The sequence below is a fragment of the Neoarius graeffei genome, chromosome 25 (assembly GCF_027579695.1).
Source record: "Neoarius graeffei isolate fNeoGra1 chromosome 25, fNeoGra1.pri, whole genome shotgun sequence".
NCBI classification, from domain to species: domain Eukaryota; kingdom Metazoa; phylum Chordata; class Actinopteri; order Siluriformes; family Ariidae; genus Neoarius; species Neoarius graeffei.
The window spans coordinates 801311-873399 of NC_083593.1; the positions used below are offsets into that span (position 1 = coordinate 801311).

The 72089-nt window shown below is 44.5% G+C and overlaps 1 protein-coding gene and 1 pseudogene across 4 annotated transcripts; both read left to right on the forward strand.

Moving 5' to 3' along the window:
* Positions 1 to 5827: 5827 nt before the first annotated feature.
* LOC132873772 (tsukushi-like) lies at positions 5828 to 9638 on the forward strand (annotated as a pseudogene).
* A 200-nt stretch (positions 9639 to 9838) lies between these two features.
* On the forward strand, positions 9839 to 25519 carry acer3 (alkaline ceramidase 3). 4 transcript variants are annotated; one of them, XM_060909545.1, is made up of 11 exons: positions 9839 to 9962; positions 14935 to 15045; positions 16009 to 16061; positions 16225 to 16277; positions 17006 to 17087; positions 17198 to 17233; positions 17703 to 17761; positions 17885 to 17986; positions 18064 to 18168; positions 18263 to 18308; positions 22973 to 25519. In XM_060909545.1, exons 1-11 carry the CDS (start codon positions 9860 to 9862, stop codon positions 23024 to 23026), a joined length of 804 nt encoding a protein of 267 aa, XP_060765528.1. In that variant the 5' UTR covers positions 9839 to 9859; the 3' UTR covers positions 23027 to 25519. The 4 variants fall into 4 exon arrangements, with proteins under 4 accessions (XP_060765528.1, XP_060765527.1, XP_060765530.1 ...); XM_060909544.1 differs by having other exon boundaries at positions 18263 to 25519; XM_060909547.1 differs by lacking the exon at positions 14935 to 15045.
* Positions 25520 to 72089: the final 46570 nt, after the last annotated feature.

The following is a 72089-nucleotide window of genomic DNA, read 5'->3' on the forward strand; positions in this document are numbered from 1 at the left end:
AATCAAGAGGCGGACATGCTAACCACTAGGCCAACTCGTGGTCACTCTTGCATTTTGTTTATATCTTAAAAAAAAAAATCCTAGAATTAGTCAACTGTTAAGTTACTCAATACTACAGTCAGGTGTTGATTAATTTTCCATAACAGCAGCTCTGACAGTTGTGCAGCTGCAAATCCCAGGTTTATTTGTAAGTAATATGCTTGTTGTAATATTATTGTTTCTATAGGAACAGCTCATTCACAGGGGTGTGTACAGCAAACACTCCACTGAGAATAAATGGGTTTAAAAATTGCTGATAAGAAGTTTCCGGGCGGCACAGTGGTGTAGTGGTTAGCGCTGTCGCCTCACAGCAAGAAGGTCCTGGGTTCGAGCCCCGGGGCCGGCGAGGGCCTTTCTGTGCAGAGTTTGCATGTTCTCCCCGTGTCCGCGTGGGTTTCCTCCGGGTGCTCCGGTTTCCCCCACAGTCCAAAGACATGCAGGTTAGGTTAACTGGTGACTCTAAATTGAGCGTAGGTGTGAATGTGAGTGTGAATGGTTGTCTGTGTCTATGTGTCAGCCCTGTGATGACCTGGCGACTTGTCCAGGGTGAACCCCGCCTTTCGCCCGTAGTCAGCTGGGATAGGATCCAGCTCGCCTGCGACCCTGTAGAAGGATAAAGCGGCTACAGATAATGAGATGAGACGAGAAGAAGTTTCCTGAAAGTAAGGAGAAATGTGTTGTTGTAACATTTCTGGACGGAGTCTCCAGTGTCAACGCTGTGTAACAGTCAGAGGTGAAGATGGAACTAAAAGTTTTCAGACGTCTTCAGCACAGAGGAATTTACACTTCTTTACAGTTTCTCAGTGACACGACAAGCTGCTTATGTACTTGAAGAGAGAATAAAGAGAGACTGGAGGGAACAATGGTTTATAGCTGCTATAACAAGCAACAACAGGAACTAAATAATTTATCCAACATTAAATGTCACTAAAAATGAATACAATTTTGTTCTTTAGGGAAAAAAACTGTAACAGTTGGTAAATTGCTGTGGTATAAGAGGAATAAAACACTTGGAGAAGTGCTGTTAGAGGAAAATAATCAACTTCACAGTGTTAACAGTGACTGTGTGTTACCTTGTGGTACAGCAGTGTGAACAGTGAGCCCACATGCACTCTCTCATACACCAGTTTGTTCTGCTGCAGATCATTAGAGGAGCTCACTGCCATCAGTTGCAGGAGGTGGGAGTGGAACAGCCGGCTACAACACACACACACACACACACGTGCGTCAATCATGCCACTTGTACTTTAATCCCCTGCTTCATGAAACAAAAATGTTTAACCTTGTTCCTCTTTGAGTTAAAATTTAAACCAGGTCTTATTTTGACTTTGACAGGACTGAAAGGGTTAAACGCTCTCTCCATGCTTGGCTCTCGTCTGGTATTTTGGGGCGCAGGGTTTCAGTGGAAATGTTGAACCATCATCACTTTTGTCAGGAAAAGAAATCAGCGAGTCGTTACCCATAATGCAGCAGGAGCAGTGTATGGTGTCTGTTGTGTTTTTGTGAGGATTCACCAGCAGAAGTTGAGCTCGGTGATGAGCAGGTCGTGGTAGGTGTGTCGCTCGCCGTGTTGTTGCATGTTGTCGATCTGCAGCTCCTTCACTGTAACACAGCTTCCTCTCCAACTGTAGCTGAGGACGGGAACAGCGTTGGTCTTTAGAACCGTGACTTTTACAGCACACATGTTAATGCTTTCAAACACCTTCACTCCGAACACTCAAACATTATTTCATTCTAGTGCATTCATCATTTACTGCACTATTCATTTCCACTGTTTGGACTTCTTTACACTTCTGTCTTCAGATGAAGGAAATTAATTGTGAGTGAGCAGGAAGTGGGTGTACTTGGTCATTTTGGTGAAGGATGCACATGGGAATGAGTGCAGAGCCTCATCTTCAGCCTGTAATAACTCGGAGTCTGAGATTAATGGAATGGAGGCGAGAACACTGACAGACATCTGGGCTTTCTCCACACACGGCTGTGGAAACAAAACGACAACAACACAGAAAAGGAGAATTTGTTTTTCCTTTTAGTGACACGAGATCAGAAAACACAGTGGTGTAGATTTACTCATGTTGCTATTCGAATCTATATGTTCTCATTTATTAATCGAGTATGAGGAGATTTAGTGTCCAGAGTAAATCCAAGTGATGGTGATGTTCATCTTGTTGCACACAGGAGTTTCCTCTCAGCTTGCAAAATGCTGTATGAAGATTACTGTAAGAAAACCTGGTGTGATTGCTGATACGCACCTTTCCAAAGCCGAAACACTGGACTGTGTGAGACATGGATGACTTTTCAGTGAGTTTCTTGTTAAAAACCATGTCAGAGACCCTAAAACCAACAGCTATATACCGCATTACAACAGATGGAAGAATCTGAGTTACAGTCACTGGCCTTTATATTAGGAACAGATAACGCGTGCATAGTTGATGTACACGTGACTCACGGTCTGAGGAAGTCCAGGAGAGACGGAGCACGCAGGAGAGTCTTGGAGGAAGTCGGAGTGACACAGCGTCTCTCTCTGGGTGACTGTGAGTCACACCGACTCCTCACGAGAGACATGCAGCTCTTTATAAAACTGACCGTCTAAATCATTACAGAGAAAAAAAGTACTCCAGCATTAATCAAATTAATCTATTCATCTTCTAATCAAACCCTGTGCGTCAGAATTTAGGCCACACCTCCTTCCTGACCCCAGTGTGGGAGGATTTGTGCACATTTAGTGCACCATGCAAAACTGGAGGCCATACACTACTGATCTATGTTAGCTCCAGTACAAAACTAAAACATCCTTAAAACTCAAATTTCAAGCAAAACCACCCCTCCTGAAGCCACACCCTCAAAACACACAAACTGCCAGAATAGCTAAAGAGGCGGATCTTCTGTAATTGGCCAAGTGATATAATTTAATTGTCAGCACTGCCAAGTCAAGTTTATTTTTAATCACACTTTTAACAACAGACATTGTCTCAAAGCAGCTTTGTAGAATTTTAATGACTTTAAACATGAGCTAATTTTATCCCCAGTGATGAAGCCTGTGGCGACGGTGGTGAGGAAAAACTCCCTCAGACGACATCAGGAAGAAACCTGGAGAGGAACCGGACTCAAAAGGGAACCCATCCTCATCTGGGTGACAGACAGCGTGATTATAACAGTTTTAACATGAAGTCAGTCTCGCTGATTTTATAACTCTTCATTAATGGAAACTTGAGATTCACTTAAAATTCTGATCAATTCTATACACAATATATATTTTACTCAGTGGATTATTTTTAAGCACAACACTACAGTCTTATTTCTCATCTCATTATCTGTAGCTGCTTTATCCTGTTCTACAGGGTTGCAGGCAAGCTGGAGCCTATCCCAGCTGACTACGGGCGAAAGGCGGGGTTCACCCTGGACAAGTCGCCAGGTCATCACAGGGCTGACACATAGACACAGACAACCATTCACACTCACATTCACACCTACGCTCAATTTAGAGTCACCAGTTAACCTAACCTGCATGTCTTTGGACTGTGGGGGAAACCGGAGCACCCGGAGGAAACCCACGTGGACACGGGGAGAACATGCAAACTCCGCACAGAAAGGCCCTCGCTGGCCACAGGGCTCGAACCCGGACCTTCTTGCTGTGAGGCGACAGTGCTAACCACTACACCACCGTGCCGCCCCAGTCTTAGTAAAATTAAATATATCGTGTATCAAAATGACTTCAAGTATCGCGGTCTGGTATTTTTGTCGCATCACCCAGCCCTGGACACTCATTTAATTTCACATTAAACGCTCATTTACCCCAGCCGAGTTGCGACATTTCTTACTTAACTAATTCATGGACATTTTAATTCCATAATCATTCACACCATAAAATCAGAATAAAAGCTGCTCTCACCAGGTGAGGGGAGCCCGGAATTAGCTTCCCAACTAGCGTTAGCATGACGAGCGAGTTCACAAACCATCTACTAACAGTCCTTTTTTTATTTACACGACAGATTAATGAAGTGGTGGTGTAATTATTCCGCAGTAAAGTATGCGGTTGTTGTTATTGTTCCTGAGTGTTGCCACCTGTCCTGGTTTTTCCTGATTGTCCCGGATTTTCATGGTTTGTCCAGGAAAAAAATAATAAAAATCCGGGACACTGAATGTCCCGTTTTTTTGTACATGATGGGCAAAATGTGTATTTCAGTTTAATCAATACTAAATTGAAGCGTGCCTACGTCCATAAACTTATGCACAGCCTTATTGGCTCTAGAAAAATGACGTAGCATACTGATGTGTGGTGGGGCTGGCGGCTCATTCGGAATGGTGAGGTGGAGAGTGTGTTGGGGGCGGCACGGTGGTGTAGTGGTTAGCGCTGTCGCCTCACAGCAAGAAGGTCCTGGGTTCGAGCCCCGGGGCCGGCGAGGGCCTTTCTGTGTGGAGTTTGCATGTTCTCCCCGTGTCCGCGTGGGTTTCCTCCGGGTGCTCCGGTTTCCCCCACAGTCCAAAGACATGCAGGTTAGGTTAACTGGTGACTCTAAATTGAGCGTAGGTGTGAATGTGAGTGTGAATGGTTGTCTGTGTCTATGTGTCAGCCCTGTGATGACCTGGCGACTTGTCCAGGGTGAACCCCGCCTTTCGCCCGTAGTCAGCTGGGATAGGATCCAGCTTGCCTGCGACCCTGTAGAACAGGATAAAGCAGCTAGATGAGAGTGTGTTGGGACAAAGACAGCGAAAGGATCCAGTGACTAAAATCAGAGAAGTTTTAATGTGAAAACGGGCGGAGAGCGCGAAGCCGAGGCGCTGCAGGAGCGCTCACACTCACGCCAAACAAAAAGTTCATCAGGCGCGCGCCCGCCTGCTCAGAGAAAAGGTGCGCGCGCGCCGCCTTCGCGATCAGGAAGGAAAGAGAAAGCCGGAGTCCTGAGGGAGAGAGGCGCGCGCGACCCCTGACGGCTGATAATGTAATAGCTTTCAAAACATATTTTAAATTTATACACACACAGATGTAATTCATATTTATGTGTCGATATTAATGTTTTTTATTTTCAGTCTGTTTTGAGTCTTTTAGATTAGATTTCTGCATAATGTGGAGTTTTATTAGTGTTATTATAAAAAGAAAAGAAATAACCGTCGAGCATGGTTCAGTGGGCGCGAGCTGGAAAGTTGCCCTATCCAAAATGGCAGCGGGATTGACGCGATCAGGTGTCATTACCCAATCAGATTATTTCTCGAAAGTCGAACTCGCAGCCAATCCAATCACAGGAAGGTGTGGTTTGCTGGGAAGAGGGTGGGTAGTGAGCGGAATAGGGGCGGGGCATTTCACCCTCTCACTGAGCGAAGTCTCATCTCATCTCATCATCTCTAGCCGCTTTATCCTGTTCTACAGGGTCGCAGGCGAGCTGGATCCTATCCCAGCTGACTACGGGCGAAAGGCGGGGTTCACCCTGGACAAGTCGCCAGGTCATCACAGGGCTGACACATAGACACAGACAACCATTCACACTCACATTCACACCTACGCTCAATTTAGAGTCACCAGTTAACCTAACCTGCATGTCTTTGGACTGTGGGGGAAACCGGAGCACCCGGAGGAAACCCACGCGGACACGGAGAGAACATGCAAACTCCGCACAGAAAGGCCCTTGCCGGCACCGGGGCTCGAACCCGGACCTTCTTGCTGTGAGGCGACAGCGCTAACCACTACACCACCGTGCCGCCCACTGAGCGAAGTGATGGAACAATTTTTTGCACAAATGCGTTAGATATCAGGCTAGCAAGAAGAACAAACAAACAAAGCACAGATAAAATGAGCGCCATAGAGCAAAAAGCGGTGTTAGTGTTCTTGTTCGTGTTAGTCCCCACCCACTTGCAGATGTGCAGGGTCAGGTGGTCAGAACATCAGCCCTGGGATTTAACTCGTGTTAACCAGGAGGATGTTCACTGCTCCACCAGCACTCTCTGCTACTAACTCACAGCTGAACAAGGCCTCTCAGTGTGGATCTGCCTGATAACTTGTTAATGTCAGTTATCAGGAGGAAATTTTCACAACCTCTCAACATACAGAGCCGTAATTGTTCACTACTGTGCCAAGCCTGTGGGACATCTCCTTACAGTTCCTCAGCCTGGATGATAACCCCATATCAGTCACTGATGAACAGAGTTTCACTGGATTGAAATATCTCCTCCACCTTTCTCTAAGCTCAACGCCTGAGTTATGCAACATCAAACCTCAAAGTTTACAGGATCTCCAAATCCTCCAAGTGCTTGACCTTTTGAATAACAACAAACAAAAGATGTTTATTGCGGAGGGTTTTGTGGCCATACATCACTGCAGGAGCTCAATTTGTTGAACTGCTGGGTCATGTCTTTGCAGTGAACATCCTCCAACTCCTCCTGAGCATCGCTCCGAGTGAGGGAGTGAACTGCTGGAAGATCCAGAAGCTGGAACAATTTCACAGACACATCAGATGGAGTAAAGCTGAAGCAGCTCTGACCTGTGATGTGACTGGAGTCATTGTGAGATGCAAACTAATCAGACAAATAAGATGTTTCAATCAAAGAATTCATTTGTACCTTCGGAGTACTGTGGATGAGTAACTTGATTCAGTGTACTCCTCAAAATATTCCTCCACTCCTGTGTTGACTAAAACTCAGAAATGAGGACCAGGATCCTGCAGAACCCACCAAAAGTCACAGGAGCAGATGTTTGCTACTTTGTTCTGAAGCTTGCTGGACAAAAAGAAGGGCCATGTTCATGAACATGAGAGTACATATGATCAGGGGTGCCGCTAGAAATCTTGGGCCCTATGAAAGATTACAATTTAGGGCCCCCCAGGTAAAATTTTCAAGCTCAAGCAACTGAATTTCAAGTCTGTTTTTGGCAGCACTTCTACTTTACTATGCATGTGATCAGCTACCTATCAAGTTTAGGTGATACAATTATTTGGTATATTAAATGCAGAACTGTCAGAATTAGACTGAATAGACTGTTGCCTTAAAATGAAAATTCCATGATATGGGATATATATATATATATATATATATATATATATATATATATATATATATATATATATATATATATATATATATATATATGTTTTTTTTATGAGCAACTATTATTAGGCCACTCAGTAGCCTATATGGAGTTCATTCAATCCAAATGTTTGTGTTGAGAGAAACTGCATGCATCACTGTATCAGTATGGATTTATAACATTCTGTATGCACATTATGGATACTCCAGAGCCTCCAGCAAACATCATCAATAATCAGGATTACAAAATGTATTCCTTTGTTTCCTCCATTTATTGACTTATTGTATGTGATCAAATGTATGCCTTGATGAATAACTACACTAGTTTTTTGATACAATTACAGAGTGCACTGCAAGAAATCCACTAGGTGTTTTTGGTTTCTTTTAGGCATCACACATTTATTAGAAAACATAGCAAATGTTCAAATATTCAAGTTAAATACTTAGCAACAGTATCAATAAATCCACACATGAACAATAGCAATGATATCTCTGACCACAGCTAATGTGCAAAATATTAAAGTTAAATACTTAACAATATCAACAAATCCACACATGAACAATGGCAAAACACCTAGACTTAATTATACAATAAAGATACCTATGAAAAAAGGTGATTTTTTTTCACACACAGTGTGATATCCGGACTTCATAATTCATCGCTCCTGCTTAGCAACTTCTAGAATGTTCACCTCTGTTGCGCACATAGAAAAACTGCCAGCTGCTCTAAGCTGCGCTAATAGCGGCGCTGTGCGCACACGGAGCGACACATTTCACGTGTCCCGCTCCCAGAATCAGACTGTCCCATTAGTAAAAAGGGTGGAGGGGTGAAATGACAATATCATAAATAATTCAAGAAAAATGTTATAGCAAATCATAACCATGTATAATTTGCATATTTTAACAGATGAAATGAAATATTTTATTTCAAAAACTTACACAAGACAATACTATTAAAATAATATTAATATCCGTCACAGGCCCCCCTGTCAGTGCCAGGCCCTTAGAATCGTCCTAACTCCCCCCCAGCGGCGCCCCTGCATATGATGCTCACTCACATGACCCGTTTCCTGCGTTCATTCATTCATCTTCAGGAAGTGCTTTTCCCTGCTCGGCATCATGGTGATCTCAGTGAGAAACTGAACAGTTTTAATGGGACTGGGAGAAGGTGTTGGCTGTTTATCGTTGCTCGAGCGTCAGTGATGACATAGCAGCGTGTTTCACTGATGTTCCATAATATTAAAAGTAACACTAAGCAAAGAAAATGATGTGTTGTATGTGAATAAATTACAAAGTATGATCACTGGCAAACTGCTGGATGTGCTGCTATCGGGAAATAACATTAATTCTGTTTCATATCACTCTGCATTACACCACAGCATGGCTGGTTATTTCATTCTGAAGCGTTTTATTCCTCACATGATGCTCTTTGACATACAGCATGACCACAAAGTACATTTATTATTAAAGGAAACCATACTGTGTGTGTTTTCAATCAGATGTTATGTTTCATTCAGTAGATACTGTATTTCATTAGATTTAAGAATAATGATAAGGTGGGGGGCGGCACGGTGGTGTAGTGGTTAGCGCTGTCGCCTCACAGCAAGAAGGTCCTGGGTTCGAGCCCCGGGGCCGGCGAGGGCCTTTCTGTGCGGAGTTTGCATGTTCTCCCCGTGTCCGCGTGGGTTTCCTCCGGGTGCTCCGGTTTCCCCCACAGTCCAAAGACATGCAGGTTAGGTTAACTGGTGACTCTAAATTGAGCGTAGGTGTGAATGTGAGTGTGAATGGTTGTCTGTGTCTATGTGTCAGCCCTGTGATGACCTGGCGACTTGTCCAGGGTGTACCCCGCCTTTCGCCCGTAGTCAGCTGGGATAGGCTCCAGCTTGCCTGCGACCCTGTAGAAGGATAAAGCGGCTAGAGATAATGAGATGAGATGAGATGATGAAAAATCTAATTTCTTCACCTTCAGCAACTGGTTTATCCAGATCAGGGTGTGAGGAAGGTTTAGGTGATGAATGAGATGCCAGCCCATCACAGAGCAACACACACGCGCGCGCGCGCACACACACACACACACACACTCATTCATTCATACTCGGCCGATTTCGAGTTGCTTAGTTTACAGTATTTTATTGTAATCTATTGCTCTTAAGGTCTATTGTTTTGTATGATGTATTTGTCTTTTTGTCTTCCATGCTAGTACCAAACACAATGTTCCATTTTATGTAAGTTTAATGGACAATAAAGTAGTCTGATTCTGATCCAGCTACTGGTGTGTTTGTTGCTGTTGGGAGGAAACAGGAGAACCCAGAGGAAACACACACGAACAGGAACCAGAGCTCAGGATCAAACTGGGACCCTGCAGCTGTATGTGGCAATGCTAACTGCTGTAATATTATATTTCAGTCATTTTTAATTAAAATTTTTAATTTAATTTAAAATTGTAACTAAGCTCCCATTTATAGTTTAGATTTAGTTTAGCCTGAATTATAACTAAACGAGTCAAATAGTTTTGGATTTTACTGTCTTTTGTGTGTGTGTGTATGTGTGTGTGTGTGTAGAAGTCTGTTCCTGCCACCTGAAAAAAAGGTCATTAATGATTAGTGAAGTGATAATGATGAGATATTGAGTCATTATTCTGTGACCTCAACACTGTTGGAAGTGGTTTGTTGTGGAACCCGCCCCCAGCGGCACTGTTATTTCGCCTGGTCAAAGTGTACAGCTTTCTGATTGGCTGCTCTCCCGAGTCCTTTAGTCCACGCCCCTCCCCTTTGCGAGCGGAAGCCCCGCCCTACTGCTCGTCATGGCGCCTGTGGTGGAGAGACGGGGTTACTGGGGCGCTCCGACTTCAACCCTGGACTGGTGTGAGGAGAATTATGTCGTCTCATTTTACATCGCGGAATTCTGTGAGTACAACAACCGCCACCCGCGGATTGAGAGAGAGAGAGAGAGAGAGAGAGAGAGAGTGTGTGTGTTTTCGTTATCACGAATGCGAACTTATCTGAGCTAGCTACTGAACGTTAGCATGAGAGGGAGGGGTTGTGCGCTCGCGCATTCCGGGACAGCAGTGACCCCTCACTGTGAGTGAACGAACCGGAACCGGAACCCGGTAAATCCAGGCGATGAGCTCCCATCCGTCCTCGAGACGGCTCCGTTTAAAACGTTCTTGAGATGATGGGTTCAGTCTCAAACCCAGGGGCGGTTCTAGCCATTTTGGGGCCCGAGGCGAAATACAGACATGGGGCCCTCAAAAGTCAGTCTTGAAACACACATACAGAATAATGGGCATCCCTATTGGCACATGCCATATCTCCTTGCTGTAAATTCAGAAAAAAAGATAGCAAACTGCCACTAACAATGTGCCCCAAATAAGCTCCACAGTGAAACAGGTTTGAGATTACTCCAGCATTCGCCAAAATTCTGACAGTGTTTATTGCTCAGATCAAACCAGAAAGAGAGAGAGAGAGAGCGGCAAGGCAAACAACAGAAGAAGAGACAGTAGAGAGAGAGAGAGAGACAATTTTAAGAGTCAATCAACATATTTTAATAAAACAAGGATATCTGAAATCCAATTATTATTTTTACTCCACAGATACATATTACCAGATACACAATGATCTTATTCTTATCAGAAGTAGAACACAAATGGATCCATATTACCAGATACACATTACCAGAGATACACAATGATCTTACTGTTATCAGAACTACAACACAAACAGATATTACTCTATTGAAACCTCTACATTTCAATGGGATAAGACTGATGCCAAGATAAATGTACGAGAGAGAGTGAGAGAGAGAGCCATTTAGTGACAGGCAATTCAGTGGTTGAGAGACAGATACAGAGGGATTGTGAATTTGTAAAGGATGCAGCCAGTACATTATTGAAATGTCCTTAATCTTCAAAATTCCATTGCTCATGTATTCCATCACCATTCCATAATGGGGTGTAGGTGGGTGAGTGTGTGTGTGTGAGAGAGAGAGAGTTTGTGTGTGCGTGCGTGGGGGGGGGGGGGTAGAGAAAGAGAGCGGTATGAGTTTGTAAAGGATGCAGCCAGTACATTACTGAAAAGTCCTTAATCTCCAAATGTCCATTGTTCATCATAATCATATGAGAGAGAAAGTCCTACTTGTTGCTGGCTTCTCCAAAGTCCCAGCGTCCACCTCTTCTACCTCCTCCACACGAACACATTCCTCAACAGAGTCAACAGCGGAGGTTGAGGCTGTAGCAGACTCAGGCGACTTGAAAAACGTAGTTAGTTTCAGAAGTGCAGCTGCATTCTTTTTGCTTTGTGCCCTTTTTTTCATTTAGCGCAACCACTCTCATAACTGCGCTTCATCTTGTTTACAGTTCCCTCTGCTTTGGTTTGAATTTCCGTCGCTCACCTGTCTACGTCGTCAGATCATGGACTAGTCCAATGTAAAACAACAACCAGGGTGTGTGTGTGTGCTGGGACAAATACTATATACACATGAATTCGATATTCTGATGCTATTTTGGTGTGTTTTTCCATTTATATCGTTGACTACTTAATATCAGAGACAAATTAAGATTACATATATATTGTTTGGTGTTTACCGTGACGGGGCTGACTGTTAGGCAACCGCCTTGGTTTGCCTAATGGTAAGTCCGCCCCTGCTCAAACCATCGTCTTAAACCTCGGGCACTGGGCAGCAACCAGTGTTTATTTTCCTCTGGAGCAGACAAGTAGCGTGAGCGGACTGGGCTTAAACTGTAACAATAATCCATGCACAGTAAAATATATACAATTTTAGTTGCTTGATTACTTAGAGAATGGATTAATTCTCATTAAAGTGCTTCTGAAATCCTAATTAGTGTCTCAGATCTGTGTGTTTTGTTTCACAGAGTCAGAGGCATCAATACTATATCGAGGAAAGGTGCGAATAAAGATACTCGCTCGCTTTATAATTCACACTTCCTGGAACTCGATGAACATAATCTGAAAACTCATCCTGGATTACTTTTATGTTTTTCCAGTAAATGTCTGGAATGTATATACCCAGCCCCTGTGGGTGTGTCACACACTCACTCGTAGCAGCTCAAGGTTGTGCTTTTTTTTGGCTGTCTCTCTTCTGGTACATTATTTCTATTTCCAAAATCCTGAGATTGGTGTTCATGTTGATCTGGAAGAGGAAGGAGGTTGTGCAGGTCAGGAGACAGGCGTGTTGATGTGGGGCGTTTTTTTTTCTTCAGCTCTCGGCTCAATGAGACTTAGAATTGATCAGTAACACAATTCTTTCTACAACATTGAGATATATCCATCAGTAAGAGTCAGTCATATCATTTCATCTACTCCTCAGATGTGTCAGAGATGCTTCTCCTGGTGATGACCCTGTAACTGTTCCGCCACCACTGACTTCACCTCAGACATGCTGTTTGCCAAAACTACAAAAACACACGGCATCTCATCGTTGAGGATTTTGTCCTTGTTAAAGTGGACAGGTGTGGGTGAAGGGAGTGGTGAGAAAACCTCCGCAGATGAAATGGGCTCTTGTTAAACTCAGCTGTTTAGATTTTTTTTTTTTGGGGGGGGTGTATATCTCGAACAGTGTTGGTTGTGTAAATCAGTCACACACTCGCATGCAGTCACTCTGATGTATTGTTTTAAATGGAAACGCAGTCACACGTGGAATCAAATAATGACTTTCAAGCCATTTCGTAATCTTCCGTTAGCTCCTGAGTTAATACAGTGGGGCAAAAAAGTATTTAGTCAGCCACCAATTGTGCAAGTTCTCCCATTTAAAAAGATGAGAGAGGCCTGTAATTTTCATAATAGGTACACTTCAACTATGAGAGACAGAATGGGGGGAAAGAATCCAGGAAGTCACATTGTAGGATTTTTAATGAATTAATTGGTAAATTCCTCGGTAAATAAGTATTTGGTCACCTACAAACAAGCAAGATTTCTGGCTCTCACAGACCTGTAACTTCTTCTTTAAGAGGCTCCTCTGTCCTCCACTCATTACCTGTATTAATGGCACCTGTTTGAACTCGTTATCAGTATAAAAGACACCTGTCCACAACCTCAAACAGTCACACTCCAAACTCCACTATGGCCAAGACCAAAGAGCTGTCAAAGGACACCAGAAACAAAATTGTAGACCTGCACCAGGCTGGGAAGACTGAATCTGCAATAGGTAAGCAGCTTGCTGTGAAGAAATCAACTGTGGGAGCAATTATTAGAAAATGGAAGACATACAAGACCACTGATAATCTCCCTCGATCTGGGGCTCCACGCAAGATCTCACCCCGTGGGGTCAAAATGATCACAAGAACGGTGAGCAAAAATCCCAGAACCACACGGCGGGACCTAGTGAATGACCTGCAGAGAGCTGGGACCAAAGTAACAAAGGCTACCATCAGTAACACACTACGCCGCCAGGGACTCAAATCCTGCAGTGCCAGACGTGTCCCCCTGCTTAAGCCAGTACATGTCCAGGCCCGTCTGAAGTTTGCTAGAGAGCATTTGGATGATCCAGAAGAGGATTGGGAGAATGTCATATGGTCAGATGAAACCAAAATAGAACTTTTTGGTAAAAACTCAACTTGTCGTGTTTGGAGGAGAAAGAATGCTGAGTTGCATCCAAAGAACACCATACCTACTGTGAAGCATGGGGGTGGAAACATCATGCTTTGGCGCTGTTTTTCTGCAAAGGGACCAGGACGACTGATCCGTGTAAAGGAAAGAATGAATGGGGCCATGTATCGTGAGATTTTGAGTGAAAACCTCCTTCCATCAGCAAGGGCATTGAAGATGAAACGTGGCTGGGTCTTTCAGCATGACAATGATCCCAAACACACCGCCCGGGCAACGAAGGAGTGGCTTCGTAAGAAGCATTTCAAGGTCCTGGAGTGGCCTAGCCAGTCTCCAGATCTCAACCCCATAGAAAATCTTTGGAGGGAGTTGAAAGTCCGTGTTGCCCAGCGACAGCCCCAAAACATCACTGCTCTAGAGGAGATCTGCATGGAGGAATGGGCCAAAATACCAGCAACAGTGTGTCAAAACCTTGTGAAGACTTACAGAAAACGTTTGACCTCTGTCATTGCCAACAAAGGGTATATAACAAAGTATTGAGATGAACTTTTGTTATTGACCAAATACTTATTTTCCACCATAATTTGCAAATAAATTCTTTAAAAATCAGACAATGTGATTTTCTGGATTTTTTTTTTCTCATTCTGTCTCTCATAGTTGAAGTGTACCTATGATGAAAATTACAGGCCTCTCTCATCTTTTTAAGTGGGAGAACTTGCACAATTGGTGACTGACTAAATACTTTTTTGCCCCACTGTATTAGCATGATATTTTCTCTTTAAAATTTTTGCTTCTTTTTCAGTAACTTAAACCAGTAGCTGGAATGTGCTGGAATGTTCACTGTGGCTGTGTGGATTGGGGCAAAAGATGATGTATTATCACTCTATGTTGCATTGCATGAACTGACTCTCAGAGTGCTTTTATTTTCAAAAGGCACAATAGCTGACTAGTGCATCAGCGTTTTACAGGAACACGATAAACCAGTAAACATGAGAAAATGCCCTGCTTGAATTTCTGTTTGCATTGTAAGATTATCTCTGAACGTTCTATTTATATGGGGGGCTATATCCACTCAGGAAGGGACAAATCATAAACGCACTAATTACAGCACCATGGAAATGAGAGTCCCACCCCCATGTTACACTTACCCACAAGCCTGATTAACTCCTCTATAAAGCACGAAAGAACATAATTTGCCTCAAAGGTGTGACAAGCTGGTGATGTCCAGCAATACAGACTTTAGAAAATAAGTGATAACTTAATTAGTGGCGCATTAAAATCACTATCCTGATGGTATTTTTTTAATTTTTTTTTATAGGGAACACAGTCAGTAACCTGATAATGATCCTTCCTCCCATTTACGGGGCGTTACGAACGTTTAAAAACAGACTCGAGGTCCGCTACGTGTTGTCCTTTTTAGGACTTGCAGGTAAGCATGAACAAATGACTAAAGCTGTTCTGTCAGATTATTATAAACACTTTCACCACAGAGCTGTCGAGTTCTGGTGTGCTTGTTCTAATATGTTGTCGTTTCCATAGGAACAACTCTACAGTAAGTTGAATAATTATAATAAATGGTTTAAAGTATGTTGTTATTTCTCAAATTTAAAGACTGATATGATGAAGAGCTTTGTAGAGAGATGTTTAACGTCACTGTAAGGAGTCTCCGGTGTCAGCGCGCACGTGAGAGAGAGAGGAGTTTAAACATTGCAGTTTCTCAGCTATGTGACACGCTGCATTTACTTTCTTTGTAACTTCGAGTGAGGCAGAGCATCAGTGAACGACTGTTGAAGTGATAACAGGAACTGATGTCATCCGGAACATTAAATACAACTATAAATGGATAAAAAGTACAGCATGTCATTCTTTAGTTAGTAATCATCACTGTATTGCTGTGGTATGAGCAGACGGAGCGTTTCAGGACGTGGTATTATTGGAAGATAATCAGCTTTGGTGTTCGAACAGAAACCTACCATCTTGTCATTTATTATTTTCCTAGAACAGCATGTGCCCAAGCTTCTTGCCATGTGCTTTATTACTAACGGGTTACGGAAAGCAAGTGGACTCCATCCCTGTGTTTCCACACTGTTTATCGACATGCCCTCTCTGTATCACAGAGATCACACAGGTGTGCAGTTACAGAACAGCGCGAGGAGAGTACACACACACACACTTGAGCTTAGCAGCCAGAGCAATGTAATCAGTGTGATTATCTTGGAAATTTTCTGCGCTGTTTGTTTTGAACTGTGGCACTACGTAAGGGCGTGGTTAAAGACGGTGCAGGAACGCAGGGTCATGTCTGGATAACCTGCATGTGTGTGAAGGAATATAGTGGGGGGAGGGGGGGAACAAAATGTAATTTTTTTTTTTTTTCTTTCTGTTTTTGATCCAGCTGTTGGTGTCGGTTCTTGGTGCTTCCACATGACACTACAGTATGAAATGCAGGTGAGATTTTATCCTGACTTTTCCACAGTCAGTGTTTCAGTGCATCATCTTTTCCACCATATAAGCAGTATCTACATCACTGATGCCTTCAGCTCTACAGAGAGCCTGAGCGATTATTTCATGAATCTTCACACTGGTTCTCTTTCACGGTTGACTTTTCCAGTTGCTCGATGAGCTGCCGATGATCTACAGCTGCTGTGTCTTCGTTTACTGTTTGTAAGTTAGTCTTATGCTTGTGAATTCTTTTTTTTTTTTACATATTATACATGAATTAATTTATAGTTTATATTTTGTTTATATTATTGATATTTGGATAATTTATGTAAGCTTACAGTAATATTAGAAAAAAAAACCCTGGAGGTGTGTGTGTGTGTGGGTATACACGCAAGTTTTATTAAACCCTGTGGAGCAGCTGCTCCCTCAGTCACACTCACTGCAACCCAGAACTTCTCCACACGTCATCTGGAGGAGCCGTATGTGGGAACGCAAACGTCTGAATCAGTGACACTGGACATTAAACGGACTTTACCTTGCCAGCTCTCTGGTACAAAGTCTGAGTCGTGTCTGACAGTGTGTGTGAATCGAGCAGGTCGCTGTCCGGGGAATTCACAGTGATCGAGTGGGCATGTTGATGACCGAGGGTGAAGAAAGTCCAACCTGTGGATTGTGGATGTGTCCAAATGCATGCAGTTTTGATGTCCGCGCACAAACAGTCGTCGTTCTGGACGAGTCGGTCTCCTCCTCAGGGTGATGGAAACACACTGATTTCTGCAGCGTACTTTTTACATCATCGCTCTCCCCAGCCGACACCGAGACCAAACAGAGTGTTTCCAGAGGAAAAAAAAAAACATACTAAAAGCCTCTTTTAGACTTAGAAGTAGACTTCACCAGAAGCCTTTAACAATATTAAAATAATTAATAATGTAATTGTTTGTATTTTGCAGATATGAATGCTTCAAGCAAGAAAATACCGTTAACTATTTGCCAATTGCACTCCTCCTCTTCTTCAGTGTTATAGTCAGTGTGGTGAGGATGCTCTTTTCTTCTAGTTTTACGTGTGTGTGTGTGTGTGTGAGAAAACTGTTCATAATTTAGAGATTATAATCTCATAGATTCTCTTGCTGTTTCCCATGTAGGTGTATTTGCAGTGGAAGGAGCCGGTTTTTCATCAGGTAAGCTCTGACTCGGTTAAAGTGCTGTTCATGTTGAATATTTGTGTTCTCGAATTAAAGGGAAGTGTGCTGAAGTGACTTTCATGGGAGCTTAACACTGAAAACCTCTCAGCAGCCCCGAAACGAACCCCTTCCATCCTGCGCCACGTTGTGTCAGTGTGAATGTGACACCAACATTCCTCAGTGTTACACTACGCTCTTTAAAGCGCCATGAGTGTTTCACCTGAATGAACGCAGAATCAGAAGGCCATGATGGTGTTGCAGAGCCGGTTGTGCCTGAGGGCATGTGTTCAACACTCACTCTGATATCTGAGCATGCAGGAGGTTAATCACACCATGTATTTTTTTTGTTTCACCCTGGTTTCCTGGGGGAGTGAGCTAAACACACACTTTTCTGGGTGTGACACAGACAATGATGTGTTTATTATATACACAACACTGGTTGACCTTTTTATTTTATTTTCTTAAGGTCATGTATGCTGTGCTGGTGGCGTTCTTAGTGTTCCGGTCTGTTTTCATCGTCACATGGTGAGTTATTGTTTTTTTTTTAGTTGTTTTAACCCTTTACAAGCCAAAGAGCCATCAGCAAGTCGAGCATTATGTGGAGGACATGTCTGATCTTATTGAAACGAGATGTTCTTCCTGCTGCAGGGTGTATCCGTGGCTGAGAGTGCTGTGCTACATGTCCTTATCCGTCTTCCTGCTGGGATTTGTTTTATGGAACATCGATAATATAGCTTGTGACACTTTAAGGTAATTAGGGTTCTAGAGCTGCATCCTGCAGCTGTGTTTCTGTAATAATGTTCTTTAAACAATTGTTATTTTTTCAGAGCCATGCGACAGAGGCTGCCTCCTGTAGTTGGAGCAGTGACGCAGCTCCACGCCTGGTGGCACATTCTCACAGGACTCGGCTCTTACCTGCACATACTCCTCAGGTACTTCCTGTCTCACTTCAGCCCAGTGAACTGCGACGCCGTTTCACTTGTTTGGAATGTTCATAATTTTTTTTTCCTTCCTCTGATGATGCAGCCTCCAGATTCGGACAACATACCTCGAATACAGACCGAAAGTCAAGGTGAGCACTGCCTCGGTGAGTTTCAGACCTCCATCGAGGAGTCCAAGATCAGTGTGGTGTCCATGTTGAGAGACATCTTTGGTGCTGGCTGTACCGCTCGTCTCCTGTGGATCCAGACCTCGATATCAGTGTGTTTGCAGAATGAATCCCCAGTTTCTCTCACTAAAGAGAACGCTCGGTCATCCAGTGCTCGATATCACACACTGGAGCCCACACTCTTCACACTGCTGTGACTCCTCCTGGATTTATCTCTCTTCTTTATTCACTGCTCTTTTTCTGTCTGAAAATGACTTGATTATCTGATTAGCTACACACTGACCTGTCTGTCTGTCTCCCTGCATGATTTTTCTGTCTGATCATCTGTCCACCATTTAACTGACTGACTGTCTGTCTCTCTCTCTCTTTGTCTGTCTGTGTGTCTGTATTTTCATTGAAGTTATTGTCTCTCAAGTCAAGTCAACTTTGTCAAATATGCTATACATGCTCGACATAGAGCACAGATGAAATTTCAGTCCTCTCTGACCCACGGTGCAAACAGGCAATGCAATAAATACAAATAGAATAACTGAAAAACAATATAAACAGTATAAACACTCTAGATAATAGACAGACTAACACACACACACACCTGTGTTTTTTTATATATATATATAAAAAATCTCCTCACCCCCGGCGGGGGGTGGTATCCATGTCATCCTCAAGCTCGGGTCCTCTACCAGAGGCCTGGGAGTTTGAGGGTTCTGCGCAGTATCTTCGATGTTCCTAGGACTGCGCTCTTCTGGACTGAAGCTTCAGATGTTGTTCCTGGGATTTGCTGGAGCCACTCTCCCAGTTTGGGGGTTACTGCCCCAAGTGACTACCACGGGGACCACGCAGCCCTTGACCTTCCACATCCGTTCCAGCTGCTCTTTCAACCCTTGATACTTCTCAAGTTTCTCATGTTCCTTCTTCCTGATGTTGGCGTCAGCTGGGATCGCCACATCTATCACCACCACCCTCTTCTGCTCTTTGTCCACCACCACTATGTCCGGTTGGTTAGCCAGGATCTGTTTGTCAGTCTGGAAGCTGAAGTCCCACAGAACCTTGGCCCTGTTGTTCTCAGCCACCTTCTGTGGTATGGCCCATTGGGACTTGGGTACTTCTATTCCATACTGGTTGCAGATGTTCCTGTATACTATCCCAGCCACTTGGTTGTGCCTTTCCATGTATGCTGATCCAGCTAGCATCTTACACCCTGCTACTATGTGCTGGACTGTTTCAGGGGCTTCTTGGGTCTGATCTACTCTGGTAGATCCTGGCCTCTGTGGCTCTTGTGCTTATGGCCTGTTCTTGTGCTGCCATGATTAGTGCCTCTGTGCTGTCTGTCAGTCCTGCATTATCCAGCCACTGGTAGGATTTCTTGATATCAGCCACTTCCTCTATCTGACGGTGGTACATGCCATGTAGGGGTTTGTCCCTCCAGGTTGTCTGTTCCTCCTCCTCCTCTGCCTTCTCATCAGGGTTCTGCTGCCTGAGACATTCACTTAGCAGTTCATCCTTTGGGGCCATCTTTCTGATGTATTCTCGGATTTTCGATGTTTCATCCTGGACCGTGGTCTTGATGCTCACTAGCCCTCGGCCTCCCTCTTTCCGCTTAGTGTATAGTCTCAGGGTGCTGGACTTGGGGTGGAACCCTCCATGCATGGTGAGGAGCTTTCGAGTCTTGATATCTGTGGCTTCTATCTCCTCCTTTGGCCAGTTTATGATACCAGCGGGGTATCTGATGACTGGTAGTGCGTACATGTTGATGGCTCGGACCTTGTTCTTACCATTCAGCTGACTTTTCAGGACCTGCCTTACTCTCTGGAGGTATTTGGCTGTGGTTGACTTCCTTGTGGCCTCTTCATGGTTTCCATTAGCCTGTGGGATGCCAAGGTACTTGTAGCTGTCTTGGATATCACCTATGTTGCCCTCTGGTAGGTCAATCCCCTCAGTCCGGACCATCTTGCCTCTCTTTGAGACCATCCGGCCACACTTGTCCAATCCGAATGACATCCCTATGTCATCGCTGTAGATCCGGGTGGTGTGGATCAGCGAGTCTATTTCTCGCTCGTTCCTGGCATACAGCTTGATGTCATCCATGTAGAGCAGGTGGCTGATTGTTGCCCCACTACGGAATCGGTACCCGTAGCCGCTCTTCGTGATGATCTGACTGAGGGGGTTCAGGCCTATGCAGAACAGCAGTGGTGATAGCGCATCTCCTTGGTATATGCCGCACTTGATGTTGACTTGGGCAATGGGTTTTGAGTTGGCCTCTAGGGTTGTCTTCCACATTTCCATTGAGTTCTGGATGAAGGTCCTGAGGTTCCTGTTGATCTTATACAGTTCCAGACATTCCAGTATCCATGTGTGTGGCATTGAGTCGTAGGCTTTCTTGTAGTCAATCCAGGCAGTGCACAGGTTGGTCTGTCTCTTCTTACAGTCTCGGGCGACTGTTCTATCGACCAGTAGCTGGTGCTTGGCTCCTCTGGTGTTACTGCCAATTCCTTTCTGTGCCTCGCTCATGTATTGAGCCACATGCTTACTCATTTTTGCCGCAATGATGCCTGACAGGGCCTTCCATGTTGTGCAGAGACAGGTAATTGGCCGGTAGTTGGATGGGATGGGACTGTCCTGCCTTGGGTTAGCCATTCTGGGTGGGTCCCATCCCTGGTTCATCTGTGCTGCTAGGCGTTCATGGAGTGCAGTTAGCTTCTTCAGCCAGTACGTATGGATCATATCGGGGCCTGGTGCTGTCCAGCTCTTCATCTTTGACACTCTTTCTTGGACGTCTGCCATTGAGATGGTTACTGGTTCTTGTTCTGGGAGGTTACTGTGGTCAGCTCTTAGGTCCACTAACCATTGACCGGTTGTTGTTCCCCTGCTGGTTCAGTGGAGAACAGCTTGTTTATTCTCCTCTCCCTCCTTGGTGTATCTCTTCAACCGGGTGGCCAGAGCTGCTAGTCGCTGGTATGGAGAGTGAGTTGTACTTCCTGGGTGCCCCTTTATTCACCATGTTCCCTTTCTGTAGTTCAGCTAGCTGGCTAACTTCTCTCCGTGCTGCCTTTATCTTGGCCTCTAATCGTCTCTTCCATGGTGGATACTGTTTATGTCCCGAGCCCACCTTGTGTCCAAGCATCTCCATGATTACTGTTGCTGTACTGTGTATCAGCTTGTTGGTCTCAGTGATGGTTCTTGTGGAGATTGTCTTCAGAGCAGCATTCACATCTACTAGTAGATCTTCTGAAGGTACTTGGCAATTCAGCTTTAGTATTCGTCGGGGGCTCCAGGTTTCCAGTTGGGTCACGATCTTCCTTCTCAGGTCAGCAGCTCTTGTGTTGAGGCTTAGCTGTTGGGGCTTGGTACCCAATCTCTGGTTGTGGGGATGATGACACCTCCCCGCTGACCTGTCTTGCTGGCATTGTTGTTGTATTTCATTAACCCTTTGGTGACTGACCCCTTGAAAATCGTTCCTCCAGGAACGATGACGTTTCAGTTGTCAAGACAACGGAAAAACTAAAACTAAAGTTACAACGTTTATCAACAAAACAAGTTACAACAAAATCTTTCTGTTTTGTATTTTAGTTTTTCCGTTGTCTTGACAACTGAAACGTCATCGTTCCTGGAGGAACGATTTTCAAGGGGTCAGTCACCAAAGGGTTAATCTCTAGTTGTGATAGTAGATTTCGATTACGGATGTTGGAACACTGGGCTAATAGCTGTTTCTTTGTTAGAATTGATTGTGGGTTTCGAAGTATCCAATGGTCCCACATTCGCTGCATGTATCCCCTCTCTCTGGGATTGCTTGTATAGTAGCATTCCAGCAAATCCGTATTTTCTGTCCTCGTCCATCGATGTCTTGTTCCAGTAGCCCATTTCTCATCAGTTTGCCCTGGTTCCCTAGCAACTGATGCAGACCCTGTTGACCCGGGCGACGTCTGAGCCGGTATGACTCTATCAGTTATGTCTTCACTCATTCCTGAGGTAGGCTGATATATCATGAGGGGTCTTTCTGGATGATGTTTTGCCCCAACCGGGATTCGAACCCTGATTTCCCGCGTCATAGTCAGTGAGCGTTACCACTGTACTATCCAGCTGATATATATATTTTATTACACACACACATTTTATATATATATACCATATACATTGGAGCAAAAGGACATAGGTCTCTCTGTCTAGTTAACGGAGTTTTACCTTTTATCTGCTTTTGTCTCTTCAATGAACTGCCTGCATCACTGGATGTTTTGTCTTCCCATCAAACTGTCTGTCTCTCTGTCAGTGTACTGAACTCATCATTTAATTGAACTGATTTTCCTTTTGTCTTTCTCGCTGTCTGTTTTTAACTGATACTTTTGACCATTTGTCTCTGTCTGTCTGATTTCAGCGATTGTGTCTCCTTGTCTGTCTTCCTGCCTTATTGTTTTGAGCGTCTCTTTCTGTAACTGTCTGCTGTTCTGTGGTTCTTCTCTTTCTGTCTCCTGATGATTATCTTCAGTAAAAATGATCTGTAATTGAACTGTGTTCTCATCAGAGAGACCGGTTACCAGATCATCTCCTCAATAGATTTCCTGTCCCTCTAATTCTCTGATCACTTCATTCCCTTCATGCAGTTCCTCATATATATATTTTTTTCTCTGTCTCAGTTCCTGTGTGGTGTTTGGCCTGTGCTACAGGTCGAGTCCCAGAAGATGAGTTGAGGATGTGGTGAGGGGATGAACACAGCAGCGGATCACAGAGCTCACGCGCTGTGAAGCCTGGCTCCATGCCCGGCCCGCTCAGGGAAGGGAGCAGCAGCTGGATTTACCCACAATTCCCTCCTTCAGTTTGCCGAGTGTCGTTTGGAGAGACTTTCCCAACTGTGGAAAAGTTTCTGCTTGTGTTGATTTTAAATATTGATATAAGATCAGAGCTTTGTGGAAGGAGACAGGTTTATTTTTGCACACTGCTGACATACGATCCCCTCCGCTGCCACACACTCGCAGACGAACCCTCCATCCACACCAGGAAGTGACAAAACAATGGCTCATGGTTTATTCTCCACGTACAGGCATTATGGGAAACAAATAAAACTTGGAAGGACATAGCAGAGATGTTTTGTGCCTCCAGTAAGAGCATGTTACTCATGCAATTCGTTTACTTTCTTAATCTGTTAATGAGGGTCGTATAAAGTTAAGCATGTAACATAATCATCAGCTTCATTTTGGTGGCCATCATTTCTTACGGGAGCTCGAGAGATTTGTTGTTTTCTAGTGTAAACTTAGAATCAGTGGGTGGAGATGTCAGAGTGTGATTATTACTGGTGTTTTTTTTTTTTTTTTTTTTAAATATATATCTACCTAGGAATGATGTAAAATCTTGATATTGATTGCAAATCATGTCTAATCATTATCCACTTGACCACTAATACACACATTTCAGCTCAACGTCGCTATTTTTAAAAATAGCAGTTATGTTTTGTCGTCTCCGCTGTGGCCGTCTTCGTGATTTAGTTTAAGCCGTCTTGCTGTTTTTAATGATCGTAAAAGGTGAAAGTGAACGGGGTTTGAGGTTGGGGATGGCCTCACTGGCGTCGTATGGAAATGGTCAGATTGAACTCTTGAAATCAACTGGAGTTGATGATTTTTAAACAAACCTGTTAGCCTGCGTTTCTTTTGGGTACTGGATCCTTGTCTGTGAAGGAATTGACTGAATTCATTAATTTCACTTTGTGCTCCTGCGCAGGAATACTGTAAGCTACTTTGCTAGCGTTTTCTTAATGAATGTATGGACTTCAATTAGGGATGCGTTTATACTGATATTGGTGTCGGCCATCAGTCAGAAACTGATTTATTCCTCAAAAAACATGGCATGGTTGTTTAAAATGAGCACGTGGTGCTGTGGATTGTACACGTGGGAAGATATCCACAGGAGAGCACTTCATTACTGCGAGCACTGAGACACGCCTCCTTTCCCCTCGCTCGTCAGCGTCAGCACTTTGCTCGGGTCAGGGTGCAGCTCACGGCTCTCCATTTTAATCACCGCGCTGACTGATGCCACCGTCATGCCTTCGCACTTTGTATTAATGGGATTGTTTAAAGGCCAGAACATCAGAGTTTAAACTCAGCAGGAGTTCATTTCAAACAGCACACACAAACGCCGCTGAGTAAAACGTTCCACGGCTTCTCTGATTGGTCAGGACTAAACCCGGTACTCATTCCATTTTCAGTACTAAGGCATCAAACTCATTCACAATGGTATCGATGCATCCCTAATTTCATCCTCTGATATTTATGATGTTTTGAGTTTCTAATCTGTGACAACTGTCATTAATTTTTCTGTAGTTGTTTTTAATTTATATACACTACTGGTTTTTGTCTTCCTTGTGAGGCATTTTATGAAGGAATGGTCGCTCGTGAAGTGATGTGCAATTGCTGTTTGAAAAACAGACTAATTAATTAATCTCTCCATTTCATCGTTCTGTTCAACACTGAGTAAATGATACTAATTGGGAAAGTAATTCATTTAGGAAACCAATTAGTTGTCCATTGTCAGTTCTCTCCTCTATGCACAAACTTTTTTTGGGGGGAATCCTGACCCAACGTAAGCTGCACATCGAAAGGGAATTGACCTTAATTTCACTTCTGAAGCACTACAGTGCCTGTTTATGCACAAGGCTCCCGTCTTACCTCCTGCTCAAATCCTGTTCAGTTACTTGAAGTTGCAGTGTGAATGGTTGGAAACTGGTATAGATGTGTATAATATCTGTTTTTGTACTCGTACAGTGGAGGAGGATACATGGTGTGTTGTGTCTTCAGCTGTGTGTCACTATATGAAGCTCCAGTGTAATATTGAACGTATAACCCACCTGCCCTGCTGCTTTGGTTCGAGTGGACCTGCTGATATCACGGTGCCTTATTTAGATTTAGTCCTCGCGCAACATCACTAGGACTCTGTATTACCACACATTACCTTTTCTTGATGTTGACTCCATCCTCCTGGTGGTGAGGGCCAAGGCAAATAAAGAACAAACGGAATTACTGCCAACGCTGTTCCTGTGCCATCTTGTGAAGGCATCGGTCCTTCTGTAAAATCACTGACCATATCCTGGTGGAACCACAGCACAAGCTCCTGTCTGGAAGCGTTACGTTTCCTTCAACTGCTGAATGTTGAGTCATTTCAGAATTGTTCAATTAAACTTGGTGTAGTTGGAATATTGCTGTGATTCTTGTGGTTAATTTTTCAAATGTCATGTTTTATAACTTGTTCACACAATAGCCTGAAAAAAATTTCCTTTAAAAACCTAGCCATGGCACTTTTACAGTCCTTGCGTTTCCTAACCTCATCATGAGCACAAACACTTTAAAGCAAAACTCACATGCAAGAGCAATATCTTTCTGTAGATCTGACCCAGAGGAACTCGCTGGCAGCAGCCCAGTGCAAATGTAGCAAGGTTGGTTCTTCCCACTTGCCATTGGCAGCAAACTCCTTGAGCTGGCTTTGGTATTGGGAATTTTATTTGTTCTGTTCGAGCTCCCTCTATGGAACTGTTGTGGCTCTGCCCTGCATTTACCCTGGCTGGGAGAGGTATGAATCCAGAGCAGTTGGATCATAATCGACACTTTAATGATCTATAACCTGAGTCTAAGTGCACATAACAGTGTCTTCATGTATTATATGACAAGTGCACAAGAATAGTGTCGCTCACTACATTTGGAAAGACTATTTCGAGAGCTTATGATTTCTAGCTTTGTTAACCATGTGGTTTTGTTGTTGTAGTACGTTAGCTAGTGCTATCTTCACATAAAAAGCTTGCTTCTGCTTGTCTCTCTCGTGTTCGGCTGCCTTTGTGAAGATTCATGATCATCTTTTGCTCTTTGTTATAAATGTTAACAGAATAAACATTTGGGTGCCAAAAGCATATCAGCGGTGTATCATCAATCACAACCCAGCGAGTAAAGAACCGCAACACTTACAGTCATGCAGGTCAAGAGCTTCAGGGAATGTTCACAAACATCACAATTATCAGAAAGAGGTGGGAAACTGATCTTGGTGGGCTTGACCATGATATGATGATCGGTTTCAGGTGGGTAGATTTCAGAAAGTGTTTGTGTCCTGGGATTTTCACAGAAACATCCAGTGAGCTGCAGTTCTGTGAATGAAATGCCTTGATGATGAAAGGGGGTGGAGGAGAAGAGAATCTTTAAACTTACAGAATTAATCAAGTTAAAGTCAGAAGAGGACATTTCAAACTGAAGCTGACTGAGGATTGTCGGTGTTGGGCTGCAGTTACGCGTCTGCCCGCCAGGGGGCGTGTGGAATTGTTTCACAGTTGATTGAGATGACTGTGTCCCAGTGGCGGCTCCTGAATTTTTTTTCAGGGGGGGGCAATTTCCCCCCGTTATGTCTACACGGACCATAAATGTCTACAGGACTGAAGTAAATTGACCTAGGTAGCAAATCAATTGGCCGAACTTGTTTTTGCCTGGTAAATTCAGATATCAATATAGACAATATCTCTTCTCTCCACTAGGTGGCAACACTAAACAAGTTAAAGGTGGCAAACTAAGGTAGCCCAGTAAACTAGACCCACCCGCCTAGCGGCCAAAAATATTTTTTGCCTACGAGTGGCAAATATTCACATTTAGTCTGGCTTGCCAGGCTAAAACTAAGGAACTTTCGATTACGTTCATTATGTCTTATATTAAATATAGTTAGTTTTTGTTTTTTTCTTTATCAGACATCTAATTTTTGGGTTTGTTTACCTGACATGTTTCGACGTACAACTTCCGTCTTCCTCAGAGTGTCACCGGATGTTATTGGTGACGCATCTTTTATCAGCTGCTGTTTCTGAAGGCGTGGCCTTCCTGTCTGGTTTGACAGGTCCGTCAAACCAGACAGGAAGGCCACGCCTTCAGAAACAGCAGCTGATAAAAGATGCGTCACCAATAACATCCGGTGACACTCTGAGGAAGACGGAAGTTGTACGTCGAAACATGTCAGGTAAACAAACCCAAAAATTAGATGTCTGATAAAGAAAAAAACAAAAACTAACTATATTTAATATAAGACATAATGAACGTAATCCAAAGATTAAGAATTAGTTACGGAGACGAAAGCATCAAGGAGTTTCGCCGCCTAGAGCGATTGACACGGAAACGGGCACGCTACAGGAATCACCTGAGATTCAATCTGCGCTGCCGGGATGAGGAAGTCGTACCGGCCAGCCTGAACATCAAGAACCCGATTCCAACCAAAAACGCGGAAAAGATGATCAGGAAAGTGGGAATGACTCTGGTAAAAGAACGGATACGGTGCACAACGGATAAACTAAATAATATCAACAGCGAACTACATAGGGAGACGGAAACTTTCAAACGCCGGTTTCCCCAAAACAAGGAAATGGAAATGGCAATACACGGACACTTGGCAGACATACACGAACAGGAATTCACAGAGACAAAAACCCGACAAATACGAAAACTGGACAAACTCATCGCACAGAAAAAGAAGGCAGAACCGGAGCACGCACACATCAACGACAAATGGATTCATAACATATCAAGGTACAAACTCTCACAAGCAGAACGCAGTATATTAGCAAAAGGACTCAACTACGCTGTCACACCGAACAATATACCTCACGATGAATTCATTCTGGCAACTGAATTAGCATGTGAGAAAATACAGGATCAGGGACAAAAAGCAGCACTAAGAAACGCAATAGCTGGTATATTGAAAACGGCCAAACCACCACCCAGTAACATCACCAAACAGGAAGCCAAAGCTATGAAAACATTAGCTAAAAATAAAGATATCACAATCCTCCCAGCAGATAAAGGCAGAACAGTAGTTATTATGGACACTGATGAATATGAACGAAAAATGAATGAATTACTCAGCGATAACGCATTTGAAATATTAAAAAAAGACCCAACAGAAGACAAGAAAAAGAAACTTAAAGCACTACTCAAACCACTACTCGATGAAAATAAAATAGATAAGCAGGATTACAATCATTTAGTACCCACAGCCAATGTCATCCCCAGGATTTACGGTACACCAAAAATACACAAACCAGGAACACCATTACGCCCCATAGTAGATAGCATTGGTTCAGTGACATACAACTTATCAAAAGCACTCACCGAAATAATTAAACCATTACTAGGACTCACAGATCAAACACTGCAAAAAACTCAAAACATCTGGCAGAAGAACTAAAAAACATCAAAATGCAGCAAGACGAAGTTTTCATTTCACATGATGTCATATCTCTTTTCACCAGAACACCCACGGAAGCCACCATACAGATAGTACAAGACAAATTAAAAACAGACAGGACGCTCAAGAAACGCACAAACCTCACTGTACAAGACATCACTCAGCTCCTTCAATTCATCGCCACATCCACATACTTTCAGTTCAGGAATACAATCTACAGACAGAAGGAAGGTTTTGCCATGGGAGACCCACTATCAGCCATCATGTGCGGCTTTTTCATGGAGGATCTGGAGCAGAAAGCACTCACTACAATACCAGCGGAATACAGACCAACACTCTGGAAACGGTATGTGGACGACATATTGGAAAAAGTAAAGAGGGGACACACTCAACAACTCACCGACCATCTCAACACCATAGACAATACCGGCAATATAAAATTCACACATGAAGAAACAGAGCAGTCAATAGCATTTTTGGATTTAAAAATACATCACACAGAAGAGGGGGACATCAAAATAAAAGTACACAGAAAACCCACACATACCGACCAATATTTAAACTGGACTTCCGAACATCCCATAATGCACAAAATATCCGTAGTTAGAACATTACATGAACGCACAGCAATAATTACAGATCCACAGGACAAAGAACAGGAGGAACAACATATACAACACGCACTGAAGGCATGTCAATATCCACAATGGGCAATATCCAAAGGGGCGGAACAGGTTAAGAACAACAAAACACAGAAGAAAGAGAAAAAACAAACCAACAAACAAGAACACAGGGGAGTAGTGACATTACCATACATCAGGGGAATAACTGAACGCATTCAAAGAGCAATGAGGAAATACAACATTAACACACCTGTCAAACCATACACAACACTCCGTCAGATCCTGGTTCATCCCAAAGACAGAATACATCCGGACAACAGATGCAACACCATATATGAGATTCCATGTCAATTATGCAATAAAACTTACATTGGGGAGACAGGAAGGAGTTTCAACACAAGAAAAAATGAACATAAGAAAGAGTGCGAAAAGGAGACAGCTACAAGACAAATCCGAACAATAAAAGAAAAGGCACAACAGGAAAATTATAAGTCAGCTATAACAGATCACTGTAAAAGGGAAAATCACATTATGGACTGGGGGAATGCCAGAGTCATCCGCACAGAAGATAATAAACATCAGCGCTGGATCAGGGAGGCCATGGAGATCTGTAAGCGAAGCCTGAGGACCATCAACCGGGATGAGGGAGCATACATGCTCTCCCATACCTGGAGTGCCATCTTGCAGGGGACGAACAGACAGTATAAGGTGTGACCGACCTGTCAAACCAGACAGGAAGGCCACGCCTTCAGAAACAGCAGCTGATAAAAGATGCGTCACCAATAACATCCGGTGACACTCTGAGGAAGACGGAAGTTGTATGTTGAAACATGTCAGGTAAACAAACCCAAAAATTAGATGTCTGATAAAGAAGAAAAAAATAAAATAAATAAAACTAAGGAAGATTCATTGTGAAGCCTTCAAAGCAAAACATTTGGCATCACAATCAATTAATATTACATTACTCATTTATTTTCTCATATTATTCCAGTATTCTATAATAAGTAGACACAAATTCTTAATTATAAACATATTCTAATTTCTTCAATTCTAAAGAATGCAATTAAAGTGGCAGGATATAAATCCAAAACAAGTGTTTAAGTTTTGAAAAAGATGAAGAAAAGCAGAACCATCAAACAAACATGTGCAGCTTAATTATGTGTTTTTTATATGGAATTACACCATTTTAACAAATAATAATTCTAAATAAATTCTGCAGGTTTTTTTCCCCAAGAATTCCTCCAGAAAGCCATACCTTAAGAGGAAATTTAAAGTATTACAAGCATGTCAATGAACACAAGAGGCTTTAGTTATTTAGCTATACACACACAAGGCTACACAAGGTTTTGTAGTCAGTGCAACTTGGCTAAACAAGTTGGAAAAAAGGTGCTGCTGGCTCCAATGAACACATACTGTACAATATATAAAAACTGAAAATATGCTTAATTTACACCAAGTCAGAGAGAACTTGAGGCTACTGAAATATTCCAAACATGGCAATGTTAAACTGCCATTGGTAAAACACACACACAAAAACAACTTTTGCCTAGTAAATTCAAATATCAGATATCACTGTACCGTCTGCTGTGCTGCTTCCAGGGTGGAAGAGAACGCAAGGGGAGCAAAAAACGAGCATTGACTACATCACAGCCAGCTCGCCAAGTTTTGCGGTGGTACCAGTTCTTGTTAAAACCTCTTGAGTAGGTCTTCTCCCCCTTCGCAGACACTTGCTTGATGTTTAAATTCGGTCTAGGAGGTCCGAGCTGTTTGACTGCCATTTTCTCCTCATTGGTACGACGACTAAAGGGAACTTCTTTCAGAGCCGCTATCGTATTGTTGCACTCAACACTCACTGCCATCTAAATACAATGTTCACACATTTCCCGCGCAAGTTGCGTTTTCCAGCCCAAAATTATGTTCAAAACCCGCAAAAATGCACTAAAAACCAATCTGGCAACACTTGCGCGGCGCAACAGGCGTATGACGTAAGCACGCTGCTTGTGCGAGCACATAAAACCCAATAGAAAATGCACTGGGAGCGGATTTTGGAAAAAAAACGTACGTAGCATTAGTGTCAATGGGAGATTTTGGGGCAAATCTGAACCTGACAGAAATCGCCCCAAAAGGGCGTGGCTACACCAGGCGCGACCTTAGCCTGATTGGACAATGACATTGTTGGTAGTAGGAGTAGATAAAAAAAAAAAAAATCTCCCTCCCTGTTTGGGAGTGCGTCGCCCAAATCGCCCCTATTAACGAGCCGCCAGTGCTGTGTCCACCTGCACAGGTGCGCACTCATCACATCCATGAGTCACTTCTGTCCACATCAGCACATTGCAGTCACACAGTTTACCTTCCTCCGTGATCAGGGTGTGAGCTGCAGCTTCTGTCCACATGCAAATCAGGAGATTTTACGAGCCAATAAACAAGGAATCATTTCCGCTCGGATTCGATCAGAATTCCTGCATGAACCCAGCGTGGGGTTTTGATCGACTTTAAAAATGACACAATATTGTCTGTTACATGCTGGATTTATTATTATGACTTTGATTATTATTATTCTAACTAGCCTGAAGTACTTTTTCCAATCTCATAAAGGTGCACAACTTCCATTCAACATACACAACAACAACAACTGCAGATATATATTTTAACTTTACACATCATCATCATCTGTCCACATAATGATGCACCGAAATGGATGAAATTCAGGGCACTAAAAATACAAAATTATATTGAATTATATAGTTTTAGGTAATGTTTAAAAAGCACACACGTCTTTCAAAAATCTAAGTACTAAAGAAAAAATATGTTTCATTCACTTAAATCATTTCAGTATCTTAATAGCGGAGCACCAAACCGAAGAAAAAATGTAGTAATTACCAGTCACACACACCGCCTAGTGGCCAGTATTAGTAATTACCAGTCACACACACCGCCTAGTGGCCAGTATTAGTAATTACCAGTCACACACACCGCCTAGTGGTCAGTGTTAGTAATTACCAGTCACACACACCGCCTAGTGGCCAGTGTTAGTAATTACCACTCATACACACCGCCTAGTGGCCAGTGTTAGTAATTACCAGTCACACACACCGCCTAGTGGTCAGTGTTAGTAATTACCAGTCACACACACCGCCTAGTGGCCAGTGTTAGTAATTACCACTCATACACACCGCCTAGTGGCCAGTGTTAGTAATTACCAGTCACACACACCGCCTAGTGGCCAGTGTTAGTAATTACCAGTCACACACACCGCCTAGTGGCCAGTGTTAGTAATTACCAGTCACACACACCGCCTAGTGGCCAGTGTTAGTAATTACCAGTCACACACACCGCCTAGTGGCCAGTGTTAGTGATTACCAGTCATACACACCGCCTAGTGGCCAGTGTTAGTAATTACCAGTCACACACACCACCTAGTGGCCAGTGTTAGTGATTACCAGTCATACACACCGCCTAGTGGCCAGTGTTAGTAATTACCAGTCACACACACCACCTAGTGGCCAGTGTTAGTAATTACCAGTCATACACACCGCCTAGTGGCCAGTGTTAGTAATTACCAGTCACACACACCACCTAGTGGCCAGTGTTAGTGATTACCAGTCACACACACCACCTAGGCACGGTGGTGTAGTGGTTAGCGCTGTCGCCTCACAGCAAGAAGGTCTGGGTTCGAGCCCCGTGGCCGGCGAGGGCCTTTCTGTGCGGAGTTTGCATGTTGTCCGCGTGGGTTTCCTCCGGGTGCTCCGGTTTCCCCCACAGTCCAAAGACATGCAGGTTAGGTTAACTGGTGACTCTAAATTGACCGTAGGTGTGAATGTGAACTTTGTGAATGTGAGTGTGAATGGTTGTCTGTGTCTATGTGTCAGCCCTGTGATGACCTGGCGACTTGTCCAGGGTGTACCCCGCCTTTCACCCGTAGTCAGCTGGGATAGGCTCCAGCTTGCCTGCAACCCTGTAGAAGGATAAAGCGGCTACAGATAATGAGATGAGATGAGACACACCGCGGCGGCATGGTGTTGTAGTGGTTAGCGCTGTCGCCTCACAGCAAGAAGGTCCTGGGTTCGAGCCCCGTGGCCGGCGAGGGCCTTTCTGTGTGGAGTTTGCATGTTCTCCCCGTGTCCGCGTGGGTTTCCTCCGGGTGCTCCGGTTTCCCCCACAGTCCAAAGACATGCAGGTTAGGTTAACTGGTGACTCTAAATTGACCGTAGGTGTGAATGTGAGTGTGAATGGTTGTCTGTGTCTATGTGTCAGCCCTGTGATGACCTGGCGACTTGTCCAGGGTGAACCCCACCTTTCGCCCGTAGTCAGCTGGGATAGGATCCAGCTTGCCTGCGACCCTGTAGAAGGATAAAGCGGCTAGAGATAATGAGATGAGATGAGATGAGACACACCGCCTAGTGGCCAGTGTTAGTAATTACCAGTCACACACACCGCCTAGTGGCCAGTGTTAGTAATTACCAGTCACACACACCGCCTAGTGGCTAGTGTTAGTAATTACCAGTCACACACACCGCCTAGTGGCCAGTGTTAGTAATTACCAGTCACACACACCGCCTAGTGGCCAGTGCTAGCCAGTAAAGAAATAAAACAAAAGAGACTGGCTATGACATAAGAAAATTCTACAACCAAGAAACCGATGGGAGCTCCGCTTTTAGGCAGTGCCTAAATCTATATATTTTATTAATGTCTGCAAACATTCTGTCAACTATATGTTACTAACAGAACTCCCCCCTGCAACTCAAAAATGGTTTGTCCCAACACCATGTGGCCAGCATCACCTTTGTGGCAGCCATGTTGACCTCACTGTGTAGAGTCCTCTCATGTTTTTTTCAATATTTGATCCATAACAGCACATTGTCAATGTAATTTGACCACCAACTATGTTTCGTACGCTGTTATGGTTTACAAATTATTAATGATTTTAATCTTTTTGGGATTCCAAAACTCCAGAGTAGTTTGTACGCCAGGCATAAACGTAGCTAAATCAAATGTGTTTTAAAACTAAAACGTATTAATGTGGACGGAGCCTCAGGCCTTTTTCCTCGGCCACCCCCCCCCCGGCTGGCTAGAGAGCTGCGATTGGACAAAGAAAATGAGCCAAAGGCATCCATTAGATTTCAGTGTGACGCGGCACGAGTTTGTTATTAAATTGCTTGTCATGTTCCTTCACAGTGCTTGTCTGTTTCTTGGTTAAATAAGATGCAAAACAATGAGAACTGAGTCTCTTCACATCTTAGGTTAACGTGGGGCAGCCTTGGGCTGAGGTGCCCTTGAGTGAGGTACCGAACCCCTGACTGCACCCCGGGCGCTCTGGTGTGGCTGCCCACTGCTCTGGGTGTGTGTGCGTGTGTTCACTGCTTCAGATGGGTTAAATGCAGAGGATGAATTTCATTGTGCTTGAAGTATGCATGTGACGAATAAAGGTTTCTTTCTTTCTTTTCACACTGAAACAGTGACTGATACACAGCGCAGTTCTACGTGCGACAGGTTCTGTGTAAAACCAGACGTCATGCTGGTTAGTTTTATCACAGTCCTGTTTGCATTGCAGTGTGGTGCGAAATCCTCCCCAGAGATAAAGGCCACTGAAGGAAACACTGTTCTACTGAGAAAGATTGATTTTGTAATGTTTTATTGATGTGAAATGTTTCACAAACGACAGAATGACTTCAAGAATTTGAACACTTTTTCCTGTTTGAGTAAAATTTCTCTTTAGTCATGAGTCCAGATGATGTGTCTAATTTGACCAAGAACTTGAGGTAACAAGGTGAAAAATAAGATTAGATTTAATTTCAGATAATCTTCAAGCAGCATTTAAAATTTAAGCTAGCTGTCACTAACTGCGCTGATATAAATGAGAAAATTATTTTAAGATAAGTGTTTGTAACAATTCCTGATGTGGGTGGAGCACAGAAGCACGGCAGGCGAGAGTTGATGTTAGTCAAACCACTTTATTTAGCTTTTCAGCTTTCTTTCTTTCTTTCTTTCTTTCTTTCTTTCTTTCTTTCTCTCTCTCTCTCTCTCTCTCTCTCACTCACTCACTCACTCACTCACGCACACACACGCACGCACACGCACGCACGCATGCACACACACATGCGTTGTGGTCAGGGAGAGGGCTCCTTTTCTCTGCTCTCTCTCTCCTTTTATGCTCCATCCCTGTAACATATTGATTACTTTATTTGGGAAGACCAATAATTATTGAAAAAAACAATACAGTACCCCAAACAATCTTAAAGAAGCAATAATGTGTCTTCTACATAAATACCAAAGTTATACTGGTCTACAGCCTATTCAGGGGTACAAGTGACATCTCCTTCTCCAGATATGCAAACTGCCTATAACTGCAGACAGTGAACAATACTTAGCTAGCTGCTTTGCTTTCTTTTTATTTAAGCCGGCTATTTGCAGGCCTCTGACACACAGTCTATGAACGTGACCAAGGCTACCATAGATGAGTGCCACCATGGATGTTTTATAGCCACTTTCTGTCAATGCATGAACTATTGGTTGATATTTCACACATTTTTCAGCAAAGCACAGGTCCATATATGCGTCAAAACAGCATCCTATTTCCAATACTGTGATGGTCTTTGAAGTCTCATCCACAACAACAGTGTCCGGGGTATTAGGACAGTCTTTAAGGACAGTGTTCAGAGAATCATTGGTGGTTAAGTTGGAAAGCCAGTTGGATTTTATTTTTCTGTCCGTGTGTATGTGCGTTGTTTGGTCCATGCAGTTTGCGCAATTCTGTCGCAGTAATGTCCACAATGCGGTTGTGACGGGCGGTGTACAGGCCTTTGAAAGCTATGCACGCATTCATAATGTGTGCTGTAGATTCTATTGTGTTGTCAGTGTGTAGCAGGCAAAATGGCTTATGACGCCTTGGGTACCAGAGAGAAAGGCTGTATTGAGTTGGAAGAACTTGGGAGTCTAGCTTTGATGATGAATTTCAGAATGCCTGTATTGACAGCTGGATTGTGCAGCGCAGAGTGAGAGACCATGTGATCAGCGCACTTAAGGCATGCAAGTTTGCCCTGAAGGCGCAGGTTCACCCAATGAGCGCGTTGTTGTGAATGAAAATGATGTATGATTTCATACCTGCATGTCCTGCTGCTGAGCACCTTGCTGGTTTCGTCATGGTGTAGAGTCACTTCTGCACGAACATCTGGGTCCATTAAAAGCTCCTCACTGACATTGACCTGAGCGCCGCTCCTGTTTACCCAGCTTAGCTCCACGTTGTTGCTTGTGCATAGGTCATTCAAATCTGGCCAGTCAGACCATACTCCGAATCCACTGGCATGGCTGTCTAATTTGCCATTTGTTTTCCTTTTAAAGCCAAGGAAACTTGGTTTGCCGGTATGGGCAAGTGGAATGTTACGCTTCCTCATGTCTAGAAATAGTGAGCCCCGTGCCATGTCCCGAACTGTCACATCATCACTGTTCAGCATGCGCAACAGGTGATTTATCCGGGTGGCCATGTAAGTCCACAGGATGTTTGGGACTCCAAGCCCCCCATCTGATTTTTTCAAAAAGATAATGATTCTGGTTGTGTGTGAGTTTAAACTTAACCATTTCCTCACCAGTTCCACCGTTTTGTTGTTCAGTTCGTTCAGCATTTTCTTAGTTATGTGAATGTTGGCGAATAAATGTTGGACTTTACATAGAGCTATATAACGAATTGCCTGGAGTTTCATGCAGACTGGCAAGGGGCATTGATCTATTTGATGTAATCTCTCCAGGTATTCATCGCGGATTGCCCCCAGTTGTTCCTGCCATTCACCGGCTATATTAAACATATGTCCCAAGTAACGGTAAGTTTCATGTCTTGTATAAACTCATACGTGTGGACTGGATGAGCACATCTTCTGCACACACACACACACACACACACACACACACACACACACACACACACACACACACATTAACAGCAGGTGGAATGACTTAGCCACTTACCTTCCCTGACCCCGCCCTCCATTCACAGACTGCTGCTTAGCCATGCCCCTGCTGCCACATACCCCCACTGCCTGACTCGGGCCGGGGAGCCGTCCGGCCTGAAGCTGACTCCCCCTGACGGGACAGGAAGTCCGCCACCACCATCTGTGCCCCCGGCCTGTGGATCACCTTGAACTTAAATGGCTGGAGGGTGAGATACCAACGGCTGATCCGTGCATTGGCATCCTTCATGCGGTGGAACCATTGGAGGAGTGTGTGGTCCGAACAGAGAGTGAAAGGGTGCCCCAGCAGGTAGTATCGAAGGGCGAGGACCGCCCACTTACCGTAATGGTGAGACACTCCTTCTCGATTGTGCTGTACCTACTTTCATGCATCGAGAGTTTCCTTCTGATGTACAGCATGGGGCGCTCCTCACCCTCCACCTCCTGGGACAAAATGGCCCCCAGCCCTCTGTCCAATGCATCAGTCTGCAAAATAAAGGGGAGAGAAGTCAGGGGATTGTAAAAGTGGCCCCCCACACAGTGCAACTTTTACCTCAGAGAAGGCCTGTTGGCATTGCTCCATCCACTGGACCGGATCTGGAGTCCTCTTTTTAGTGAGATCAGTTAGCGGGCTGGTGACTTCCGAATAATTAGGTATAAACCTACGATAATAGCCAGCCAGCCCCAAGAACCGTCTCACCTCCTTTTTGGTCTTGGGCCTCGGGCAGGCCGCAATCGCTGCGGTCTTGTTAATTTGGGGATGCACCTGCCCATGGCCCAAGTGGAACCCCAGATACCATACTTCCACCCACCCAATCGCACACTTTTTTGGGTTAGCTGTGAGGCCCGGTCACCTCAGCGACTTTAGAACGGCCCTCAAGTGTTCCAGGTGCCGCGGTCAATCATTACTGTAAATTACAATGTCATCTAGATAGGTGGCTGCGTAGGCAGCATGAGGGTGGAGGACCTTGTCCATAAGCTGCTGGAATGTAGCGGGCACCCCAAATAACCCAAAAGGGAGCATGACAAATTGGTGTAATCCAAACGGTGTGGAAAAGGCCGTTTTTTCTTGGGATAAAGGAGTCAAGGGGATCTGCCAATATCCCTTTTTTAGATCCAGTGTTGAATAAAAACGAGCAGCGCCTAACCGATCAAGCAACTCATCAATGCAAGGCATTGGGTATGCGTCAAATTTAGACACCGCGTTGACCTTTCTATAGTCCACACAGAACCGGACTGACCCATCTGTCTTGGGAACCAGGACCACTGGGCTGCTCCAGTCACTGTGGGACTCTTCGATTATGCCCATTTCGAGCATGGCCTTGAGTTCGTCCCGAACCACCTTTTTTTTGTGTTCGGGCAATCGGTAAGGGTGGCTATGCACTACCACCCCTGGGGGTGCTTTGATGTAGTGTTCTATGAGTGGGTATGACCAGGAAGGGGTGAGAACACGTCAGAAAATTCCTTCTGCAACTTGGCTACCTCTGTGAGTTGGGCCAGTGAGAGGTGGTCTCCACAAGGGACCAGAGTGGTCCGAGTTGTTATCTTTTTTACCTCTGGCCCCAGCTCCGCCTTCTCTGGTACTACCAACACCAACGCCACTGGGACCCCCTCATTCCAGTGTTTTAAAAGGTTGAGGTGGTAGATTTGCAGTGCCCCGCCCCATCCGTTCGCTTCACCTCATAGTCGATGTCCCTGACTTGCCATGTGACCTCAAAGGGCCCTTGCCACTTGGTGACTAGTTTAGAACTCGACGTGGGCAATAATACGAGCACTTTGTCTCCCGGCGTGAACTCTCTAAGGCACGTGCCCCTGTCATACAGCCGGCTTTGATGTTCTTGTGCCTGCCGCAAATTCTCCTGGGTTAGGTGAGTGAGGGTGCGGAGTTTTGCACGCAGATCAAGAACGTACTGAATTTCATTTTTACTTGGTGAAGGTCCCTCCTCCCAATTTTCCCATCGCACGTCCAGAATGCCACGCAGCTTACACCCATATAATAATTCAAAGGGAGAAAACCCCGTGGAGGCTTGCGGGACCTCTCGTACTGCGAACAACAGGGGCTCGAGCCACTTATCCCAATTACGCGCATCTTCACTTACGAATTTGCGGATTATATTTTGAGTGTTTGGTTAAATCCGGGGTGAAAGTAAGTCAGTCCTGGCCGGTCTGGCGTACCACTAAAAGATTTGGCCGTACTGGAAAGAAAAATATACTGTCTCTGAAAAACAAATGCACTTTCAGCATAACAACACACCTGCTAATGTCAATTTACCAAAAGCAACACGTTTTCCTCAATATACATTGCATATAACTTGTTCTGACCTGTCTCTGAATTATGTCTGAAGTGAATTCCTTCCGTATTTCACTCAACAGACAATGTGCGAGATAGCCCACTGCTTAACCATCTTGTGCCAACATGCGCAGCTGCTATCCAAAGTGTTTTAGTAGACAGACGTTTGTTGCAAAGTCTCCCAAATAAAAACAACATATACAGAAACATATGTTGATGTTTCAATATTCTATTATGTGTGCAGTGTTTTGCTGGACAAACAACGAGAAAGCTACAGTGCGCGTACAGCTTAGCCAGATCTTGTGCTATAATGTGCGCAGCTGGTAATCAAAGTGTTTTAGCAGACAGACGTTACAGTAGTTGCAAAGTCTCCCAAATAAAAAGGCATATAAAGAAACATGTTAATGTTTCATGATAGGCTATTTAAAAATTACTTTGATCAGAATTCGTAAATCGAGTGGAAGTTGGGGCAAAGATTCTAGATTACTGTCTGGTTGGAGCGAGCAGAGTAACTAGTGATAGTGTGATAAAAAAGTACTATACTAGTACTACTGAGTGATAAGAAGTCCTAGTGAATGCTTGATAAGTAGACAATAATAAATAATTAGGTGTATTTTTCAGTGTGCGCTGCGCGCACGCACTATGACTCAAAATAATAGTACCGGCAAGAAATAAAAGTTACTTTCACCCCTGGTTAAATCGCTCTACTAAGCCATCTGTTTGTGGGTGATAGACACTGGTGCGGATAGACTTAATCCCCAGTAACCCATACAGCTTGCGCAGTGTGCATGACATAAACGAAGTGCCTTGGTCTGTCAGGATTTCTTTCAGAATCCCGACCCGGGAGATAAAGTGGAAGAGCGCTTCTGCAATACTGCGTGCTGAGATATTGCGGAGAGGCACTGCTTCCGGATATCGTGTTGCATAGTCCACTAGAGCTAAAATAAAGTGGTATCCCCATGCTGACTGATCTAATGGCCCGACAAGATCCATTCCAATTCGCTCAAACGGGGTCTTGATTAGAAGAAGAGGGCACAATGGTGCTTTTGGAGTGGCCGTGGGATTTACTAATTGGCATTCACGGCATGCCGCACACCACCAATGGACATCCCCGCGAATCCCTGGCCAATAGAACTGGGCCATTATTTGGGCTGGTGTTTTATCTTGCCCCAAGTGTCCAGCCATGGGATTAAAGTGAGCTGCATGGAATACGAGTTCCCTATGGCCCTTTGGGATTAACAACTGGGTTACTCGTTCCTTAGTTTGAGTGTCCTGCATCACTCGGTACAATCTATCTTTAATAATGGCAAAATAGGGGAAGGTTGGTGCCGCGCTTGGCTGAAGAGTTTGACCATTGATTACTCTCACTTGGTCAAACGCATGCCGCAGAGTCTCGTCTTGCGACTGCTCTAACGGGAAATCCTCAAAGGAATCCCCGAGAGAGGGAGGAGGAGTGGGCTGCTCCTCACTCTGATGCAGTGTTGACGTAGACGGCTCTATGACAGCTTCTCCTGCCAATGCCACACCGGGATCTTCCCATGACCTACTAGGGCAGGACCCACTACGTGTTAAATATTCCATTAGTTTTTTAAATCCCGGCCAATCACTACACAAAATCAACAAGTGGTAAGATGGGGACTAACCACTGCCTTTATTCTATGCATTTGGCCCCAGAATAGAATATGGAAAGATGTTAGAGGGTAATGGTGAACATCCCCATGCACACACAACACTTTCACCGCTTGTGCTCTCCCCAGTGCCTCACCTTGCACCAGGCATTGGTGAATTGAGGTCTGATTGCAACTGGAATCCACCAAAGCGTGATATGTATCCCCTTGAATACTCACCGGTATGTGATATGTTCTGGCCCAATCGGGGGCAGTTTTTGGCACGTCGGGGATCCAGATAACGGCGCCCACCTCTCTTGTGGAGCTCTGACTTTGGAGATGCTCTGACTCCCCACCGCGCCAGCACACCGGCCCAGGCTTTCCCTCTGCATTGGTGTTATGGGTGTCACTCACCTGAGGGGGAGACAACACAGACACAGAAGAGAGAGATGGGAGGACACCACAGGTGTGACGGGCCGGCTGGGGAGGAGCCAACCACTGCCTCCATGGCAGGCGAACAGGGTGGAGAGGGGGACAAGAGACAGGGGAGAGACAGAGAGAGAGAGAGAGAGAAAGAAAGAAAGAAAGAAAGAGAGAGAGAAGAGAAGCGAGGTGAGATGCCTCGTCTGCCTACCGTTGGAGCTGCCTCCAGATGATCCTCCACCAGCTCGATGGCTCATTCCAGCAATGCTGGGAGGGGACACTGGACCCATTCTGGCGTTCCTTCTGGAAGTCGAGAGATAAACTGCTCCAGTGCCACCACATCGATGATCTCATCGGCGTCGCGGTCTTCCGCCCTCAGCCACTGCCGGCAGGCGTCCCGGAGTTGCTGGCCGAATGCAAATGGCTGGCTGACCTCCTCCAGTGCCAGTGTCCGGAAGCGCTGATGATGTTGCTCCAGGGAGTGGCCGAGCCACTGCAGAATGGCTTTCCTTAGGTCAGCATAGACCAGTCGGCTGTCAGCAGGGAGCTGCTGCGCTGCAAGCTGCGCCTTGCCAGTCAGGAGCAGGAGGAGGTGCCACATGCTGCTCCTGCGGCCACACCCACGCCTCGGCTGCTTGCTCAAAGAGAGTGAGGAATGCTTCCGGATTGTCCTGCGGTCCCATCTTCATGAGGGTGGTGGCAGTGGTGGCCGATGTCCCTGCTGACGTGAGCAGGTGCCGGAACGCCTGGCGATCTTCCTGCTGGGCCAGCATCAAGACTTTGAAGTGTTGCTCCTGCTCCTTCCAGAGGGTGATCAGCGCTTGATGCTGGTTCTGCTGGCCAGTAGCGAGGGCAACGATGAGCTCTTCGAATGGGGAGGACTCCATGGGGTGGTTCCCTTCTGTGCTTCCAGGTTTCGGCACCACTGTAACAATTCCTAATGTGGGTGGAGCACAGAAGCACGGCTGGCAAGAGTTGATGTTAGCCAAACCACTTTATTTAGCTTTTCAGCTCACTCACTCACTCACTCACTCACTCACTCACTCACTCACTCACTCACTCACTCGCACATGCATTGTGGTTGGGGAGAGAGCTCCTTTTCTCTGCTCTCTCTCTCCTTTTATGCGCCATCCCTGTAACACACACACACACACACACACACACACACACTGACAGCAGGTGGAATGACTTAGCCACTTACCTTCCCCGACCCCGCCCTCCATTCACAGACTGCTGCTTGAACAGAACATTTGAGGCTTGGTAAAAGAAGAGGCGATATCATTCTGTTCTTCTCGTGTTGTTTCAACATGCAGCCTGAAAGCATTATTTTACTGATGAATCTCTGTGAACTCCTCCCCGTGTCCGCGTGGGTTTCCTCCGGGTGCTCCGGTTTCCCCCACAGTCCAAAGACATGCAGGTTAGGTTAACTGGTGACTCTAAATTGACCGTAGGTGTGAATGTGAGTGTGAATGATTGTCTGTGTATGTGTCAGCCCTGTGATGACCTGGCGACTTGTCCAGGGTGTACCCCGCCTTTCGCCTGTAGTCAGCTGGGATAGGCTCCAGCTTGCCTGCGACCCTGTAGAACAGGATAAAGCAGCTAGAGATAACGAGAATCTCTGTGAACTCAGTTCCAACACTCAGGAGCTCATGGTTCAGTAAATGTGACTAAAAACAAATCTTTGAAATTAGTTTTACACAGGGGCGGCATGGTGGTGTAGTAGTTAGCGCTGTCGCCTCACAGCAAGAAGGTCTGGGTTCAAGCCCCGTTGCCGGCGAGGGCCTTTCTGTGTGTAGTTTGCATGTTCTCCCCGTGTCCATGTGGGTTTCCTCCGGGTGCTCCGGTTTCCCCCACAGTCCAAAGACATGCAGGTTAGGTTAACTGGTGACTCTAAATTGAGCGTAGGTGTGAATGTGAGTGTGAATGGTTGTCTGTGTCTATGTGTCAGCCCTGTGATGATCTGGCGACTTGTCCAGGGTGTACCCCGCCTTTCGCCTGTAGTCAGCTGGGATAGGCTCCAGCTCGCCTGCGACCCTGTAGAACAGGATAAAGTGGCTAGAGATAATGAGATGATTACAGATTATTTTGTTTTCAGTATTTCTTGTTTTGTGTTGGCTTTAAGGCCAAAAGCTATTGTTTTATGAAATGTTTTGAAAGATTCACTGTTTTGGTAAAGTTTCTTGGTGGGTTTGTGCGTGTGAGAGATTTTAGTAGATATTTTGGGTTCTGCGAGTTCAGTCATTCACACACACATTGGAGATTGACTTCTGGTTGAAACCATTTAGAAACAGTGGAGAAAAATGATTTACAAACCTGGATGTTTTCAAACTGGAACAAGAAATCTCATGATGATGATGATATCATTTTTTACAGTGATGAGATTTGTGAAAGTCTCATCTCATCTCATCTCATTATCTGTAGCCGCTTTATCCTGTTCTACAGGGTCGCAGGCAAGTTGGAGCCTATCCCAGCTGACTACGGGCGAAAGGCGGGGTACACCCTGGACAAGTCGCCAGGTCATCACAGGGCTGACACAGACAATATCACAGAGACTTAGCTCCCGCATGTAGTGTTGAATTATTTTCCTGCTCTGCATGTGTGAGGTGTCTACTCCTGAGGATTTATCGAAAGTTGGATCAAGCGTACAATTAAAGTCTCCTGCCAGGCAAAGGCATCCATGTAATGTTGATAAAGTCAGAAATAAGTTATCATAGAAAGGTGTATCATCACTATTAGGCCCATATATACATACCAAGTTAATATACTCAACAAAAATAAAAACTTTACACTTGTTTCAAAGTCAATAATTTGAACATTTTGGAAAATAGGTTTGAAATAACGATTGTATTCAATTATCTTGTCATTAAAGATGCTATAGCATACAGATCATGAGATCTGTAGATCATGAGATCATGAGATCATTACGTGCATGAGCGCATGTAAGAATGTGATCAGATGGTGGCGCTACAGCGTGAGATGCACCATCATGAAACTTGATGAAATCAATCAGGGTCCACTCCTCTATCAGTGTACCACATTTCATGACTTTACACCTTACGGTTTGGCCTCCCGAAGGAAAAATCTGTTTTTTGCGTCGAGCGCCCATTCATTTCAATGGGGAAAATTGTTTTCGAAAAACGCAAATTATGGGAGAACGACAAGGCGTATCAAAAAGCTGTATAAAGCACACATCTGCACTACAGGCCAGACAAGTGAGAAGTGGAACGGCGTCTCTAACTCAGAAGCCCCGGGAGGAGTCGCGGCTCAAAAAAGTGGGTGAAAAAGAATAATAATAATAGGTTGCTGTGCTGCAGCACTGCATCCTAATAATAAACGGACGGACGGAGAACAACAGTGTGCTCGCTTTGCCAGCACACTAATAACGTGCCTCCAAAACTAACCAACAGAACACAAAATACAAGCGCCTCTCCCAAATGAGGCAAAGTGTCAACCCTGTGCAGATGAACACGCACAGTTCCCCCCCAGTGTCTGAGATCTCAGTCAGGCTCCAGTCTGATCTTCTAAAAGGAGCAGTAAGCTACTGACAGTCACTACTAAAAATAAAGAACACAAATCACTCAAACAAAATAACATCATCGGGCATAAATCCAACATTTGTACACAGAAATAGTTCGGATAAAAAAAAGAAATGTTTGTTTATGACCAAACCCATGAAGTCTATAGACTTCCACACAAACGGAGTCCACAGTGGAACCTTTCACTGAGAACTGTTTTGTATACTACTCGCTGTTTCCAGGTGATCCAGGCTACTATCGCCGTGGCTGGAGCTCTCCATCTGCCGAATGAGTTCCTCAGCCTTAGCGGGAGAGCTGAAATAGTGCCAGGTGCCGTCGCGTCGAATTCGCAATGTCGCTGGGAACATAAGTCCAGACTCCTTACACAACCATCGCAGTCTTTGTTTCATGCCATTGAAAAGTTTCCTCTGCTTTTAAACCTCTGAGGACAGATCCGGGAAGAACATAACATGACTATTCTTGAATAGGCCGTCATTACTCGGTCTCTGTCTCCGTACGTCAGGAATTTCACTAACAGGATCTGTGGCCGTGCCTCACCCGTCCCTTGGTCCTGGTGTTGCGGGTTGGTAGGCCTGCTCGATGGTGAAGGGCTGCTCGATGGTGAAGGGCTACTCGATGGTGAAGGCCTGCTCGATGGTGAAGGGCTGCTCGATGGTGAAGGGCTGCTCGATGGTGAAGGCCTGCTCGATGGATACATCAAGGGCCTTCGGTAACCATGCCATGAGGAATGTACGCGCATCTCCCTTCTCTGTCCCCTCGGGTAGTCCAATCGGTCTTAAATTGGAGCAGCGCTGTCGGTTTTCAAGCTCTTCCATCTGTAAGGTAAGCTTTTGGACCTTTTTCTGTGTGGTGTCAGACATCCTCGTTAGCGAAGTGATCTGGTCCTCAGCTGTGCTAATGCGAGTTTCAGCTGTCGTGAGTCTTTCAGAAGAGGCCTGTTAAGTCAAACTGGTTTAAATAATTCTGACGTCACTGTGGGGGAAAACACACGGGAGAAAAAGTAGAAGAAATGGCGAGCACCTCGAGTCAGCTGATCAACAATTACAGCCGAATTCGCATCAGCTGAGTGTGACGTCATTGTGTGCTACAACACGAAGGGCTGCAGGTGTTTTAATTAGGTTAATTAGGTAGAGCTGTGAGCAAGAAGATGCTGAAAGTTCTGAATGAGTACTGCTGTGCTTTCAACACAATTCTTTGGAATATTGTACATACAAGACGCCTGAAAGACTGGAGAGGCAGCCGGTGAGCACTTGCATTCTACTATGCGCCATCCTGTGTGCTGGAGCTGCAATTATTTAACCTAGTGTCGTAGTATTTGATTTATTGTTGACATCGCGTCTACTGTCTGGCTTCAGCTACCTGACTGTGTAATGGTGGTTAATTGTGGTCATTTTAAGCTGCTTTGTTTAGCAAATGCAGCGGGAAGTTTGGTTTCTATTAATTGTTATTCGGGCGGCACGGTGGTGTAGTGGTTAGCGCTGTCGCCTCACAGCAAGAAGGTCCTGGGTTCGAGCCCCGGGGCCGGCGAGGGCCTTTCTGTGTGGAGTTTGCATGTTCTCCCCGTGTCCGCGTGGGTTTCCTCCGGGTGCTCCGGTTTCCCCCACAGTCCAAAGACATGCAGGTTAGGTTAACTGGTGACTCTAAATTGAGCGTAGGTGTGAATGTGAGTGTGAATGGTTGTCTGTGTCTATGTGTCAGCCCTGTGATGATCTGGCGACTTGTCCAGGGTGAACCCCGCCTTTCGCCCGTAGTCAGCTGGGATAGGCTCCAGCTTGCCTGCGACCCTGTAGAACAGGATAAAGCGGCTAGAGATAATGAATGAATGAATAATTGTTATTCGACAGGGTCTTGAATTTTAAAGGTCTAGGCCTGGGCACAGACTGCTTTCATTGAATTTAGTACTTGATATCTGCGTTACGTTAATGGCAGCTGCAGTAAGTTTCATATGGGCTATTTTAAAGCTGTGGAAATGTTAATTTAGTGCAGACTGTTATTTATCTTTTGTCTAGATTGTATCATTCTTTGGATTATTTATTGAATTCTCTTGTAGTTTAATGTGTATGCTAAAGAATTTTATTCTATTCATGCTTTTTTTTCTATAAATGTTTGATTTAAATCTACGTTGGTTTGTATTGCTTGAAGATTTCATAAATTGCATTTAGGTCTGTATTTACTGATGGTTGTTATATTTATAGCTTATTTGTACAAAAGTATTGCATTTTGCACATTTTTATAGAATTGTGAATAATTGCTGTTGTGTTTTTTCCTTTTCTCTATTTTGTTCGCTGAAAGGTTTTTCACCAAAGGGCTAAAGACTAAAGTTAAACGAATTGTTCCTTGCTGCTAATTATACTATTCATTACTACTGCAACTGACTGTTTATCACAACCTTTACGGATTTTTGGTTTGAACTTTTAATAAAAAGAGAGGAAAAAAGCAAAGAGGAAACAATTTTTTTTGTCAAGTCTTGAGTGGAATTCAGTTATTCTAAACCTCCATCAGATGTCTTATTCCTTTATTCAAGTTGGGGAAAATTGCACAAATCAGAATAACCAAACAAAAAATTGAGACAACTTGACAAGGCCCCTATAGCTTCTTTAATCTCTCATTGTAAAAAATGGCTGTGAACTCAAGTTATTTACTGTATTAAACACAGCAACATTACTGTGTATGAATTTTACAGTAGAATGCTGTACATTTTACAATAAAACCTTGTCCACATGACAAAATCACAGTAGTCTAAGTATGACAGTGAAAATCACACTAGTCAAAGCATTACTGTAAAGAAAATCACAATAGCCGGTATAGTACTGTAAATAGAAAAGTAAACTACTGTGTTTTATATGTATTAGATTAAAAAAAAAAGTATCTGGGCACATACTTTTTATATCATATTTATGACTTCTTATTGCAGGCGGCACGGTGGTGTAGTGGTTAGCGCTGTCGCCTCACAGCAAGAAGGTCCTGGGTTCGAGCTCCGTGGCCGGCGAGGGCCTTTCTGTGCGGAGTTAGCATGTTCTCCCCGTGTCCGCGTGGGTTTCCTCCGGGTGCTCCGGTTTCCCCCACAGTCCAAAGACATGCAGGTTAGGTTAACTGGTGACTCTAAATTGAGCGTAGGTGTGAATGTGAGTGTGAATGGTTGTCTGTGTCTATGTGTCAGCCCTGTGATGACCTGGCGACTTGTCCAGGGTGTACCCCGCCTTTCGCCCGTAGTCAGCTGGGATAGGCTCCAGCTTGCCTGCGACCCTGTAGAAGGATAAAGCGGCTACAGATAATGAGATGAGATGAGACTTCTTATTGCATTATTAACTCGTAATGCATTTTTATTTTTTATGAACAGTACGTTTTTTTTTTTCTTTCACTGGCTGACATGGGGTGACACAAATTTATCCAATGAGGATCAAAAGAGTTCAACGGTCGCGCTTCGAATGGGCCAATCACGTCAACGTAAAACCCCGCGAACCCAGCACGTGCGGTTCTGACTCTGAGAGTGAGGAAAGCTTCGTGAGCGCGCGCTCCTAATCACGCTCATATCGGTTCGGTTGGCGAGGCGTTGTTTTGCGCTTGTGTTTAATTTTTGTTGCGTTTGTGTGTGTTTGCATTGTCTATGTTCATTTTTCACTGTTTTAACATTTTTGGCTGCGCGGGAGAGAGAGGGTTTCCCGCCTTTTTTTCCTTCCAACTTTTGCTTCTGTGGGAGAATTCATCCTGCATCCGGCACCAAGCAGTGCCGGGACGTCCACAACATCGGTAAGCAGATAATATTTTCCTGTTCATATATTTTGTTCTATAAAAAAAGTTATGCTGAGTACGAAAACTCGAGTTGATGCATTTTACTTCAGACCTCTTAATCCTGCATGTGTTCAGTGATTCACTGAAGTTTATTCATGTTCTGTTTATAAAACCTTTATCTGTAAATAGTTCTCTGACTCTAGTGATCAAAAACATTTATCTGAAGCTAAATTCGGAGGCTTTTATGTAAAGTTTTCTAATAAACAATACATATAGAAACTTCTGATCAACTCCTATAAATTTCCGGCGAAAAAGACAACTTCTGGGGTAAGACCAGCCTATTTCTGGGTTAAACCACACCCACTTCCGGGTTAAGCCCCATTCAGAGTACGGATATAGATAATTTAGTTGATTTGAACAGATACAGATAGTGGTGTACTCACTCATTCCTAGTAGCCACCTCTGCTGTCATTATTGCTCTTTCAGATTGCTTGCTATGCATGTGTCACTTTTTATTTATCTTTCACCAACCCAGTTACTTTATCTGCTCCTTTTATCTGTTTTATGCACTGCTTGGAAGATATGTATGCTCCTTGACCTGTTTTTACAGTCATTCATATGGAACAAATCATTTATGGAATGTATTGCTATGAAATATAATTTTTGTAATGTCTAACTCTGACTAAGGAGAGACAATCCTGACTGCGAATAAATGGATGCTGTCGATCGAGGGGAGGGTCATAATTCCACCTGCTGCTCACCTGACTGACTTCACCACTGCCTTGGCCGCTCTCTTCGCCTGTTACTATGTTTTCAACCAAGAGTATCAGGTGGAAGCCAACACAACATTGGAGTTTGTTCAGAGGTATTAACTCTCAAATAGTTGATTGTAAAGACTGAAATGTAAAAGCAAATTCACAATTGAAAAGCTGTTCAAAATCACCCTCTTCCTTTAAAATGTTATTGGTCTTGAGTATGCACAGTAAATAGTGTAGGTTGAAGTCTCCTTACAACTTGAATGCTTTATTGGAGAACAGAAGACTCGTTGACATGTAAATATCGTCCCACCCTCGAACTCCGATACTCATTTTCATAGGTTTTTGGTCAGGATTAATCCTGACTCCACTAAGTGCAGTGCCAAGGAGCAGATGAGCAGGAAGACTGGGAGAGTGGTGAAGCGGAAGACTTCCTACATGAACCCCCATGTGATCTCCTTCATCAGGGACTTCACTGAGTTCGATTGGCTAAGTGACTAGATAGAGGTGAGGTTCTGATAATAGCTTTTGCATTGAAAGTTCAAGATGGTTTATTTAAAGATGTTATCTCAAATAGTTTTATTAACCCTTGTGGGATGTTCATATTTTTGTTTTTGTTACACTGGACATGCTTGCGGGTCTGGTGGCTTTTTAAATCAATACAGCCATAACAATTTATATAAAGATACTTATAGTGGTGCTTGAAAGTTTGTGAACCCTTAAGAATTTTCTATATTTCTGCATAAATATGACCTAAAACATCATCAGATTTTCACACAAGTCCTAAAAGTAGATAAAGAGAACCCAGTTAAACAAATGAGACAAAAATATTATACTTGGTCATTTATTTATTGAGGAAAATGATCCAATATTACATATCTGTGAGTGGCAAAAGTATGTGAACATCTAGGATTAGCAGTTAATTTGAAGGTGAAATTAGAGTCAGGTGTTTTCAATCAATGGGATGACAATCAGGTGTGAGTGCGCACCCTGTTTTATTTAAAGAACGGAGATCTATCAAAGTCTGATCTTCACAACACATGTTTGTGGAAATGTATCATGGCACAAACAAAGGAGATTTCTGAGGACCTCAGAAAAAGCGTTGTTGATGCTCATCAGGCTGGAAAAGGTTACAAAACCATCTCTAAATCAAATCAAAATCAAATCAAGTTTATTTGTACAGCGCTTTTAACAATAAACATTGTCGCAAAGCAGCTTTACAGAATTTGAACGACTTAAAACATGAGCTAATTTTATCCCTAATCTATCCCCAATGATGAAGCCTGTGGCAACGGTGGCAAGGAAAAACTCCCTCAAACGACATGAGGAAGAAACCTCAAGAGGAACCAGACTCAAAAGGGAACCCATCCTCATTTGGGCAACAACAGACAGCCTGACTATAATATTAACAGTTTTAACAGGTATAACCCTCAACTGTCCTCATGGGGCCGTCCTTCACAGGAGCGGTGCGATAAAACTCCGACCAGACACAGGGCACCAGGATGGATCAAGCAGGTCCGAGGGGCAGAAGTGGCCAGCATCTCAATCCCAAGATCAACATGTAACTCAGAGGGACAGATTGGGGGGGGGAAGAGAGAGAGAAAGAAAACACAGGTTGTTAGGTATGCCCTAAAAATGACAAGTATTAAATCTGTGTGGTAGACTCACAGAGACGAGAGTCTTTACATCAGGCATAACACACAACAATGGCATGTTAATATGGTAAAAAATATCATGACCTGCTCTGGCTGGATGCTTGATTGGGTGATGGGAGCACACTCCTCAGCAATGATGAGATGCAGATGGGACCCTTAGGGCTGGCCAAGACAATTCAGTTACATTTCACCGGGTCTGGGACATGCGACAGAAGTCTGACGGCCGATTCCCTGCAGGCTACGATAGCCAGTCGAGGTCTCCACCCTCTCCACCAAAAGATTTCCTGTTGACTCCATATAACTCAGAGGGACAGATTTGGGGTGGGGGGGAGGGAAAGAAAACACAGGTTGTTAGGTATGCCCAATGTCACCTGAATAAGTAGGAGCAGTATACATATTGCACCGAGTACAAGCAGGGACTCCGGCAACTAACTATGACAGCATAACTAAAAGGAGAGAGCCAGAAGGTAACACAGGCATGAGGGGCCCCGGGACATAAAGCAGCAGCCACTACACCATCAACAAACTCGAGTGAGCAAGCGAGTGGGGACTGATAGCATCCATACATCCCAGTTTACCGAAACACTCTATGTCTGAGGACCCTCCAGATCTACTCCTTTACCTCATAAACACCATTAACACAAGGCTTGACTAAACAGATATGTTTTCAGCCTAGACTTAAACACTGAGACTGTGTCTGATTCCCGAACACTACTTGGAAGGCTGTTCCATAACTGTGGGGCTTTGTAAGAAAAGGCTCTGCCCCCTGATGTAGCCTTCACTATACGAGGTACCAGCAGATAGCCTGCACCTTTTGATCTAAGTAGGCGTGGCGGGTCATAGAGGAGCAGAAGTTCACTCAGATACTGTGGTGCGAGACCATTCAGTGCTTTAAAGGTCAATAGTAGTATTTTATAATCAATACAAAATGTGATTGGGAGCCAATGCAGTGTGGATAAGACAGGCGTGATGTGGTCATATTTTCTAGTTCTAGTAAGGACTCTTGCTGCTGCATTTTGAACTAACTGGAGCTTGTTTATGCACTTATTGGAACATCCAGACAGTAAGGCATTACAATAATCCAACCTGGAGGGAACGAAAGCATGGACTAATTTTTCTGCATCATGCAATGACATTAAATTTCTTATCTTTGCAATATTTCTGAGATGAAAGAAAGCTATCCGGGTGATGTTATCAATGTGAGTTTCGAATGAAAGACTGGGGTCAATAATCACTCCGAGGTCTTTTACTGCTGCACGTGAAGAAACAGAAAGGCCATCCAGAGTTACTGTGGAATCAGAAAACTTACTTCTAGCTGTATGTGGTCCGAGTACAAGTACTTCAGTCTTGTCAGAGTTAAGCAGAAGGAAATTAATAAGCATCCAGTGTCTAATGTCCTTAACACATTCCTCAATTCTATTAAGCTGGTGTCTCTCATCAGGTTTTGCAGAAACATACAACTGTGTGTCATCAGCATAACAGTGGAAACTAATACAATGTTTACGAATAATATCACCCAGAGGTAACATGTATAGAGAAAAAAGCAGTGGACCCAAGACAGAACCTTGTGGAACACCAAGCTTTACCTCGGTACGTCTAGAAATATCACCATTTATATCAACATACTGATAACGATCAGTTAGATAAGACCTGAGCCAGGAGAGGGCCGTTCCCTTAACTCCCACAACATTTTCTAGTCTATCCAGAAGAATGGAATGATCAGTGGTATCAAATGCTGCACTAAGGTCAAGCAACACAAGTAGCGAGACACAGCCCTGATCAGACGCCAACAGTAGGTCGTTTACTACTTTAACCAGAGCTGTCGCTGTGCTATGATGAGGTCTAAATCCTGACTGATACATTTCATGGATGTTATTCCTATGTAAATATGAGCATAACTGCTGTGCCACAGCTTTTTCAAGGATCTTGGAGATAAAGGGGAGGTTTGATATTGGCCAATAATTGGACAGCTGACAGGGATCAAGGTCAGGTTTTTTAATCAGGGGTTTGATAACTGCTAGTTTAAAGGATTTGGGTACATAGCCAATCATAAGAGAAGAATTTATTATTTTTAGAAACGGTTCAATTACTCCAGGCATTATCTGTTTGAATAGACATGTAGGTAAGGGATCTAGTACGCAAGTTGAGGCTTTTGATGTAGAGATTAATGAAAGTAATTCAGTTTCTTTTAGGGGAGTAAAACATTCTAACTGATGATCTGATACAGTTATATTGTTAACTACAAGGTCACTTTCATTGTCTGACCTTAAATTAGTAGTTTGAATTTTTTGTCGGATATTCTCAATTTTGTCATTAAAAAAATTCATGAAGTCGTTGCTACTACATACTGCAGGTGTGCATGTGTTGATAGTGGACTTATTCCTGGTTAATTTTGCTACAGTATTAAATAGGAATCTAGGATTATTTTTGTTATCTTCTCCTAGGGAGGAGAAATATGTTGATCTCGCAGCACTAAGAGCTTTTCTATACTTCAGGAAGCTCTCCTTCCACGCTAATTTGAACACTACCAATTTTGTTTGACACCATTTACGTTCCAATTTTCGAGTGGTCTGTTTTAATGTGCGAATGTCATCATTATACCAGGGTGCTAATTTTTTGTCTCTGACCATTTTCCTTCTAAAGAGTTTGGACTCCACCAATCCACAGTCAGACAGACTGTGTACAAATGGAAGTAATCCAAGACCATTGTTACCCTCCCCAGGAGTGGTCGACCAACAAAGATCACTCCAAGCAAGGCGTGTAATAGTTGGTGAGGTCACAAAGGACCCCCGGATAACTTCTAAGCAACTGAAGGCCTCTCTCATATTGGCTAATGTTAATGTTCATGAGTCCACCATCAGGAGAACACTGAACAACAATGGTGTGCATGGCAGGGTTGCAAGGAGAAAGCCACTGCTCTCCAAAAAGAACATTACTGCTCATCTGCAGTTTGCTAAAGATCACGTGGACAAGCCAGAAGGCTATTGGAAAATGTTTTGTGGACGGATGAGACCAAAATAGAACTTTTTGGTTTAAATGAGAAGCGTTATGTTTGGAGAAAGGAAAACACTGCATTCCAGCATAAGAACCTTATCCCATCTGTGAAACATGGTGGTGGTAGTATCATGGTTTGGGCCTGTTTTTTTTTTGCATCTGGGCCAGGACGCCTTGTCATCATTGATGGAACAATAAATTCTGAATTATACCAGCGAATTCTAAAGGAAAATGTCAGGACATCTGTCCATGAACTGAATCTCAAGAGAAGGTGGGTCATGCAGCAAGACAACGACCCTAAGCACATAAGTCGTTCTACCAAAGAATGGTTCAAGAAGAATAAAGTTAATGTTTTAGAATGGCCAAGTCAAAGTCCTGACCTTAATCCAGTCGAAACGTTTTGGAAGGACCTGAAGCGAGCAGTTCATGTGAGGAAACCCACCAACATCCCAGAGTTGAAGCTGTTCTGTACGGAGGAACGGGCTAAAATTCCTCCAAGCCGGTGTGCAGGACTGATCAACAGTTACCGCAAACGTTTAGTTGCAGTTATTGCTGCACAAGGGGGTCACACCAGATACTGAAAGCAAAGGTTCACATACTTTTGCCACTCACAGATATGTAATATTGGATCATTTTCCTCAATAAATAAATGACCAAGTATAATATTTTTGTCTCATTTGTTTAACTGGGTTCTCTTTATCTACTTTTAGGACTTGTGTGAAAATTTGATGATGTTTTAGGCCATATTTATGCAGAAATATAGAAAATTCTAAAGGGTTAACAAACTTTCAAGCACCATTGTACCAGATGTTCAATTCATCCCAATTACAAGCAATGAAGAGAGCATTATATGGATGATATTTATTATTTACCTCTGTTAGATCATATTAATAAAAATGTTGCCCGATTTTTCATGATAAAATGCAAAAAAAGAGGAAATATGTCAAGGAGTTCAGTTAATGGTCTGCCCCAAGCAATTCAACTTTATGGATTTTTTTTGTTACATGTTTTTCAAAAGATTTAGTCTCAAATTTGAATACAAAAATGTCCAGACTCTGGTCTTTTATGTATAATAGTTACTGACTGCATTAGTGGAGACAGCTGCCTTGGCCAGCTGTTGACTGCTCGCTACAGAAATGTGATAAATGATTTTTAGTCATTCAAACCTGTGGTTTCAGACTTAACTCTGCTGTAAAAGTTATATCATGGTACAAGTTCATGTGAAAGTTATCAACAATTCAGTTGTGTTTTTCTGGTGGACAGCCATAGCAGTGTTGATTTTATACTGTATGTAAAAATGTCATGGTTTGAGTATTGCTGTCCCTCACGTCCAAGTAACAAACTATATTGGGCATTTTTGCCCTCTGAGCAGAGAAATTTGCACCTGCAATTTTATTTTTTTTTGCAGGTTGCTGGGATACAGAGGGTAAAAAGCGCGGGAATCTGGGAACAAACAGGTGTCGGTACTTAGAAATGTAACAATGTTGGAACGTTGTGCTGATAAACACACACACACAATAAGAGCAGGCCATGTGAGGACCGCGACCCTAACACCATATAAGGGTTAAATAATGTGTTAAGCTACGGTTGTGTCACAGTGATTGAGTGGTGATCGAGGTGGTGATGCTCCACTGATGAAGGTTCTTGAGTCGATCTCAGCAGAAAAAATCAAACACGCTGTAATTCATGTTCAATCAAAAGCATGTTAAAAACAGTTTATTCAACATCTCTTTAAGCATTTTAACACACTGCTAAACTCAATTACATCTTGAATCAAAATGTAGGCTACCTTAAACTGAATGCAGCAGTCATCTTAGGATATTTAAAATACCCTCTCCAGTGATCAATATATAATGTTCTGCATTTATTCTGCTCACACAGAAGCCATGAGGATAAGCTATGTTATTCACAGAGTGGGTTACAAGAACAAATATTGTTCACAGTGCTGCATTAAGTTTGTTAATCCACATTCTGATGGAAGAATATGTAATCGAGTGCTCCTGCAGCCAGTGACACACCTCTTATCAGGAACAAGTATCTTGACATGATACCGACATCACCATCTTAGACCCTCATCTCATACGTGGTGCATTACAAAGTAATTGTAATAAATGTAATTATTAATGTGTTTTTCTTCTTTAATTTCAGGGCTCCAATTGGGATTCTGGGTCCAAGGGTCTCAAAATCCAAGTTTTTTGTCTAAAACGTTTGGCAACTTGTGCTTTATGTTCCTGTTCACCAAAGCAATAAATAATCCTGTTAAAAATTGTCTTGTTTTCTGTAGTTGATTGAAATATTTTAGAATGTGGGTCATTCTATTAATGGTTAATATTAAATCACAGTGATTCAGCATTTAAATTGTACAGTGAGAAACTGAATTTACAGTGATTACCTGTTAATCACTGTTAATAGTACTGCATTGCCATATACAATACCGTTAAACAGAGTGCTTTTTTTTGTACAGTAAATAAACCAGCACAGTAAATACAACTGAAATCACAGTATTTAATTGATATTTAGTCTACAGTTAAACTACTAATACTGTAAATACAACTGAAATCACAGTAATTGTTTTTTTATTTTACAGTAAATACATCAATACTGTAAATGGAATTACAGTACTTCTACTGTAAAATATATTTACAGTAATTACCTGGTTAATTGCTGCCAGTAAGTTACTGTAAATTTTACGGTAATTTTTTTTTTTTAGTGCTTGGTTAGATGAGATTACTTCACTTAGTTGTGTGGAAAAGTCATTCCTAAGCGACTGTATGGCTGACAAGACTGCTTTCATCGTGGCTAGTTTCGTCAAGGGTTAGCATCTCTCCTCGCTCCGTGGACTCCACTTGTTCCTCATGTGGCATTGCAAGGTCTACCTTTTTATCTTTAGGTGGTCGGCCTTTTCCTCAATTTTCTTTTTTTTTCTTGACGACAGACTGTATAAATGTTTTTGGTCAAAAATATCACAATATCTCTACGCTTGAGGGTAGCTTCCACCTGCTGCACCTCTCAGATGGGTTCCACGTTCTGCCTGCTGTCACTGTGGGAGCTGCCGTCTTGAGTTTCTGTCAAGGTCGTGTCCAGCCGTACCTTAGAGAATTTCAGGATAAACTATCATCCCACAATTCTGTTGAATTCTCAGTTGGTCAGAAGGCTTTGATTTGTTTTCCACAACATGAGTGCAAGAGAAATCTGAGACGTGTACTAATGCACTTTCGGTTTTCTGGTGCTGGGATGTTCTTGATGAGTGAGAAGTGAATGTTGATGATAATGTGAGATTTTATCGCTGATAATGTTAATGACCGCAGAGACCAACTTGTATCACAACCTTAAACATTATTAGAATATAACATGTTTGTGGCAGCGGGGGCGTGGTCAAGCGCCGGTCTGTGACAGGAGGGCGGAGTCAGGGAAGGTAAGTGGCAGAATCACTACACCTGATGTCAATTAACCTGTTTGTGTGTGTCTTCCCAGTGACCACGCCCTACTTAAGGAGGGAGAGCGTAGAGCAGAGGAGCTCATCCCCGAACCAGACGCCGGTTGTGTGTGTGTGTCTGTGGTACTTGCTTATGTTCACTGAAAAGTGTGGCAATAAAAAACACGAGCTTTACCAACCTGATCTCTGTCCTGCCATCCTCTGTGCTCTGCCCTTTGGTAGAACTGCTACAGTGGTGCCGAAACCCGGGACATCTGGAGCGCAGAAGCCGAACAGCCCCATGGAGTCCTCCCCGTTCACCGAACCGGTCCACGCCCTCGCCACGGCCCAGCAAAGCCAGCACCAGGCGCTATTCACCCTCCGAAAGGAGCAAGAACAGCGGTTTGAGGCCCTGGTGTTGGCCCAGCAAGAAGATCGTCAGGTGTTCCGGCACCTCCTCGCATCGGCGGGGTCCACCAACGCTCCCACCGCGGGCCCGTCCCCCTTCACCCTAACAAAGATGGGCCTGCAGAATGACCCTGAGGCATTCATCACGCTCTTCGAGCAAGTCGCGGAGACCTTGGGGTGGCCGATGGAGCAGCGCATGGCGCGCCTCCTCCCCCTGCTAACGGGAGAGGCGCAGCTGGGCGCAGCTGGCCTCGCTACAGCTCCCCGCTGACCGCCGGCTGGCCTACGTGGACCTCTGCTGGGCCGTCCTCCAGCGTGTGGGGCGCACCCCTGAGCAGCAGCGTCAGCGCTTCCACGCTTTGCGCATGGAGGAAGTCGGCCGGCCATTCGCGTTTGGCCAGCAACTCCGGGACGCCTGCTGGTGGTGGTTGAGGGCCGACAACCACGACGCCGAGGGGATCATCGACCAGGTGGTACTGGAGCAATTCGTCGCATGCTTGCCAGCAGGAACCGCAGAGTGGGTCCAGTGCCACCGCCCGGTGTTGCTGGATCAGGCAATCGAGCTGGCGGAGGACCATATGGCGGCTGTCCCGGTGGCAGGACAGCAGACAGCCTCTTCTCTCTCTCTCTCTCTCTCTCTCTCTCTCCCCCTCTCCTCCTGTGTCTCGTCCTCGCCCCATCCCCCCCACTACGGAGGCGGGGGCCAGTGCCACCTGTGCCGGCCCGCCGCACCCGCGGTGCCCTCCCGTTTCTCCCTTCTGTGCCTGTCTCTCCCCCCCCTCAGGTGAGTGAGCCCCAGAGCACCGGTGCGGAGAGGAAGCCCGGGCTGGTTTGCTGGTGCTGCGGGGAGCCGGGCCACCTCCAACAACAGTGCACGGTAATGGAGGTGGGCGCGGTGGTTCGGATCCCTGATGCGCCAGGAGCCGCCCTCGATCGGGCCGGAGCGTATCGCATACTGGTGAGTATTCAAGGGGATACATATCAGGCGTTGGTGGATTCTGGTTGTAATCAGACCTCAATTCACCAAAGCCTGGTGCAAAATGAGGCATTGGGGGGAGCACAGGGGGTGAAGGTGTTGTGTGCATGGGGACTTTCACAGCTACCCTTTGGTGTCGGTCCACATTTTTTTCCAAGGGGAAAAATTTATAGTGAAGGCGGCGCTTAATCCTCGCCTTACCCACTCTATAATTTTGGGGACTGATTGGCCGGGATTTCGGGATTTAATGACACACTCAGTGAAGAGTGGGTCCTGCCCATTAACAGGGGGAGGTCCCGGTGTCGCTTTGGCAGGAGCAGCTGTCACAGAGCCGTCTACGTCATCTCCGGGTCAGAGTGAGGAGCCGCCGGCCCCTCCTCTCTCTGTTGGGGAATCCCTCACGGATTTCCCATTAGAGCAGTCGCGAGATGAGACTCTGCGGCATGCGTTTGACCAAGTGAGAGTAATCGATGGTCAAACGCTCCAGCCGAACGCCACCCCGTCCTTCCCCTACTTCAGTGGCGGTTCTAGACCAAAATTACTAGGGGGGCCGAGGTGGGGCCAGTGTTTTTTCAGGGGGGCACATATGGACAAAACATGGCAATATTTAAGCGTTCAAAATGTTTTGTTTAGTTTATTTAAAACCAAAACAAAATACATTGAGCATAAATACAATGAGATAAACATTCTGTCTCAATAGCCTAAACATAAAATAAATTGTGCTCAGTAAATCTTAAAACCATGTTTCTCTTTTTTGTAAAATAAGATTTCTATTTTTGCATACAATGAACCTTTTCTTCAGACGTGGCTGCACTGGAGTGTCGTCCAAGCACTTGCTGATATCTGGAGAAAGATGAATACAGTAAATATGGGAGTGCGACTGAGAACAACATTTACTTATCATTATTCATTTATTAATTTATTATATCTATTATTTGTATTTTATATTTATTAATTATTATTCAGACTTCACACTTTCAGGGTAGGCTATATGAATTGTAGGTCGACACTGCTCACACACATACATTTGTTCAACATCACAAACCTGATGGTGCTGTACTTGATATGCATGGTGAATCTGGTTGTCCCAATGACTTGTTGGGTTGTCCCTCATTCTGTCTCTCAATCTGATCCTGAATGTCTTCATCCTCACTCTCAGATTGCCTTTCAGATGCCTCACTTTCCACCTCTCCAACCACCACCTCTGGCTCTCTCTCCTCTTTCATAATCTTCATCTTCCTTACTCTCTCTATGTTGCTTTTTGCCAACAGGGGCAAAAAAGGACATAATGTCCTTCTTGCTCCTTTCCATGATGATAGCCTACAGTAGGTCTATACTAAAAAGTAAACGGAGAGGAATGTAGCCTCTACATATCAAAAGGCCATTAAAGTTTTACAAGAAGGTTAAACACTGTCGGTTATTTTACCCATTTCCCAAAAATATTAAGTTAGGCTACTTATTGCTGTGCAACGCACTTTTAAGAAAGCGCAATAAAACGGATTTATTATTGTAGTGAACAACAACAGTAAAACACGGATATGTGCAAACACTGACGTTACGAAATTGAATAATTTTCCTTACCTTCGCCTCTTTCCAGTAGCCTAGTCCTTGCAGGGCTGCAGCTGCTGTTATCTCTCACGTCCGAAGTTTACAATTCGCGCTGCTGCGGGTCTTTCTGCTGCAGGTAACAGTGTGCGTGTAGCACTTTAAGGAGTCCGTGTAGAACACTCCGTCATGTCAGTTCCGATCTTCGAGCCAGCGCACGTCAAAATTAATAAATCTTGTTACCTGTTCAGCACAGGGGCCACAACAGGGGCCTGGAGCAATTTTACAGGGGCACTGGCCCCCCCTGGCCCCCGTTTAAAACCGCCTATGCCCTACTTCACGATTATGAAGGATAGATTATACTGAGTGACCCAGGACACTCAAACTAAAGAGCGAGTCACGCAGCTTTTAATTCCGAAGAGCCGCCAGGAATTGGTATTCCAGGCGGCTCACTTTAATCCCATGGCTGGACACTTAGGGCAGGATAAGACACTAGCCCGAATAATGGCCTGATTCTATTGGCCGGGGATTCGCGGTGATGTCCGTAGGTGGTGTATGGTGTGCCGCGAATGCCAGTTAGTAAATCCACCGGCCATTCCAAAAGCGCCTTTGCGCCCTCTACCTTTAATCGAGACCCCGTTCAAAAGAATTGGGATGGATCTCGTCGGGCCATTAGATCGGTCAACATGAGGGTACTGCTTTATATTAGTTCTGGTGGACTATGCAACGCGATACCCGGAAGCCATGCCTCTTTGCAAGATCTCAGCATGCAGTATTGCGGAGGCACTCTTCTGCGTTATCTCCCGAGTTGGAATCCAGAAAGAGATTCTGACTGATCAAGGCACCTCGTTTATGTCACGAACACTGAACGAACTGTATGGGTTATTAGGTATTAAGCCGATCCGCACCAGCGTGTATCAGCCACAAACGGACGGTTTAGTGAAACGGTTTAATCGCACCCTCAAGAACATAATTAAAAAATTCGTAAGTGAGGACACACGTAACTGGGATAAATGGCTTGAACCCTTGTTATTTGCAGTGTGAGAGGTCCCCCAAGCCTCCACGGGGTTCTCCCCATTTGAATTATTATATGGACGTAAGCCATGCGGCATTTTAGATGTGCTGCAAGAAAATTGGGAGGAGGGACCTTCACCAAGTAAAAACGAAATTCAATATGTTCTTGACCTGTGCACAAAACTCCACACACTCACACGCCTAACCCAGGAGAATTTGCGGCAGGCCCAAGAACGGCAAACCCGCCTGTACGACAAGGGTACGCGCCTTAGAGAGTTCGCACCGGGAGATAAAGTACTCATACTGTTGCCCACATCGAGCTCTAAATTAGTTGCCAAGTGGCAAGGACCCTTTGAGATCACACGGCGAGTCGGGGACGTCGACTATGAGGTGAGGCGAACGGACAGGGGTGGGGTGCTACAGATTTACCACCTCAATCTACTCAAACTCTGGAACGAGGAGGTCACCATAGCGTTGGTGTCGGTGGTTCCAGAGAAGGCGGAGTTGGGGCCGGAGGTTCAAAAGTGCGCATTGACATCGCATACCTCTCCGGTCCCCTGTGGAAACCACCTCTCCCTGACCCAACTCGCGGAGGTTGCCCAGTTACAGACCGAGTTTTTGGATGTGTTCTCGCCCCTGCCCGGCCGCACCAACCTCATAGAGCTCCACATTGAGACGCCCCCGGGGGTGGTAGTGCATAGCCGCCCTTACAGGCTACCCGAACACAAGAAAAAAGTGGTTTGGGAAGAACTCGAGGCCATGCTTGAAATGGGCATCATCAAGGAGTCCTACAATGACTGGAGCAGCCTGGTGGTCTTGGTACTCAAGGCCAACGGGTCGGTCCGGTTCTGTGTGGACTATAGAAAAGTCAACGTGGTGCCTAAATTCGACGCGTACCCAATGCCTTGTATTGATGAGTTGCTCGATCGACTAGGCACTGCTCGCTTTTATTCGACACTGGATTTAATGAAGGGATATTGGCAGATCCCCTTGACTCCACTATCCCGAGAAAAAATGGCCTTTTCCACACCGTTCGGTTTACACCAATTCGTCACACTTCCTTTTGGGCTGTTTGGGGCGCCCGCTACGTTTCAGTGGCTGATGGACCGGGTCCTCCGCCCCCACGCCACCTATGCGGCCGCCTACCTCGACGACATTATCATCTATAGTAATGACTGGCTGAGGCATCTCGAACATCTGAGGGCCGTCCTTAGGTCGCTGAGGCGAGCGGGTCTCACAGCCAACCCGAAGAAGTGTGCGATTGGGTGGGTGGAAGTACGGTATCTGGGCTTTCACTTGGGCAACGGGTAGGTGCGTCCCCAAATTAACAAGACCGCAGCAATTGCGGCCTGCCCGAGGCCCAAGACCAAAAAGGGGGTGAGACAGTTCCTGGGGCTGGCTGGCTATTATCGTAGGTTTATACCTAATTATTCGGACGTCACCAGCCCGCTGACTGATCTCACTAAAAAAGGGGCACCAGATCCGGTCCAGTGGACGGAGCAATGCCAGAAGGCTTTTTCTGAGGTAAAGGCCGCACTGTGTGGGGGGCCACTTTTACACTCCTCTGACTTTTCTCTCCCCTTTATGTTACAGACGGATGCGTTGGACAGAGGGCTGGGGGTGGTTTTGTCCCAGGGGGTGGAGGGGGAGGACCACCCAGTCTTATACATCAGTAGGAAGCTGTCGGTGCGTGAGGGGCGCTACAGCACAATCGAAAAAGAGTGCTTGGCAATCAAGTGGGCGGTCCTCGCCCTCCGTTACTACCTGCTGGGGCGCCCTTTCACCCTCTGTTCGGACCACGCGCCCCTCCAGTGGCTCCACCGCATGAAGGATGCCAACGCGCGGATCACCCGTTGGTATCTGGCACTCCAACCCTTTAATTTCAAGGTGGTCCACAGGCCGGAGGCGCAGATGGTCGTGGCGGACTTCCTCTCCCGTCAAGGGGGGGGGGAGTCGGCTGCAGGCCGGACGGCTGCCCGGCCTGAGTCGGGCAGTGGGGGTATGTGGCAGCGGGGGCGTGGTCAAGCACCGGTCTGTGACAGGAGGGCGGAGTCAGGGAAGGTAAGTGGCAGAATCACTACACCTGATGTCAATTAACCTGTGTTTGTGTGTGTCTTCCCAGTGACCGCGCCCTACTTAAGGAGGGAGAGCGTAGAGCAGAGGAGCTCATCCCCGAACCAGACGCCGGTTGTGTGTGTGTGTCTGTGGTACTTGCTTATGTTCACTGAAAAGTGTGGCAATAAAAAACACGAGCTTTACCAACCTGATCTCTGTCCTGCCATCCTCTGTGCTCTGCCCCTTGGTAGAACTGCTACAATGTTAAACAAAGAGAAAATGTTGCCCAATTCCTGTGGAATATGAGGAATAAAGCAGTGAAAGGAACAGTCATTTCCAGAACGCAACGTCATAATTAATCAGTTTATTTTAGAATAACTAATGAATTAATTGTAGTTGCATCATGCGCAGATTCTTAAATGTTTGACTCCTGTTGCTTAGTGACTTCCCCCCCGTTGCTTATAAAAGTGTTTAATGAAGATGAATGATTCATAAACGCTGTTCGTGTTTTTTCCCCCCACAGTCACTGCACGTCATCCATCAGGAAAAACACAACAAACGTGACTCAGTGTTGTACATTTGGTAACCAGATAGATGTATATCTCATGATTCCTAATAAAATACATCACAAACACTGACATTTTAAGGACATGTGTGGTTTGATGTTGAAGATCACTGATTACTCAGCAGTTCAGCAGCGTCCCCACTCATGTGCTGCTGGGAAGTTTCTCAAGAACTGAAGCTCGGTTTCCTTTTACAAAAGCAGCTGGTGAAAAAAATCTCACCACAATTTCAGTGTTACAGCACTCTTCACACAGCGCTCCACTTCTATGTGCAAAGTTTAGTGATTATTTTTTAATTGCAAATAAACTTTTTGTATGTATAGTATTTATTTTATTCCTTTATTTAGTCCCACAAGCACGAGATGTAAATCACGTACCCAATACTAGTACGGCTTTTCCCTGGAAAACATGAAAATAAATTTATACATCTATAAATAATTAATTGAATTTCTATGCAGTCTGTCATTTGGAAATCTTGCATTTAGCAGAGTCACTGTCACAATATAAACCTGCGCGAATGTATTAAAACATAACCTTTTCATGCACATGTATGGGTCTACTGAGACTGTTATACATTTTAATGCATAAATACTTTAAAGTATTATAAAAATAAAGTATTTTAAAGTGCTTTGAAATCCTTAAAATGTTTTACTAATGTGTAAATTAAAAATATTTTTGGTTCATACTTTAACTAAAAAAAGTCAGAAGTAAATGTTTATTGCATCATCATCTTTAGCTGCATGAGGAATATTATGATATTTTGTTCAATAATTATTTAATTTTTTTCGCGGTCCGGTTTCCATCAAATTGTGTGCTCTGATTGGCTCGCGAGCGGTCTGCAATCCTATGATACTGGCCCCGGTTACAGACCTTTGGCAACTCGCTCGTTCACAACAACAAACATGGTAGCAATTTTTTGTCAGCCTTTATTTTCATATTTCTCAGTATAATAGCATTAATTTTACAGCATGGATAGTGATAACGACAGTGTTCACAGCGAAAGCGAGTTTTATTTTTGGAAAATTCTGAGCTGATGTAGCTTGTCAAACAGGTTTTTGACGAGCTTGTAGCAGGTTTGTTCTAAATATGGTTTTCCTTTCGGGCGCTCTCGTTTTCTGCTAGAATTTGGTAAAGAAAAAAATAAATATATTATTTACCAGCTTAAAGTCGGTCCGTATCGTGAAATACCATGACCTCGGCCCAGAGGGCCTCGCTCAGTACTTTCAAGACCTCAGTCACGGTATTTCACGATACAGACCTCCCAGCTGGCAAATAATAGCTATTTCTATCAGTCTGATCATCAGTATGAAATATTTTAGACTTGAAAGTAAACAGTGAGCAGCACAGTGGTGTAGTGGTTAGCGCTGTCGCCTCACAGCAAGAAGGTCCGGGTTCGAGCCCCGTGGCCAGCGAGGGCCTTTCTGTGTGGAGTTTGCATGTTCTCCCCGTGTCCGCGTGGGTTTCCTCCGGGTGCTCCGGTTTCCCCCACAGTCCAAAGACATGCAGGTTAGGTTAACTGGTGACTCTAAATTGAGCGTAGGTGTGAATGTGAGTGTGAATGGTTGTCTGTGTCTATGTGTCAGCCCTGTGATGACCTGGCGACTTGTCCAGGGTGAACCCCGCCTTTCACCCGTAGTCAGCTGGGATAGGATCCAGCTCGCCTGCGACCCTGTAGAACAGGATAAAGTGGCTACAGATAATGAGATGAGAGATGAGAAGTAAACAGTGTTTTTTGTTTATAGACCGAATTGGAGAATTTTCTTTCATTTTGTGTTTCATCTTGTGGTTTCCCCCACACACGGCCCTCCATTTCCTTTATAAAGTGATATTTAGAAAGTCAACATTCAGAAAAAAAAAATTGTTTTAATGTTATTAAAAAAAAAAACTTCCACAAATTTTGCAAATGAGGAAAAAACCCATCAGTGGCTTTCATCAGTTTACTGATTGATGATTCATTAAACAAACAGCTGAAACTTCCCACAGTTCTGTTCCTCAGGAGCTGCTGCTGTTGGTGTGACACGTTTCCCACAATGACGTGGGGTTTTACACACTCGGACGTGTTCAGAAACACAAATTGGGAAATAGTGCAGACTGAGGAGGAAGTGGAAGATGATGTCATGCTTTCTGACAGAATTCTCAAGACCCAATATTAAACATGGATTTAGAAATGTATTTTTATTTATTTATTGATTTCATTGTTGCAAAAATCAGAGGATTGCTAATGTTTGGAAAATATAAGCAAAATCTCTGAGAGGATAAAAATCACAACACGTCTGATTATCAATTTAATAGTAAAACACTTTGGGGTGTAATGTTATTGGAAAATGATCAACGACATGTGGTATGATGTGTCCAAGTGCAAAATGGAGTTCTTCTTCCCACCGTGATGTTGATTATTTTCCCACAACAGCACAAGTGTTTTAGTCCTCTGAGCAATTCCACAGTAATATTCCAATGTTAAGGCCATAGTGTTAGTTATTAGCTGTTTATATCTGCAATAACCTGGAAAGGAGAACAGGAACTTATTTCACAGCTGCTCCACAAGACTTAATGCAGAAAAAGTATGATACGCTGTTCTTTAACCCTTTCAACACTGCGTAACTTTTTCCAGAAGGGTTTCCCCTCATACAGAGAGACCGGAATCGCGGTCTGCGGTGGTGAAAGGGTGAATAAAAAATTAAATATATCATCTTCAGCAAATAGCTGTAGTATAAGAGAAATAAAACACCTCTGGCTGTGATGTTAGACAGAAAAAATTTCACTTGAGGTGGGAAGAGTAAATCTGCTTCATCACACAACCTTGTTGTTGATTATTGTCCCATAATAGCATGTCCCCAAGGGGTTTATTTAGGGCATGATTACTGAGATGGAAACAGAACAAGTCCATCCCTGAGATGATTATTAAATATCTGGAGATACTGTGTTCTGTGTCTTCGTGTTCGATGTAAAGCACTTTGGGTACCTTTTGGTTATTGTAAAGGGCTATATAAATAAAATTTGATTGATTGATTGATTGATTGATTGATTCTGACCAAATTAAAAATTTAACCATATTATTCAACATGCACTGATTATATTATATTCTTCTTCTTTTGGCTGCTCCCGATTAGGGGTCGCCACAGCGGATCTTTCGTCTCCATTGCTCCCTGTCTTCCGCATCCTTCTCTACCACACCTGCCACTTTAATGTCCTCTCTCACCACATCCATGTATCTCCTCTTTGGCCTTCCTCATTTTTGTTTGCCTGGCAGCTCCATCCTCAACATTCTCCTTCCCACATGCTCTGCATCTCTTCTCAGGATCTGCCCATACCATCTCAGTCTCATCTCTCTTAGCTTCATTCCCAAGCTCTCCACATGTGCTGTCCCTCTGATGTGCTCGTTCCTTATCCTGTCCAACCTTCTCACTCCCATCGCAAACCTTAACATCCTCAACTCCGCCACCTCCAACTTTGCCTCCTGTCTTTTTGTTAAGGGTACGGTCTCCAATCCATACATCACAGCTGGTCTCACTACTGTCTTCTACATCTTACCTTTCACTTTTGCTGGGACTTTCTGATCACAAATGACTCCTGAAATCCTTCTCCAACTGCTCCACCCTGCCTGCACTCTCTTTCTCACCTCACTATCACAGCCCCCATTTTCCTGCACAGTTGACCCCAGGGACTTGAATTCACCAACTTTCTTTACGTCTACTCCTTGCATCTTCACTACAGTCTCATCCCCATTCTCACTGATGCACATGTATTCTGTTTTGCTACTGCTCACCTTCATTCCTCTTCGTTCCAATGCATCCCTCCATCTCTCCAAACCCAACTCAACCTCCTTTCTACTTTCACCACATATCACAATATCATCTGCAAACATCATGTTCCATGGTGACTTCGAGTGCTTCGGGTGGTGACTGGAAGTGCTTCGAGCGGCTAGCCATGCGGCATATCAAGTCTGCCCTCCCCCCGCCCTGGACTCTTTCCAGTTTGCATATCAGTCCAACCGTTCGACCGATGACGCCATCTCCACTGCCCTCCACTTAGCCCTCACACACCTGGAGACAAAAGACTCGTACATCAGAATGCTGTTCATAGACTTCAGCTCAGCATTCAACACAATCATTCCTCAGCAGCTCATTCATAAACTGGACCAGCTGGGACTCAACACCTCCCTGTGCAACTGGCTGCTGGACTTCCTGACGGGGAGACCACAGGCTGTACGGGTTGGCAGCAACTTCTCCAGCACCATCACATTGAACACGGGGGCCCCCCAAGGATGTGTGCTGAGCCCCCTCCTCTTCACTCTGCTGACCCACGACTGCACACCAACATCCAGCTCCAACCTCTTCATTAAGTTTGCGGATGACACGACTGTGGTGGGTCTCAGCAATGGCAATGAGACAATCTACAGAAGTGAGGTGAGCCGCTTGGCCATGTGGTGCAAGGACAACAATCTCTGCCTGAATGTGGAGAAGACGAAGGAGATTGTTGTGGACTTCAGGAGAGGGCACACCCAGCATGCTCCACTAACTATTAATGGTGCTGCAGTGGAGAGGGTGAGCAGCACCAAGTTTCTGGGTGTGCACATCTCTGAAGACCTGTCCTGGAGCAGCAACACCACATCACTGGCCAAAAAAGCCCAACAGCGTTTGTACTTCCTCCGCAAACTGAGAACAGCAAGAGCCCTGGCCCCCATCATGCACACATTCTACAGAGGCATCATCGAGAACATCCTGACCAGCTGCATCACCGTGTGGTACGGCGCCTGCACAGTGTCCTGCTGCAAGACTCTGCAGTGCATCGTGAGAGCAGCTGAGAGGATCATTGGTGTCTCTCTCCCTTCTCTTATGGATATCTATAACTCCCGCCTCACCCACAAAGCCATCAGGATTGCAGGTGACCCCACTCGCCCATCTCACAGCCTCTTCAGCCTGCTGCCGTCGGGGAGGAGACTGCGGAGTCTCCGGGCCAAACACAGCAGGCTCAAGGACAGTTTCTTCCACCAGGCGGTCAGGAGGCTCAACTCCCTCCCTGTTCTACCCCTCCTCCCCCCTCTGCCCCCTGCCACAGATTCTGCTCGAACACCCCCTGCCCCCCCTTCAGCATCTGACATCATGTCACCCTCACAGTCTCCCCCCCAACACACACACACACACACACACACACACACACACACACACACACACACACACACACTCTCAACATTCATTAACACACTGAACTCAGGGACTGCACATTTCACTTTACCTCGCTCATTTGCACTATTCCGCACTACCTCACCTGAACAGCTATTAGTTTGTTTATACTGCTTATTTCATGTTTACCTGCTATACCTCAAGTGCCCTTGGCTGTTTATTTTATGTCCTTTTGCTCCAATTATGTTTTATATATATATATATATATATATATATATATAGTGTGTGTGTATATGTATGTGTATATGTGTATATATATATATATATATATATATATATATATATATATATATATATATATATATATAATTTATTGTCTATTTCTTATCTAGAGTTTATACTGTTTATTTCAGTTATTCTATTTTTATTTATTGCATTGCCTGTTTGCACCGTGGGTCAGAGAGGACTGACATTTCATCTGTGCTGTATGTCGAGCATGTATAGCATATTTGACAATAAAGTTGACTTGACTCTTGCCTCACTTCGTCCGTCAAGCTATCATCACTATGGCAAACAAGAAAGGACTCAAAGCAGATCCTTAATGGAGTCCCACCTTCACCTTGAACCATTCAGTCGTTCCAACTGCACACCTCACTGCTGTTTCACTGTTCTCATACATGTCCTGCACCACTCTAATATACTTCTCATTCACTCCACTCTTTCTCATACAATACCATAACTCATCTCTCGGCACTCTATCGTATGCCTTCTCCAGGTCTACAACACACAATGTAGCTTTCTCTGGCCTTCCCTGTACTTCTCCATTAACATTCTTAAAGCAAAAATTGCATCCGACATGCTCTTCCTTGGCATAAACCCATACTGCTGTTCACAGATTGATACCTCTCTTCTCAATCTCGCCTCCAATACCCTTTCCCATAGCTTCATGGTGTGGCTCATCAATTTTATTCCTCTGTAATTACTGCAGCTCTGTACATCTCCCTTATTCTTGTATATTGGGACTAGCACACTCTCCATTCATTCAGCATTTTCTCATTCTCTAGGATCTTATTAAACAATCTCGTTAGGAACTCCACAGCCATCTCACCCAAACATCTCCAATCCTCAATCGGAATACCATCTGGTCTGACTGCTTTCCCAGTCTTCATTCTTTTCATGGCTGCCCTCACCTCATCCTGACTAACCAACTCTGCTTCCTGGTTTGCTGTCTCCAACGAATCTGACCTTTTCTCTCTTGGATTCTCCTCATTTAATAAACCCTCAAAGTACCCATTCCATCTTCTGAATAGTGTGAAGAGATCCATCTCCAGGATCAACACCCACAAAAGCTGTAGGACCTGACAACATTCAAGGTCGTGTGCTAAAGGACTGTGCAAAGGAGCTCACAGAAGTGCTCACAGACATGTTCAACACCTCCCTGAGCCAAGCTGTTGTTTCCACCTGCTTCAAGAGCACCACCATCATCCCTGTTCCAAAGAAGGCCTCTCCATCCTGCTTCAATGACTACCGGCCTGTGGCACTGACCCCCATCATTATGAAGTGCTTCGAGCAGTTAGTCATGCAGCACATCAAATCCATCCTCCCTCCCTCCATGGACCCATACCAATCGGTCCACTGATGATGCAATCTCCACCGCTCTCCACTCAGCTCTCACTCACCTGGACACTAAGGACTCTTACATGCGAATGCTGTTCTTAGACTTTAGTTCAGCATTTAACACAATCATCCCCCAGCAGCTGATACAGAAACTGGACTGTCTAGGACTCAACACCTCCCTCTGCAACTGGTTGCTGGACTTCCTGACTGGAAGACCACAGGCAGTCCGGGTTGACAGCAACACATCCAGCACCATCATTCTGAACACAGGGGCCCCCCAAAGATAACCCTAACCCTAACCCTAGCCCCCTTCTCTTCACCCTGCTGACCCATGACTGCACACCAACACACAACAGCAACCTCTTCATCAAGTTTGTGGATGACACGACTGTGGTGGGACTCATTAACAACAATGATGAGTCATACTACAGGGATGAGGTGAGCCAACTGGCTGCGTGGTGCAGAGACAACAATCTCTTTCTTAATGTGGAGAAGACGAAGGAGATGGTTGTCAACTTCCGGAGAGCCTCCACCCAGCATCCTCCACTGACCATCAATGGTGCTGCTGTGGAGAGAGTGAGCAGCACCAAGTTCCTGGGTGTGTACCTCACTGAGGATCTCTCCTGGAGCAGCAACACCACATCGCTGGCCAGGAAAGCTCAGCAGCGCCTCTACTTCCTCCGCAGACTGAAAAGAGCTAGAGCACCAGCCCCTATCATGCAGACCTTCTACCGCGGAACCATTGAGAGCATCCTGACCAGCTGCATCACTGTGTGGTACGGCGGCTGTACTGCATCCTGCCGGAAGATCCTGCAGCGCATAGTGAGAGCAGCTGAGAAGATCATCGGTGTCCCTCTACCCTCCCTTCAGGATATTTAGAACACACGCCTGGCCCGCAGAACACTCAGCATTGCGGGCGACTCCACCCATCCCAACCACCACTTCTTCAGCCTCCTGCCTTCTGGGAGGAGAATGAGAAGCCTCCGGGAGAGAACCAGCAGACTGAGAGACAGCTTCATCCACCAAGCCGTCAGGATGCTGAACTCCCTCCCAGGCCAGTACCCCCTTCCCTTAATACACAAACCAAATGTCACCAGCCACTTTAACGAACTGTAACGGAATTCAATTGCACTATGTTAAAACTGTTTACAATACTGTCTACACATTTTTTTTTTGTTAATTGCACTATATAGAAACTGTTTAGAACACTGTTTACACTTTTCACATATCTGCCATATTTATACTTACACTGAAAATTATGCTCATACTGCCTTTTTTTAAATAGTTAA

What these genes read in the sequence shown, in the direction of transcription:
- acer3 (XM_060909544.1), top strand. Translation starts at nt 9,860, where the DNA reads ATGGCGCCTGTGGTGGAGAGACGGGGTTACTGGGGCGCTCCGACTTCA. An exon ending in CACTACAGTATGAAATGCAG is followed by an intron (nt 16,062 to 16,224) that starts GTGAGATTTTAT and finishes TGACTTTTCCAG; the next exon opens with TTGCTCGATGAGCTGCCGAT. An exon ending in TCTGTTTTCATCGTCACATG is followed by an intron (nt 17,762 to 17,884) that starts GTGAGTTATTGT and finishes TTCCTGCTGCAG; the next exon opens with GGTGTATCCGTGGCTGAGAG.